This window comes from Schistocerca cancellata, chromosome 2, assembly GCF_023864275.1.
Source record: "Schistocerca cancellata isolate TAMUIC-IGC-003103 chromosome 2, iqSchCanc2.1, whole genome shotgun sequence".
NCBI classification, from domain to species: domain Eukaryota; kingdom Metazoa; phylum Arthropoda; class Insecta; order Orthoptera; family Acrididae; genus Schistocerca; species Schistocerca cancellata.
The window spans coordinates 293,326,261-293,398,349 of NC_064627.1; the positions used below are offsets into that span (position 1 = coordinate 293,326,261).

The 72,089-nt window shown below is 39.2% G+C and overlaps 2 protein-coding genes across 4 annotated transcripts; one reads left to right on the forward strand and one right to left on the reverse strand.

Moving 5' to 3' along the window:
• Positions 1 to 16,098: 16,098 nt before the first annotated feature.
• On the reverse strand, positions 16,099 to 19,767 carry LOC126153504 (THAP domain-containing protein 2-like). Its single transcript, XM_049916076.1, has 5 exons — positions 19,622 to 19,767; positions 19,148 to 19,425; positions 18,704 to 18,972; positions 17,309 to 17,728; positions 16,099 to 16,107 (listed from the first exon to the last, which is right to left on the reverse strand). Exons 1-5 carry the CDS (start codon positions 19,690 to 19,692, stop codon positions 16,099 to 16,101), a joined length of 1,047 nt encoding a protein of 348 aa, XP_049772033.1. The 5' UTR covers positions 19,693 to 19,767.
• Positions 19,768 to 29,870: 10,103 nt separating this feature from the next.
• On the forward strand, positions 29,871 to 45,701 carry LOC126161652 (probable 26S proteasome non-ATPase regulatory subunit 3). 3 transcript variants are annotated; one of them, XM_049917640.1, is made up of 2 exons: positions 29,871 to 30,041; positions 44,033 to 45,701. In XM_049917640.1, the coding sequence occupies exon 2, from the start codon at positions 44,061 to 44,063 to the stop codon at positions 45,558 to 45,560; it is 1,500 nt and encodes a 499-aa protein (XP_049773597.1). In that variant the 5' UTR covers positions 29,871 to 30,041; positions 44,033 to 44,060; the 3' UTR covers positions 45,561 to 45,701. The 3 variants fall into 3 exon arrangements, with proteins under 3 accessions (XP_049773597.1, XP_049773596.1, XP_049773598.1); XM_049917639.1 differs by having other exon boundaries at positions 29,871 to 30,037; XM_049917641.1 differs by lacking the exon at positions 29,871 to 30,041 and adding an exon at positions 42,978 to 42,996.
• The last annotated feature ends 26,388 nt before the right edge of the window (positions 45,702 to 72,089 follow it).

The following is a 72,089-nucleotide window of genomic DNA, read 5'->3' on the forward strand; positions in this document are numbered from 1 at the left end:
TACGGTCGCAGGTTCGAATCCTGCCTCGGGCAGGGATGTGTGTGATGTCCTTAGGTTAGTTAGGTTTAAGTAGTTCTAAGTTCTAGGGGACTGATGACCTCAGAAGTTAAATCCCATAGTGCTCAGAGCCACTTTGAATAACATCGGGGATAGGCTACAACCCTGTCTCACTCCCTTCCCAACCACTACTTCCCTTTCATGCCCCTCGACTCCTATAACTGCCGTTTGGTTTCTGTACAAATTGTAAATAGCCTTTTGCTCCCTGTATTTTACCCCTGCCACCTTCAGAATTTGAAAGAGAGTATTCCAGTCAACATTGTCAAAGCTTTCTCTAAGTCTACAAATGCTAGTTCCCACTTTTCTATGTAACAGTAGCCCACCAATATGGTAGTCAACCACATTATTGTACAAATCTTCATTCTCCTTCAATTTTGTGATGGGAGCATTGTCTCTGCAAAGCTTATCAACCTCACAAGAAAGTTTTTCAAGCTTAGTGAGAAACCAAAGTGCAGATTTACCCCTGACATAAGATTTTTTTCAGTTAACACTCGAATCGTGGAATGATGCAACTTGGTATGCTGCCATATATCGTACATGTTTTTCTGCGAATGCAGTGTGTGAGGCAGTAATGTCACCTTGACAGTGGTTCACAGAAGCTAGAAGGCATTCAGAGTCAACATACTCCACAAATGAGCATCGCTCCTTATGGTGAGCATTCTTAAACTTCATGAATTTGTCTTTTTCAGTAGGTATAATAAGACGTATTGAATCCTTGAAACCAGCGTCTTCTAGATGCTTTGCTAATAACTCATCTGAGGAAAAAGCATTGAGACACCTTAAGCAAATATGCTGCTTATGTGCGTGTTTGCTAGTTTGGGAGGAAATGAGTTGGGACATGTCTCTGATCCAGCAAGAATGATAATCATATTTCTTCTTATTTTCATCATCTGAGAATAGTAGCTTGTGCAACTATATCGTATGGTCACGAAAATTTTGGGAAATGGAGGTATCCGAGGATTATGTGCTTTGTTCTGCTCATCTGATTTGTGTTAATCCAGGCCATAAACACGAGTCAATATTCTAATGTTCTGCACCTCGAATTTAGGTATGTCCTGGACCTTGATGGGGAACTCGATACCATCAAAGTTATAACACTTACAAACATCAATACCTATGCCATGCCATATCGAGACATGTGCTCTGGATTCCATTTAAATTTCTTTTGCAACTCAGGACTGAACGTCCCCGCTTGCGAGCTAACATCCCAAAGACGTTTGGCTCACATGTAGTTCCTCTTTGTTGAAATTCTTGGCTCAAACTCGTCTAGGTGTTGAATCACATGTGTCGCATTACATGCCCTAAATTAGACACTTGGGATCCTTTCGTTAAATTGTCTGGCTGATGGAAAGTTTTTGAAACTGTATGAAACATACAAAGTTAATATAAAATACAATAACAGTAATAATACTATCGGGAGCTAAATTAACGTCACATCAATAATGTAGCCCATACAATTGGTATTTGGTTAGAATAATGTTTATTCAGAAAGCAAACTAATAGCAAAAGTGGTCGTATTTAGAGTTACAGCCACACTCGAGCGCATATCCATATGACACAGTTCAATCATTCACAATCTCATCGCGAAATACAAGTCCAGTACTCCACCTCGTTATCTATGCCAAAAGTTAGAGTTCACACCACGCGCACAGCTGCTCACCACACAGAGACTAAGTTCCACGATACCACACAAAGCGATATTTTCTAAGTCGTTTCACTTTGTAGCTACCTAAAGACCGACCGTCCGCTTTCACGTCTCCACTGGCACTATCCCTCTGCCCATCTCTGGCTGTGTTTCTTGGGTGCCGAACATCGGCGCTCAACTGACTAGTGCAGTTCCCTTCCCTGAAGTCGTCCATCTGATTGGCTACAGCTTATTCTACATTATTTTACATTTTAACAAGTTTAAATAATCAGAGATTGACCACTTTCACGTTCTAAATAAAGTAACAATAATATCCATTACATAACAAACATTGAATACTTCTATATAAAACCAATACAATTTTATTCTTACCTGTGAATGTCGCAGCCAGTAGCCTTGCACAAATGTGCTTCCTGGTAAATAAATAAAAAACAAAAGTAACTATTATGCACTAAACTTTACAACAAATATTCCACTACCTAATGATTCAGTAAGGTGTCATTCTGTCATCGTTCAATGTACTTTGTGTGGAGGAAATGATGTTCTGATGCTTAACTGAAAATACTGATAATTTAAATTTACTGTATCTTTTAAATAAATAAAGCTACAGAGTTGATATTTACGCCATTTGTCATTTTAATGATGCACTTTTATATGAAATGTCGATCGTTAAGATCGACCAAAGTGTTTGGATCTTACCATTCACGTCTTTGTTACAAAACTTAGTAATTTCACTTTAACAGTAAATCCTTAAATATTATAGACATGATCAATATTCAAGCTTTATTCGAATCACCATGAAAATTTAAGAAAGATGGTACATTACAATAACTGTGGCTGCATTCCATGAATTACTACAGAATTAAATAGTTTTCATAAATGTTTCCCTTTATGGCCGATCTTAGGTCCGCGATATTTAACACTGATATGCCTCCCTGAGCACAAACAGCTTCTATGGGGTTTCAGACATAGGTTATCGTCTGTCTCACTCGTGCACTATAGCGCTTAGGCCTGATAAGCCTAGCCTCATTCATCACAATAGATGCCTGTGAATTTCCCCATCTCGTGGCGAATCGGCGTTCTTTGTGGCACACGGTCCTGTATGACAGGATTCGTTTCACCATTCCTGGAAGACTGTCTCTTTTGGCCGTAATGCTCATTAACTCGCATGCTCCTGCACCTCAAGATCATCTAGAACAACAAGAATATTCCTCTGCTAAGTGGTTTATTATATATACGATGTTGATGCTGCTGCTGCATTTGCAGCCTCCTCTCAGTTTCCAGCTGATCGATCTGAAAGGGTACAGTACCGCCCGACATTGAAAATAGGTACAACATACTTCATTATTTTTGTCAGAACAAAACATTTTTTTCTAATAATAACTCAATTTCAATTAATACAGTGAAGCCAGATACCAGTGTGGGAAAGAATGACAATTTATTTATTTAATTGATCACATGTGCACTCCCACAAACTAAATCCCTACATCCAGTTTGGTGAGATCTGTGAAACGAATGAATTTATGGTCGTCCGCTAACTGCAGATAGTGAATGTGAATATATGATCATCTTTGAGACGGTACTTGGGTCACCTTTGGTGGGACCAAAGAGATGAAATTTTCCTGAGCTTTTGAGCGCCTGAAATGTGGCTGACCAATACGGTAGCAAGGTGCTCCCCCACTTCGGCAGAGGTGCGAGAGAACCTCAAGAACGGCCATGTTTCAGCACTCTGCCGCTGGATCTTGTGCTGTTAAGACCTGTCTTAGGTGTGCTCCGTAAAGACAAAAGAGTGGAGACATGGTATGCATGTGGAATATTTAAGAGTAGTTTGAAATAATAATTTCTCTATTTCAGGAATTTTTGTGGGGAGAATTAAATGTCAGGCAGGTAATATTAATGGGATCGTAGTAATCTTCGGAAGTGACCAACGGTCACAATGGAACCACGTGTAGCAGTAAGTTGAAATACTTCCGTGTGCTTATGTTAAGCTGAATTACTAGCGTGTGTACTATAAGTTGAAATATTTAAGGAATGGCGTGTGCAGGACTTGAAATTAGAGACGAGTACTTCCACGTGGTGAGTACTGTGTGAGTCTCACTCTGTGTGTGAGACAAAGGATAAAGAGAAGTACTCGTCCATGGTATCAGTTGAGGACTCGCGTGTGTGATGAATATGCTCTTAATATTACTTTGCATGTTATGTTTCCACGTGACACTTGATTCAAACTATAATACTCTGAGAGAGAAGCAAGGTGAGTCAGCCATCTATCCAGCAACGCCACTTGGCTTGCATTGCGCAGGAAGACGTGCATATGTCTCCAGAGTTCATAGTAGGAAAGAAGAATTACGAAGTGGGGCAGTGTCGTGTGAAACTGGGATAAATACTAATTGAAGTGGGAAAGCTGAAAGTGATAGAGTTGTGACTATTTATTGTGTTGTATTCCATGTTGTAGTGTGGTGTATGTCATGTAATTTGGGTATGTGTGGTTTGCATGGGAGAGTAGCTAGGTAGTTGCAGAGGTAGTGGGTTATGCGTGTTCCCTTTGTACCACTCGGTCTGGAGGAAAGTTGCGTGATGATGGTTGTGAGAGTCGAAGTGTGAGATATAGCAAAAAGATCCACCATCCTATCCAGAAAGTGCACTGTAGCGTTGAATAATTACGAGACCTAAAGATAGAGAATCACCAATGTAAAGCCATGCCCACTGGCGGAACTTCTCATGTGTCATTGTTGTAGGTTATAGAATTTGTGTGTTTAGGTTATAGAATTTATCAGAATAAATAAGATAGTGAAAAGAAAAAGATTGGTGGCTTTTTCCTTCGAATTGTATGTTGTCATGATATCCAGAGTTTATAATGTGTGCGCCTCTCATATTCAGTGCGATGGCCACGTGTTGATAAAAGCCGTTAAATAAAAAAAGAAAATGTGGTATTGCCAGTGCGTAGTGAACAGTCAGAGTTCTGTAAATTGCTGATAGTCAGATGAGCGTTTCCTTTGTGCATTATTCATACAGGAGGATAATTTGTAACTTTATTGTGAGTACTAGAGTTCATGTTACTCGACAGATAAGAATGAATCCACTCGCTTTGGCAGACCACTCATCTTGCAGGCCTGACTGCTTGATGCCACAGTATGAGCAAGGCACTTGGGTGCCTCTCATAATATCGACCCTGCCAGGATATTTTGCTGTTAGGGTTTGCTGTTAAGACTTTTTTATTTTATTTTTGTGTTGTAATATATTGTGATAGCGCTAAGAAGTAAAATTTTTTTTGTTTGCAAATTCTTTATGGATTGGTGAGGATCTTTTATTTTTTTATGTAATTAATTGCTATATCGCCCAAGGCTGGAAGATCGTTGTATAATTTTTTTTGCGTAATGTCCGTAGTAACTAGGTTGCAGTTGAAAAGTGTAGTCACCATGGAGAATATTGATTCTGGGGTGAACGTAGCAGTGCAGCAGGAAGTAGGTGTCGACCTTGGGATAATGAGCGAGAACGGCAAACACTCGGAAGAGGCTGAATTGTTCAGCGGACCGCGGCTAGGTGATCCTTTGAGCGGCGGGCTTTGTCCACAATCGGGGGCTTTTCCCGACGACGCGAGCGAGCCGGGACTAGGTCAGGTATTCAGTGAAAGTGTAACTACCCTTAGCGAAGCTACGGTTTCTCAGGCGAATGAGGTGAGCGCACCAAAAGTAGCAAATGACAATGTGCTACTGCAGTTTTTACAGAGGATGGATAGAGATAATAAGGAGAGAGATAAAGATAATAAGGAAAGATTGGAGGCAAATAAGGAAAGACTGGAAGTGATGTATAGAGATAATAAGGAGAGAGATAGGGAGAATAAGGAAAGATTGGAGGCAAATAAGGAAAGATTGGAGGCAATGGATAAGGGAAATGAAGAGGCAATGAGGAAGCTACACACAGGTGTCGATGAGCGTCTGTCCGCAGTTAATAATCGGTTAGATGAGGGGGAGAAGTATCTGGATGCGTTGAAGCAAGTATGTGATGCCGTGAAGGAAAAAGCCAATAATTTGGAGGGACGAATAAGTGCAATAGAGAGTGATATTACAGAACGTAGGGACGTGTTGCCGGATGAGCGACTCAAAGAGATAGTGGAGGACTTACTTGCAGATAAACAAGGGGCATTAGACAGCGTGGAAGCTCAAGTCACCCAGCAGGAAGTGGCGCTAAATAAACACAGGGATGAAGTTGCGGAGGCAGTGGTCAGAATGAATACGATTAGCGCAGATGTAGAAAAGATCAGTATAAGAGGCGAAACAGGCTCTGACAGTACGCAGCGACATGTTTATGCCGACCAGGAGGAGATACAATCACTATTACAGTTTAAAGAGGCACAATTAGAAACAAATAGGAAACATAGGGAAGAACTAGCACAGTTGCAATTAGTGTGCAGAAGCGAAGCTGAAACACCACTAGGTAGATTACAGAGGGAGAGTGAGATAAATTCAAAAAACGAAAATAGGAAGAAAGAGGAAGACGAACTCAGAGAGTTAGAAGAACGGTTGTGTCGGATAAAACAGGTGGCAAACCCAACTGGGTATAGTCCAAGGTCGGAAAACATAAATGCGGAAGAAGAATGTAGGAGGCACTTCGTGTCGGTACAAACGTACACTTGTTTTCCGGATTCTGATAATTACCAACATCCATGCCTGTGGCTGTCGTAATTTCAAGATTCATTACCTTCATCGTGGGGACCGCTCCTCAAAATGAAGTTTGTGTGTAACCATTTGAGGGACGAGGCTAGAGCGAAAATGCAGGAAGTTATTAAAGACCGTAGTAGCCACAAGATATTTTGTGACAAGTTTTTAAATGAATTCTGGTCGAAAAGTAAGCAGGACCAGGTTAAGCAAAGCATATTGATGATGCCAAATTGTAACGAAGGTGGTATAAGAGATCCAGTGTCGTGCTATCAGGAAATGCTGAGACGAAATAGGTATTTGGATGTGCCATACGAAACTGGGGAGCTCATTAGGATCTGTATAACGAAGTTGCCAGTGAGATTGCGCCGAGATATAGTGATAGCAGGCAGAGGCTTAGACGATTCCGCGTCATTTCAGCACTTGTTACAGGAACTGGGTAATGAGAGCAATATTGTGAACGGCGACACGACTCATAGGTCAGACAGAGTCGAGGATAGGAACGGCAGAAACTATCAGAATGACAGGAGAGCATGGAATCAGAGGAATGACGGAAATGGAAGATGGCGAGGAAATAGGGGGCAGAATTCATGGGGATATCGACCGGCAAACCGGGAAAATAGAAGATGGGACAGAGATGGAAGAAGAAGGGAAAATGAAAATGATGGGCGAAGAGAGGATAGGCAGTCATGGGTTCACGACAGGACAATCACTGTCACAATGACGGAGGGACAAGAAGGTGACTACATGATAGGCGGCTACAAACCAGGACTCTTAATGATGTAAATATTAGGTATATCGATTACGGAAAACTAAGGGAGAATCTGTTAGAGGAGGTAGGAGATTTGGGGAGTGAAGTCCACCCAAGAATTAGCGTAGAAATAAATAATATAATCGTACCTTGTGTCATCGACACAGGCAGTGTAATGAATGTTTTGAGGGAAGATGTGTTTAAGTGTTGTAGTCTTACAAAACCATGGCCAACGTTGCCATTGCAAAGGACAACAGTGATAGGGGCAGTTACAGGAAAGGGAATTGAGGTGAAGTTACAAGCGCAGGTAGACATTGTGTGCCAGGCGAAGAGGTTTAGTACAGTGTTCATGATTGTGTCATCTCTGTTGAAGGGATATTAGGCGTTAATTTTTTGAACCAATATAAAGCAGTCGTTAACATGAGAAATGGTTCGATGGAGTTGAAACGAGATTCGAAGGAAATTACATTAAGATTCGACGATTGCTTATATGCTAAAGATAACGCAAGGGAATCAGTTTATTTCATTAGTATGGAGAGGAGGATCAAGAACGTGCTTGGTAGTTGCAAATTGTGCCAGAAGGCAAAATCGTTAACTATCTCATGCAAAACACCGCTTTTTCCGATAGTGCCAGGTAGATTGAGGGAATTCGGAGCATCAGATTTGTTTGGCCCGCTACCTAAGTCAGTGCAAGGATATAGATATGTTTTAGTAGCAGTGGAATTGGTGTCAAAGTATGTGACTTTTACCGCATTGAAACGTGCGACGGGAAGGACAGTAGCAGCAGCGATCGTTAAAAACTTTTTGCGAGAAGTGGGAACTGTGGAAAAGTTCATAGCTGACAATGGACCACAATATAGATCCAGACAATGGCTAACCACACTGAAAAGAAGAAGGATAAAACCGGTGTTCATATCCCGATACCATTCTGCAAGTAACCCCAGTGAAAGAGTGGTAAAAGAACTGGGAAAGTTGTGTAAGATCTATTGTCATAGGCAACATAGAAGTTGGAGTATTTTTCTCAAAGGTTTTGAGGACATCCTCAATGAGCTACCACATGGAGCAACTGGTTTATCACCAATTACGGTACTAAAGAATGAACCACCACCAGATCGAGTCAGGGAGCTGGTAGATTTTCCGCGATCAGGAAAGGAGAGGCACACAGAAATTGTCAAGGTTGCGATAGAGCGTATTAAGAAAGCAGCTAAGGATAGGCAGGAGAAGCAGAAAGGAAAGATCTGTAAGATCGAATTGGCAGTAGGAGTCAAGGTTCTAATTAAAACTCATCGATTATCAAAGAAGCACAGATTCCTAACTAGCAAATTCTTTACGGTGTATAGTGGACCATTCAGAGTGACGCGGATTGTCCATGAAAATGCTGTACTGATTGAGATGATCAAGGGAAAACAATCTCGTGGGCTTCATCACATTTCTAACATCAAATTATGGAAAAGTTAAGGATAGATCGAAAGTAGGCAATTTATGGTAGATAGTCAGTGTATTTATTTGTGGTGTGTAACGTTGTGCAGGGTCAAATCAAACATAAGAATTTTTAGGCGGGATGTCAGGAAGTATGACGGAATAGACTGGTCGAATGAGTCATGAACAGGAGTCGACAGAGTGATGTATGTACGTATTTTTTGTCATATGAATAAGGATCAAGCAGAAACGACGTGATGATTAATGAGTGGATAAAGATGGTAGATAGAGAAGCGACGTGATAAATAATAGTGGATAAAGGTGATATTTAAGGAGAGAAGCGACGTGAAGCAGTGTGATTAATAAAGAGAGATTCGACGTGATGAAACAGTGGTAAATAAAGGTGAGTAGGACTAATAATGTGGAGATGTCTTAGAGGTATGTTACAGAGAGGCCTGTGTATGCTGCAATCGAGATTGATGTGAATGGCGAAGGAAGACCAGGAAATGATGGAGTAATCGACGGACGGAGAGCCGAAATACGAATGTAGAGATGAGGACAACTGCACAACATGAAAGGACTTAAGGGAGTATGAGATCCAGATGGTGAATGTTGTGGAATACTGACGTAAGATGTAATGTAAGTGTAAATCTAATTCTTACCATAACATTTGCTATATGAAAAAAAATAATTTTTGTTGTTGTTGTTGTTGAAGCCTGGTACCAGTATAACTAATCAAAACGATACCAAGAATGTGTACAGTTATTTTGCAGGATGAATAATCTGTGTATTTTTTGTTCTTAGATGAAATGTCGCAATTCTAAGTTGATATTTAGCAGGATGAATAATCGGTAAAATGAATGCAGAGGTAAGCCGATGGAGAGAGGTGCCAGAGTGAAAGGACGAATTCGGGGACTGGAAAGCTATCCCCGAAACAGCTTCATGTATTATGTGGTTGAGTATAAGGGAGCAAAGGTATGGTATGTTGTGTGAGTGTGGTGGTGTTAAGGTTAGCTGACTTCTAGACCTATTCTGTTAGTGTATTAATGGATTGAATGTGATATCTGGTGAGTGAGTGTCGTAGAATAGTGTGATCAATGCGCACACTCCTGTAAAGGGGATGCTACTGATCAATAACTAAAACATTATTGTGTTGTTGTTTGATTTGGATGAACCTCGATGGCAGGTCAGGATCTGACATCATGTGGATGGTACATACATGTTCTAGAAATGTTGATATATATAATAAAATAATAAAAAGGTAAAATATATAAAGAGATACTAATTTCAGTCTGTCACAAGCACAAAGGTGCATTGTATGTTGTAGATTTAGAGTCATCAGTTTCTAAAATGTTTATTGTGTTAGGATGTTAAAGTAGTTTACTATTTAATAACATGTGGTAGATAATTGAGAGCCGTGTAGATTATTTCTTATTTTTTTGTTAGAACACTTTCAAGGGGTATTAATTTCAGTCTGTCACAAGCACAAAGGTTCATTGTATATTGTAGCTTTAGAATCAACAGTTTCTAATATTTTCACTGTGATAGGATGTTAAAGTAGTCTACTATTTGATATTGTAATTATGAGCTGTATAGATTGTTTCTTATTCCTTTTTTTTACATTTTCATGTTTTGTATGAGGGACCACAGGTGCAATCAGTAGCACAAGTGTGGGCTGTATATAGAAGAGAGATAAATGTTGATGTTGTATGTGTAGAAAACTAGGGTGTGTAATTTTATGTTTTTTAGAACAAAGATTCTTTTATTACCAATGTATCTAATAGATCATACATGTAATCAATGAGTATTTAAATAATGTAAGAATATTCTTTTGTCTGTAATGTTGCGAGATGCATGGAAGGGTCTGACTGATTGGGTGTTGTAGCGCTGAGGGGCTACACAGAACATGCCCATACCATGTAAGCCAAGCTGACGTTGGCATGGGAGAGGCAACAGAGCCGGTGCGCTCCCCACTCCACTGCCGATCGAAGTACACTCCACGCGCCCTCTACAGCAGGTCAACGGCCTGGGGCGGCACGGACGTACCACTGGCTGCCATTCATAAGTTCGACTGGGGAAAGTATCCCACGGAGGCAACAGCGGGTGGTTTCTTCTGCTCAACGGCTCGCACGGCGGCGCCACGGCAGAATGAACGACGCGCGGCAGAGTCCGGCAGGCATTTTTTAACAGCAACTATTAACTAGTACTGGACTGTGGAGCTGTGAAACAAGATGACTGCTCGTATGTCTCCATAAGGTGGAAAGTGAAGGACTGGTGTTCCCATGTTGTGAGTGGTGGAAAAGATTTTGTCTTTAGCAGACAGGACGATTGTTTTGTTTTGTCTTGACCACTGAACGGTGGGATCCATAAACTTTTGGCAGTGATTCGTTAAGTGTGCTTTGTGAATTGCATGTGGGACGCTTGGTATACTTAAAGAGGACAGTTGTCGTTTGGTGACTAATTATTCTATGAACGCAAGAAACTAAAGTGGAACATTGACATTTCCATTTGTAGTAGGATACATTTCTTTAATTGGTGTGGGAATAAGTGCTGTTTGTTGGAACTTACGACTTTTAATTACACCATGAACTGAAAGGACAGAACCGTGGGTAATAGTAGTTATAGGGCCATTTCTGGACGACCAGATTCGTGTGGATGGTACTCTGAGAGTGACTATGACATTTGTGTTTAATGTGAGATACACATTAGTGTTCAGTATGTGTTCAAAATGCCGATTTGAGTGACTTAAAGACTTTCGTCCGGGTAACCATGGGAGAGCTTTGGCACCGAGACAGCGTTTCTAGGGAACCTGTCAGCAACTTTTTTGACCCCAAGAAAATCACAGAAGGAAATGATTCTGTGTGACTCGCAAGATAGGAAATAATGTATTTGTATTTGTGTAAATTTTTTTTATATGTTCATTCCTGAAGGTACAGCAAGTGTAATTGTATTTCATTAACATTTGTGTTTATAATAGTTAGTGTTTTTTTGTTTGTTCTGGGTTATCAAGTACACATAACATGTTTATTAGAATATTTGGTACAATGATGCTTTAATTATTAGTCAGTGGCATAATACTAACGTAGCGGCTCTTGTTGCATTGGTCAGTAAGGTTGTCACAGGGGACAAGAGTTTACATTGCACAACAAATATCGGAATTAACTGATGCATTTTGATGTCGTGGACAGTAATGATCTTGTTGGTGTGTTGACTGAAGCCACTTGTTTTCATTATCCCAGTGGTGATATTTCACATTAAAGTAGAACGAAGGCTAGTCGAAATGCAAGTTCTTGTCGTCTAAATGTGTAACAACAGAGAAATGAGCAGTAGAGTAAGATACGAGAGCTACTGGTGGATTCAAGCACTTATTGCTAACTATTTATTGCGTGTATTGATCAAAGTTGATGGACTTACTAGCTCAGCAGCAGGTATTTGTACTGGTGGACAAGGATAAGGTTAAACTCACAGTCGAGTAGTGGTGGCAATTGCTTAAGTGATGATAGTTAATGAGGTATGACATGATGTCTTAGATGAACTATATTACGTAACCAGTATGAAACTTGTTGTGTATATCATTGTTTTTCTTCTCAGTTTTATTTCTCTGTACGTTTGATGTATATTTTAGAATAATGGTATGGAGCCTGACATTATACATGGAACTAGTGTACACAATTTTTTCTTTTGTTGATTTGGTTTTGTATTTAGACATTGCCGTGTAAAAGATTATTACAATGCAATTTATGAATGTCGGATTATTTGTTCTGTGTTTGGACGGTGAGCTATTTAAAATTTCATGAGCACAATTAGTATTTTTTTATTTGTCATAGAATTAGTGAAGTTTGGATTACTCATAAAAATAACGAAGATCCCAGTAACTAAGCAAATTTTTATCTCAACACTATTTTTTATTTGTATGAGGTAATGTTTTATTTGTCATGTTGATAGTTGTAAATTTGTATGTGTACGTTACTCCGGATTGTGGAGAGTACAATAATGCAACAACTGTGTCAATAATTTGGTAAAGTAACAGCATTTGGCCGTCTATTTGAGGTCACCAGGGGCTAAGGTCTCCTCCTGGTTATTTTGATGACTTGCTACGTTTGTTCTAATACAGCTTTCTTAAAAAAATGTTCGGAAGTACCCTCGCATTGCAAGGATAGTACTGTGCCATTTTTTTCTGCAAGGGTAGCTGGTGGTGAAAGGGTACAGTACCACCCGACATTGAAAATAGGTACAACATACTTCATTATTTTTGTCAGAACAACACATAAATAAATAAAAAACAAAAGTAACTATTATGCACTAAACTTTACAACAAATATTCCACTATCTAATGATTCAGTAAGGTGTCATTCTGTCATCGTTCAATGTATTTTGTGTAGAGGAAATGATGTTCTGATGCTTAACTGAAAATACTGATAATTTAAATTTACTGTATCTTTTAAATAAATAAAGCTACAGAGTTGATATTTACGCCATTTGTCATTTTAATGATGCACTTTTATATGAAATGTTGATCGTTAAGATCGACCAAAGTGTTTGGATCTTACCATTCAGGTCTTTGTTACAAAACTTAGTAATTTCACTTTAACAGTAAATCCTTAAATATTATAGACATGATCAATATTCAAGCTTTATTCGGATCACCATGAAAATTTAAGAAAGATGGTACATTACAATAACTGTGGCTGCATTCCATGAATTACTACAGAATTAAATAGTTTTCATAAATGTTTCCCTTTATGGCCGATCTTAGGTCCGCGATATTTAACACTGATATGCCTCCCTGAGCACAAACAGCTCCTATGGGGTTTCAGACATAGGTTATCGTCTGTCTCACTCGTGCACTATAGCGCTTAGGCCTGATAAGCCTAGCCTCATTCAGCACAATAGATGCCTGTGAATTTCCCCATCTCGTGGCAAATCGGCGTTCTTTGTGGCACACGGTCCTGTATGACGGGATTTGTTTCACCATTCCTGGAAGACTGTCTCTTTTGGCCGTAATGCTCATTAACTCACATGCTCCTGCACCTCAAGATCATCTAGAACAACAAGAATATTCCTCTGCTAAGTGGTTTATTATATATACGATGTTGATGCTGCTGCTGCATTTGCAGCCTCCTCTCAGTTTCCAGCTGATCGATCTGAAAGGGTACAGTACCGCCCGACATTGAAAATAGGTACAACATACTTCATTATTTTTGTCAGAACAACACATTTTTTTCTAATAATAACTCAATTTCAATTAATACAGTGAAGCCGGATACCAGTGTGGGAAAGAATGACAATTTATTTATTTAATTGATCACATGTGCACTCCCACAAACTAAATCCCTACATCCAGTTTGGTGAGATCTGTGAAACGAATGAATTTATGGTCGTCTGCTAACCGCAGATAGTGAATGTGAATATATGATCATCTTTGAGACGGTACTTGGGTTACCTTTGGTGGGACCAAAAAGATGAAATTTTCCTGAGCTTTGAGCGCCTGAAATGTGGCTGACCAATACGGTAGCAAGGTGCTCCCCCACTTCGGCAGAGGTGTGAGAGAACCTTCGACCATAGATACTAATAGACTGGGCAAGCAGTGCAGCAGCTATACATCTGGCGTGGCTGCAACATAGAATCACGTGATTGTTGGCAGAACGTCGGCGGGAGTTCAAAGCAGCATTCTGATTCCTGATTTCACTCCCAGTATTTGTCAGTGGATTTCCTGCTAATTTCACCACATTAAATGTAGCTTAAGTAAACACAGCTCGAAGTGATAAATTATTGCGTAACCACTGTACAAATTTACTTTTACAGCCATTACTTCACAATGAACTTTGTGAACTGCTGAAACACTTTCGATGTTCGGCAATATATTCGCCGTGAATATTTCAGTGTTACCAATTATGAGATGCATTCTCTACTAACAATACGCGTTATGCACTGTTTAAAATGTAAATATTGCGTGTGTGTGTGTTTTAGTGCCTTGGTTGGAGAAAGTGTTATAGACTTCTTAAATCGGCATAAACAACGAAACCTGTAACGTAAACACACGTGTTCACATCGAATGTAACGAACTCAATTGTGTCGTTCACCCACAAAACGTAAAGCAGTTTCATTTGAAAGCTCTTTTTTGGTTTAAACAGTTTGTTTCGTAGATGTATCAAATAAGATAGAATTTATATCTACAAAATCAGAACCTACTTACATGAATACTTGTTCCACAGATCATGAATACGATACTTTGCAATGATGTGTCAGTTTAATGAAAGGTAGACTTATCATTACATGACAATTCTTCCAGTCACTTATTTATATCAAAAAAATCGTCTACTGAGTAGGAGCTGTCATTCATAGATTCTTTTAGTTTGATTTTAAATGCTGGTTGGCTATCTGTCAGGCTTTTAATGCTTTTTGGTAAATTACCAAAGATTTTTGTAGCAGCATATTATTTATCCCATACATTACAGCTTATTATCTGGAAACTAACATAGGCCATACAATTACCTTTTTGCAAATGGTATTCAGTATCTGTTATTGACATGTTTTGTAGCTAGGAAGTACAAAATAAAACTAAACCCTGATGAGAAAGGAAACCCCTAACTTGTTTTTGCAAATTATTCTTTATTATTTAGAATAATCGCAGCATAATTCACCTCTTTTTGTACCAGTCAGATTTAATCCAGGATAGTAAAAATCATCCTTTCTGCTTGTGTAGTAGCAATGCACATTGCCATTGCTTTTGGAATGGGAAGGGTTATTGGTAATAAACACACACACACACACACACACACACACACACACACTCACACACACACACACACACACACACACACACACACACACAAATATGAAATTCTAACTATCTGTTACTTAACTTTAAACTGGTGCAGCCCAAATAGCAAACAATTGAGTTATTCTTTCTCCAGCAAAGTATGTTAAGAGTTTTATTCTTAACTGTCTATGGCAATCTGTTACTAGACTAGGAATATCATATCTTGAATGACAAAGGTAAGAGCATAATATAATTCACATAAATTTTTCATAAAACATTTATTTTGCAGCACAATACAGTATTTACAACACTGAACAAATTTCTATTTTTTTTAAAGTAGACCAACACTACACACGAACCATTTAGTGACCCTTAAATAATATTGTTTTTGTAAGCAAGCTCCTTACACATCCTTTCTGAAAGGTTTCTGTTACAGTCTTCCCCAAATGGTGATTTCTGATCTTGAAATACTCAAATAAAATGGATTTTATAAGAGTTGTACGATGGTTTTCTGTGGGATCAATGCTCATTATATGTTCATTGATAGATGTAAATACATTGCTGTCAATTTCTGCCATAGCAGATGACAAGAGCACAAGCATTACATTTTTTTTTTTTGTCAGCATACCCTTTGCCTGCTGCAAACGATAGGCTTGTTCTGCTACTTTACAGATTTGAACAACATCCCTGGAAGGTGTTACTAAACCTCCCATATTCTTTCTCGTGAGGAGTTCATTTTCGCTTTCTAATCAGCCATATAAAGAATTCGCACATTCAGTACAATATATGGTTTTCTTCAACTTACGTACTATAAATCCTGCAATGTACACAACAACATTTGTCACATAGTTTGACAGTTGTTTAAAACATATAGAAGGGATACTGTAACAGTGATCATGAGACACTTTTTCAACATCAGGAATTTCAGCTCTGAAATTTATACATGAAACAAATGGGTTTGTTTGTACTTTACCCAGTGCTGAAGATACATTCAGAATAGAACACTCTTCAGTGTCTAAACAAGTTCCAAACTCTGAACCCCTTACTTGCTGATGTATAAGTAACCTTTTGTAAGCAGCTTTGAACTGAGTGGCTGTAGGGTTATTGTTATCACCACCATACCTCCTGATTGAACTAAAAAATGTCTCAATGTGATCTTGTAACAACTTGTGTGTCAGTAAGAATTTAAGTTGTGGATTAGGACTGCTTATCAGAGAATTGTATAACCTTTTGAGACTTTGAATTGACACAATAAAACCAAGGAAACCAGTCTTTCTGTTTGTAAACAAAACAGAGGGGCCATTTGCATCCAGTCTTAAATTCTTTATATATTCTTCAGCTTCATCCAGAAAAGACCAAATATGGCTAGCAGTCTGCAATGACAGAGGTGCTTTATAACCTTTCGCTAACAGATTTCTACTGTTGAAGCAATCAAAAACATTGTTCATAATCCTTATGAACCTAACTGTTGGATCACAGTCTTTAAAATCGTCTAGCTGCAAATCTTTGTCAAGAAATTCAAGGGCATTAGCTACACTATTACTCAATGTCTGTGCAGCAATTCTGACATCCATCTTATGGCGATACCACTCAACATGCTTCATTCTTACTTTTGTAGCAAGATGAAGTGTCTCCACACATTGCAAATCATGTAACTTGAGTACATAATCCCATTTAATAGGATTTCTATTGCCATCAAAAATTGTGCCCTTACCAGCTAAGGTATTACGTACTAACTTTAGCATGTGACATGGGTCAAGGAAAATACATATTTCATCATTACACAATGGGTGCTTAAAGAAAGATTTTATGTTAGCTAAAGAAAAAGAAGCACCTAGCTTTTCTATCATTGCAGTATTTACATGTGTTCCATCAAAAGTTACGGATCTCACCTCAACACCAGCATCAAAAGTAAACTTTAGAGCCTCAATCAATAGGTTAGATTTTTCTAGTGCAGTTAGTCCATTGACTAGAAAGTAACCAATTGGCAGTTTCCAAGAACTGTTAACAGCAGTTACCATAAAAGTTAGTGCCTCATTTGCAACAGGAAGGTTATCATCATCAAGCTCTGTCCCATAATCTACATATCCAACAAATTTATTTTGACGAAATTCAATGTGTTTTCTTATGGCAATTTCGTCAAATGACATAGCACACAGCAATTTCTTGCCCTTGTTCATAAGCTCTTCACTCTTTATTCTGAGAGCAACTGCTGCTTCTTTGCTAAAACATGGATTTCCATCAATCACACTGTACCACCTTCTCAGTGTCCGTGGATGTGGCAGAGATGTATTGAAATTTCTCCTTACGTAACTGTAAGCCTTGCTGCTGTAGAAATTAAGAGTTAAAGCAAAGGTCCGAAGAGCTGCTGGGTACTTTTCTCTTGTTTGACCTCTGCTGACATGCTTTAACAACTCTGATGTACCTGGTGGCAGCATCTGAAAGCAATATGATACTCTCAGTAAGGAACTGCAAGAGCTGGGCTACAAACTGTCATTCACTCAACATGTTCTGTATATCACATCATGCAGAAGACTCTACATTGATAAGGAAAGAGAAAACAACACATAATTAGCAGTTACAAACTAAATTTGTGCATAGAAGGAACAAAATATCATCACTGTTTCTACTATTTGTGCTCATGTATGGTAGATTTAACATAGTTAAGTTTCCAAGAGTGTCTCCACTTTAATAAAAGTTACTGCTTCCTCATTTATATTAAATTATGGTGCTTTCTCCCACTTTATTTTATCCATTGTGGTTATTGAACACCACAACTGTTTTTGTAAATTACACTGTAGGAAATAATGCAACCAGTCACAAGTTTCTTTTAGTAGTGATTTCTATTGTACCATTACTAGCTTTGAGTCTGAGCCCATTGTCAAATGGTAGCATTGATTTCTTGCAAGTTTTATGTATGTGTCCCAAAATATAACAAAGTTCTAAGAGAGGAAATGTAAAGGAGAGAATTTCATGAAGAAAGTGCAATGTGTACAGTCTGTATACAATCTAATACCTTTCAAGAAATATGTAATTTCAAAATTTTAGGACACACATAAAACTGCAAGGAATTAGTGGTATTGCATGGCAATGGGTTCCAGGTCCGAAACTAGCAATGTTACAATAACAATCACTTCTAAAAAACTTGTGGCTCGTTGCAGTTCTCTCCACAGTGTAATTTTATCCTATTATTTACATGAACATGTTGATATTTTTCAAAACAATGCCTACATTTGTGTGAATAGAGACTTTCTTACAATCAACTATGTCACTTGTCATGGAACCATAAGACAGGTACAATACTAGAATCTACACCACCTGATATTTATAATAAGAATGGCAATTTGGAATGTCTTCAATGTCATATGTCAAGAAATTATAAGTACTACTTGAAGCACATAGTTCTATCTTACCTTCAGCAAATTACCCATGGATTCACTTATAAGATTATTCTTTTGAAGGTCAATTATTAATGATTCCATATTTAAAATTTTCTTCCTCATCCTGTGGGCTGATCGCTGCAAATTACTTAATTTTCTGGCTTTCTTCTTCAGCTGCTTTTTTGCAACACTTGCCATTTTACTAGCTATGCCAGGAACAGCCAAATCATCTTCCTTAAAATCTCCTATATATCTAAAACATTTGCTTGTCCCAGCTTTTACTTCAGAAGCTTGTATAGCGGCTGCAAACAAAATACCAGTCCATTGAACGAAAATGTACATGAAAGAATTTCCCCTCAGTCTAACGCATATTACGACAATGTTACTTTAAAAAACGCTGTTACATTTTTACAGCCACTGCTTAACACTCTCCTTCTTACGTTAACATATTAACACAAAGTAAATATCTAGACTTACGAGAATTATGGGAAGTTCCTGCACATGAAATTTCGTCTAATGAATCTCTCTTAGTCGGAGGTTTACGAAGCTTGGGTCTCTTTGCTTGAAGATGCTCGGGGAAATCGAATTTTGTTGGCACGGCGTCACTGTGAAGCCAATTCCCACCAGTCTTTTCTTTGTCGAAACAATTTTCTTCAAAGTGCTTCGAACAGATGCGTGTGTGCGCAGTAGGCTTGAAATCTTTTCGTTTCACTGCCTGTATCCACATCTGCCTGCGCCCTTCATCCTTTGGAAACCTATACGAAAGAGAAAAAGCAGCTTTGTGGCTTACCATTTTAAGAAATATATACGATTGCAATGTGGGCTTGGAAACACACACAGCACTTCAAACCGCCAATTTACGTAACTGTGGCGTTCTGGGTCAGGATATGATATACACAATAGTTTATCAGTATTCGAGAAATGCCGCTAAATTAAACTAATAATACTTACACGTGAAATTTAATGTTACTTCCCTTCACAAAACGCTCGGAACAACCATAAGCACAACAGGATACCACCATTGTTTTGCCAATAGTCACGTGGTATAGCAGTAGAGATGTTGGTGCCACGAAATTTACGTCATGACCAGTCTACCAATATCTATGGTCGAAGGAGAGAACCTCAAGAACGGCCATGTTTCAGCACTCTGCCGCTGGATCTTGTGCTGTTAAGACCTGTCTTAGGTGTGCTCCGTAAAGACAAAAGAGTTGAGACATGGTATGCATGTGGAATATTTAAGAGTAGTTTGAAATAATAATTTCTCTATTTCAGGAACTTTTGTGAGGAGAATTAAATGTCAGGCAGGTAATATTAATGGGATCATAGTAATCTTCGGAAGTGACCAACGGTCACAATGAAACCACGTGTAGCAGTAAGTTGAAATACTTCCGTGTGCTTAAGTTAAGCTGAATTACTAGTGTGTGTACTACAAGTTGAAATATTTAAGGAATGGCGTGTGCAGGACTTGAAATTAGAGACGAGTACTTCCACGTGGTGAGTACTGTATGTGTCTCACTCTGTGTATGAGACAAAGGATAAAGAGAAGTACTCGTCCATGGTATCAGTTGAGGACTCGCGTGTGTGATGAATATGCTCTTAATATTACTTTCCATGTTATGTTTCCATGTGACGCTTGATTCAAACTATAATACTCTGAGAGAGAAGCAAGGTGAGTCAGCCGTCTATCCAGCAACACCACTTGGCTTGCATTGCACAGGAAGACGTGCATATGTCTCCAGAGTTCATAGTAGGAAAGAAGAATTACGAAGTGGGGCAGTGTCGTGTGAAACTGGGATAAATACTAATTGAAGTGGGAAAGCTGAAAGTGATAGAGTTGTGACTATTTATTGTGTTGTATTCCATGTTGTAGTGTGGTGTATGTCATGTAATTTGGGTATGTGTGGTTTGCATGGGAGAGTAGCTAGGTAGTTGCAGAGGTAGTGGGTTATGCGTGTTCCTTTTGTACCACTCGGTCTGGAGGAAAGTTGCGTGATGATGGTTGTGAGAGTCGAAGTGTGAGATATAGCAAAAAGATCCACCATCCTATCCAGAAAGTGCACTGTAGCGTTGAATAATTACGAGACCTAAAGATAGAGAATCACCAATGTAAAGCCATGCCCACTGGCGGAACTTCTCATGTGTCATTGTTGTAGGTTATAGAATTTGTGTGTTTAGGTTATAGAATTTATCAGAATAAATAAGATAGTGAAAAGAAAAAGATTGGTGGCTTTTTCCTTCGAATTGTATGTTGTCATGATATCCAGAATTTATAATGTGTGCACCTCTCATATTCAGTGCGATGGCCACGTGTTGATAAAAGCCGTTAAATAAAAAAAGAAAATGTGGTATTGCCAGTGCGTAGTGAACAGTCAGAGTTCTGTAAATTGCTGATAGTCAGATGAGCGTTTCCTTTGTGCATTATTCATACAGGAGGATAATTTGTACCTTTATTGTGAGTACTAGAGTTCATGTTACTCGACAGATAAGAATGAATCCACTCGCTTGGCAGACCACTCATCTTGCAGGCCTGACTGCTTGATGCCACAGTATGAGCAAGGCACGTGGGTGCCTCTCAGATCAACTGCTGGATGCATGCTGAAAAAACAAGGAAAAGATCTGAACAAATGCTATGAAAAAGCGCAAATGATATGAAGCTTTTTTAACTTCCAAATATGAACACACAGGGATTTTACACTATGAAACATTTTTACGAAAATGTACTGTTAAATCTGAAGAAACAGTTATTTGATGCTTAAATTATTTGATGAAAGTTTACTTCGAGATCTGAACACATAGTGGTTTGATATTATGAAACTTTTTTTTTTACGAAAATGCTCTTTGAAACCTGAACCCACAGTGATCTCATACACACTATGAAGTCTGATCTTATGCTGTGAAACCTAAATCTGAACAAATGCTGTGATAATGAAAACTGAACATAATATGATTTGCTACCATGAAACTGTCTTTACGAAAATATACACCACAAAATCCAATCTTATGCTACGAAATTATTATGTTGACTATGCTACAATTAAGCACCATTCTTATCCATCATCTATCAGAGATCATTGGAACAGCAAAAACTTCCTGGCAGATTAAAACTGTGTGCCCGACCGAGACTCGAACTCAGGGCCTTTGCCTTTCGCGGGCAAGTGTTCTACCATCTGAGCTACGGAAGCATGACTCACGCCTGGACCTCGCAGCTTTACTTCTGCCAGTATCTCGTCTCCTACCTTCCAAACTTTACAGAAGCTCTCCTGCGAACCTTGCAGAACTAGCACTCCTGAAAGAAAGGATACTGCGGAGACAGGGCTTAGCCACAGCCTGGGGGATGTTTCCAGAATGAGATTTTCACTCTGCAGCGGAATGTGCGCTGATATGAAACTTCCTGGCAGATTAAAACTGTGTGCCCAACTGAGACTCGAACTCGGGACCTTTGCCTTTCGCGGGCAAGTGCTCTACCATCTGAGCTACCGAAGCACGACTCACACCCGGTCCTCACAGCTTCACTTCTGCCAGTAAAGTCCTGTAGTGCTCAGAGTCATTTGATCCTGAATTCTTAATTTGGCAACCACCAGCTTATCAGAATCTGTCCATGATCCTAACAGGTCGGCACCTTCAAATTTACGAAAAAACACTTTCACCTCATTTTCTGGTTTCCTGTTAAACACTCGTACTGATGGCAATGATGGAAAATTCTTTATTGTAGTCGTACTTGTACTGCAAGAATTATCATTTGGCAAGTCTTTCGGAATGTTATGCTCGCTTCTTTCTGCTTTTAACTTCCGAATCTCTTCTAGCAGTCCATTATTAACAGTTTGCTGATCGACGACGTTACTCTGGTTTGCGGTATTTCATATAATGTAACACCAATGAGTCACACAAGTGTAAAATAAAAATCCATCACTGCCTTACGTATTCTACCCAAACTGGAGTAGACCAACCTGAATTCCAGCACTGAATGTCCCCACTTAGTCGGACTGATATTCATGTTGCTGCTGCTGCTGCTCCAAGTTCACATTGTGCTGCACCTTTTCAGGACTGTAGGTTTGCCATAATGATCTCCAGGCTGACACCACTTCGATAAGGAGTTTGTTTGTGTTGTTGCCCCAGGTTGATAATTTACACAAAATATTTGTCAGAATTCGTAAGCAGTGGGTCATTGAGGTACAGAATACATGAGCACCAAGAAGTAAGTTTAAACAGTTTATTAACAAAAGACTGATTATGAAACATGCACGCTACATGCACCCATCATCACTGTGTCAGACACCCTAACGCCTGCTAAGTAGGGTCGTATTGAAAGTCTCCAGGATGGGCTAATTAAAGAGACATATTCGCACCCGAGGCCACACTAGTTATGCCGGAGCGCTGCCCATGGTGGCCAGTCGCTTACTCTTGTGGCGCACTGCAGTCAGACGTACATCTACTGACCAAGCAAATTGTCAGCATTCCAAGATAGGTCGGCTGGCGAGCGCATGTTATGTACTCTATGGCAACATGCAAACCCGTAGACCCTTACATAATGAATCGGTTTCAGATGATAGATCTTGACGAGCTCAGTTGGTGTCTTGACATGAGAATAAAACAACACAGAAAAGAAAGGACGATTAGCACTGGTCAAGGCAAATATGCAGCAAATATACTCAAGAAATTTGTTATCGGAGGACTGCAATCCGATCACACGTCCATGCAAACATGGTTTGATGCTACAAAAATGTGAATAAAAGTTTACATATGAGGAGGAACTTGTGTTTCATCGCATTCCTTATCAGCAAGCAGTTGCGTCACTCCTATATTTTGCTCAAGCCACAAGATCTGACACTGCATATACTGGTGGGTTTGTAATTAGATTCAACTCTAATCATCGAAAAATTCTCTGGGTAGCAGACAAATAAATCATGAAATACGTCAAGGGAACAGTTATTGTAGGACTAACTTTCAGAAGCAGTGGAACTACCGAATCAGCTTCTGTGATGCTGATTATTCGTCAGATCTCAATCAAAGGCAATCAATGACTGGCTGTCTTTTAATGAAGCTGGTGCAGCAGTTTCATGGAATTCAAAATGGCAATGAACAGTTGCTCTATCAACTGCAGAAGATGTATAAATGGCCCTATCAGCAGCAGGACAAGAAGCAACATACTTTCAAGGATTGCTCGGTGAATTGTGCATTAAACACAATGAAGAGCCAATAAGCCTGATCTGTGATAATCAAGATGCTGTTGCACTGAGTTGCAATGGTGTGCATCAGACTTGAACAAAACACACTGATGTGTGGTATCTCTATATTTGTGAGCTAGTTATTCCAGGAAAGTTCAGTGTCAAGTCAGTTGGTACTGACAAGCAACTAGCTGATTGTCTGATGAAGGCACTTCCAAAGGATAATCATCAGTGCTACTGCCAAGCAGTGGGACTTCCAAAGTTCATGAATTAACATCTTGAGAACACATTTGAGTGTTGGAAACAATTATGTTTTTCCTTTGTTGAAACCTTTTGCAGTAGTGGTTTCTTGTTTTTCATCTTAATGTCTTGTGATTATCACAGAATAACTTTGATGATCTGTGTTCATGGCAATATGATGTACATTAATTTCGTTCATTACTATATCAGCTTTATAATCCCTTCAAAAATTCATTGAGTATTGTGAACCAGTTCGATAGCTTGTTGCCATTTGCCTTCTTAAGAACCAAAAAACACCGTGTTGAGAATTGAGATCCATAGAGGTATAATAAAGGGAGACAGCGCTACAGATTTAACGCCTGTATGTTGTTGGTTTGAGGTCAGTGCCTCATATTAGACGCCCCAAAACATTAGCAGACTTCTTCTTAATATCTGTCATGCGCTCGCAACAGTTGTTTTAAATAGTAACTCCTATTGTCCTTTTGTGAACAACACATAGGCATTTTCAGGCATTTTTCTGGCCTTAAACGCATTTTTGATACAGTAAAACTACACATTTTGCCTCATTACTGTAACTTCTTTTTGTTCTATGTTTCAAACAAACAAGAGGAGAAGGATGTAGTGTGAAAAGGGTGCTTTCGTAATCCAGTATTTTCATTAATATGGGCTTTTGAAACTGATATTTAGTCTGCACCCTCTTACCAAAAATGATAACATACTTTCGTATGTTTGGTCAGTTTCCAATCTTATCTTTTCACATTGTTCAGCCAAAGAGGTTTTCAAGTTGGGTCAACAAAAAATCTAAAGTCAAATGAGAGAAATAAAATCTCTACAGTAAAAGTAAACAGTGCAACCAAAAATCATTTATATAAAAGAAAATATCACCACTATGAATGAAATGTTATTGCTTTATACTTTAGACTACAATAAAAACTATTTGCATGCCTGTAAATGGCACAAGCTGGCATTTTTGATCAAAGTACTTCCACCATAAGCTAATTTTTGAGACAACTAATATGGCGGATGTTGGATTCAGGATAGTGATGTCATGCTGATTTCCCCATTATTAAGTCAGCTCTATAATCTTTTAAAGAACTGATAAGAGACAATACCCAATAGTATTGTGAACCAGTTCGATATTTCACTGTCATTTGTCTTCCTGATAATGAAGAACATCCACGCTAAAGGGCCCCACACATGAGCAACAGATTGCAGTGATTTATTGCTTGGGCATGCGATTCCTTCATAGACTGCACATGTGTGGCAAATTGCAGTGATTGGTTGCTGCTCGCATGAAAATCCTGGTAAGTCTGATGAATAACATTCGATGTGTGGCAATACAGCAGCCTCATTGCAACTCATTTTATTATTTATTAAACATGGTTGTGTTGTATTTTGTTTCACTCTGCCCAAATTGAGTAAGAACTTCACGTTTAAATTTACAATTATTCAAGGACCACAAACCACAATGAGAAGTGAAGTTGAGCCCAGAGTTTCCATTTATATTAAGAAATAACATGAAATATACTCTCTTAGTTTCCATTAATTACCGTTTTGAAGCTTATACTGTAAAAATAGAACCGATGGGAAATATTAATCAAGATAAACTACTAATATTATTTATTAAGCATTCATTTTGTCATATGTGATTACATGGAATTTGTCTTGTGTTAATAAAGAAAAGATGAATAAAAGTATATTATGTAATAGTATCAATGAATAAATGTTAAAATCCAAATATGTAAACCAAAAAATTAAAGTCGGCATGACATAAATTTTCAATGATACAGTACCATAGTTAAATAGAGTACTACATGTCTGCATGTGTGTATGTGTGTGTGTGTGTGTGCATGTGTGTGTGTGTGTGTCTTCGTGGACAGAAACTAGAAACTATTAATCATGTTATATTTTGTAATGGCAGTTTAATTAATTTGTATATGTACCACAACAACAACATGTTTATTAGTACTTTATGCCGAAAATTATATATCATTAGCAGAGCCTTACACAAAACTTGATAATAACGACGCTACTTGTGAACAGCCAACTTCTGTAGCAACTCAGAGTATCACACAGTAAGTATACCCAGTGACACATGGTGTACTGAAATTCTGAAAATTCATGTCTTCTTTAACACAGCAAAAACTTTCACTTATTAACATTTTTATGCCCATTTTTAGAACAGCACAGCTTAGGTATCCTTTTAATCCTTAAGGGAAGAGCACAAAAAAAATTTATGTTATACATTGCACTCCTGTGATACTGGGGCTTCTTATGTACAGGGTTCCATTTGATGAATTTGGGTTACTTATGAATCAGTTACACAAATTATTAAAGTTTTTACCTTCTAAACAAATGATGGATAATAATATTAAGTGAATATTTTAATTTAAATGTTCACCACAAATCTGTTATATTGCTATGTGGAAGTCCATTGTCACTCTTCCTCACCCACTCCCTCTTAGCACTACTGCTGTTGGCAACATTTCTACTCAGGTCGAAACTGTAAAACAAATTATGGAAGTACTGCATTTAACCTATATGCCTAACGAGTGAACGAGGAATTGAGAAAGAAAAACGATTTGTTTTAGCACACTGCAAAGATGTACACAACCCACTTACGGTCCCTGAAAAATGTAATATGTAAGCTACAGTACCGAAGAAAAGTGTTTCAAAAGAAGTTTAATAAATAAAACTTCCCTTTCTGTAATTTATTTTTGGCCAGTATCCTCTAGGACTCAGCGACTGCCTGCAACTGCTGCTAAGAACAGCAGTTTATTTTCCATTACGCATCTTACTGGACAGTGACGTTCGTAGACCTGGTTGTGATTGCTTGGCAAATCACTCGCATGTGACAGGAACGAAGAGGAAACGTTAGTGATAGCCCCGGATATCGCACAAGCACCGTCGCTAACGTTACGAGGGACAAGTAACTGATGCGTATCCGATTTGTGGAGTACTTGATTACCATGGAGGTACAATCCCCTCCATGTTGAGTACCAAGAACTGAGAGAGATAACATCTAAGGTTGCACTCAACCAAGGAGGTTAGAACCTCCCACAGACATGTCTGTGGAACTATTTGTACCGTATACCATAGATAATACAGACCGCGCACGCACCATTTTCCGCCGTGCCGACATTTGAAAGCAAAATCTAAGTTATGTGACTCGGAAAAGCAAGTTAAACTCGTTGTAGCAAGCCGAATCTCTATCATTGCGAGGTGGGGCTGACAGAATATGTAATAGTAGGAATAAATTTCAGGATTCAGGTGTATATAAGATCAAATGTAATGACTGCTGTAAACAATATATAGGACAGACTGGTAGGAACTTCGAAACCAGATTCAGGGAGCACACCTACTCTCAAAACAAAACAGCTTTTGGGGCGCATATGGCTGCGACAAAGCACTCAGTCACGAATATTGAAAACAATTTAGAAATCCTGCATAGAGCTCATAAGGGGCGTTTTCTTAACATTTTGGAAGAGATCGAAATATACACCCACAAAAATAAAGATCCGGATTTAATCCTCAACGAACAAAACGAATTCAATCATAACGCCTATTTTAGCATTTATGACGACCTACTAAGATGACAACTGTTGCGTGTGGAGATCCAGCCCGAGAGATGAGAGATGGTGCGCGGTGGAGAAGCCGGAAGACGCGTGCAGCGCCTGGCGTCGTTGACGGGGCCCTCCTGTGCGGCCCTCTTGCCCGCGGCGATGGACATCAGACGACTGAGCGCACCGCGGCACAACACCAAAATGGCGGGAACCACGGAAGCAGACCGTAGAGGAAAACAAGTTCACAGCAGCACCATAGATATATAAATCGCCCTATGCTTTTAGATCGTATAAAAATGATAATTTTACTGCCTTTTAATCCTGACAAGTACAGATTTTAACTTTGACATCTACATATTTTAACCAAATATTTTTAATATAAAAAGATCTACTGAATACAGTATGTACAAATGGAATGTAACAAATGTACCAGACGCCACCTGTCGGTTATAGTGTTACAATTAATATAAATGACGTGCACTCTGCCAACCAATTTTATGTGACGTAGCATGTGAAAGGTGCTGAATTTGGACGGGTTACTCCTGTAACTGAAATATCAGGTACGTTCTGGTACATTTGATGTTCATTAGATAAGATGAAAAACATTTGTTTCCGAGAAATAGTAAATTAGTATAATTATTTTTACAGATCTGAAGATGGTTCTGAATGAACCGAAACCGGTCATATGAATAATAAAAATTTTTGCAATCAAGACGGATTTTAAGTAACATTATAAAATCACTGATTGCTGTTGTCCCATAAGACATTATGTCTGTTTTTTCAACAGTAACTCGTCCAGACATCACTTTTGCAGTCAATAAAGCTGCTCGAGCTATGGAGAAACCAACCACTGAAGACTGGAATAGAGTAAAGCGCATTTTCCGGTATTTGAAAGGGACCTTAAATTTTGGAACTGTATATAATAAAAAAGAAGAGTTAAAGATTTACACTGATGCAGATTTCGCAGGTGATAACCGGACAAGGCGCTCAACAACTGGAATTCTTGCAAAGTACTCAGGTGGTGCAGTGTCATGGACAAGTCAGTTGCAGAAAGTAGTGGCCACATCCACAACCGAGGCGGAAATAATTGCAGCTAGTGAAGGAGCAAAAGAGTTAGTTTGGTTACGTCGTCTGCTATCAGAATTAGTGGAAATGTCGGGGCAGCCTCCAGTTCTTTACATTGACAATGCTAGTGCATTGAAGTTGGCAAAAAATCCAGAATATCATCGACGTTCTAATCATATAGAGGTCCGACATTTCTATGTTCGTGAAAGCTATCTGAACGGTGAGATTTTCTTGGAACACATTGATGGACACAACCAGTTGGCAGATATTTTGACGAAACCTCTTGAACGAGTTCGATTTAGTTTTCTATGTTCAGAAATTGGCATGCAAGAGACAAAGCAATAATTTCATGATTTTTTTCTTTTGGAGGAAGTGTTAAAAGAAAAGAAAAAATTCCTTGACGTCTATATTTATGTGTTGCTCCATGACTCTGCTGTCAATATCTTTATTCTTGGCTTGTGTGTAACTTCTGTGTTTTTTTTTTCTTACAGTACATGTGTTGTTTTTTCCGTATCCAGGGTGTAATTACAAAGCTAATAAAATGTTTTCTTGCCTTTAAATAATATTTTTCATCAATATGTATGAAATGTTTCATTACGGTTTTATAAGAAATGAAAATCTTTTATATCCATAATGACCGTCTTTCCACATAACAAGCGTTTCTACGTTATGGCTCCCGCTTAACCAAGTGCAGATACCAAAACAATGGACATAATATATTAGTAAAAATTGTAGAGAATCTCCTGTAGTGAGTTAGATATTAACGTTCTACCATTTTAAAACGTTACTCTTTCGTCGTGTTTTATAGCCAACGATCAACATACATTCTAAGTTTCAGCTCATGGAAATATCTCTGCAAGTGTTGTAGTTCACTTTCACAACTGACTGAGATTTCCATCAGATTACGAAATCAAAAGGATACAAAACAAGACTTATCCGAGCATATGTGGAGGTCATTATTTCTGCTTCTAGTAAACAGCGCAACATATGACCTGTAACAAAAATGTCATATATTTTGCGCTATAAATGCGTAATGACATACTCGGCTTCGTGCCTGGAGTCACGTGATTTAGATTTTGGTTTCAGTCGGCCACGGTTGCAGTACAGTGACATCATGCGCAGTCTATTTTATCTGTGGTCTGTGCTTTGATCTTAAATTTGTTTCCAAGATATTCTTGATCAAGCAGTAACATCTCTGACGAAGCTTACGAAGCAAGTTGTGATTGTTTGCATGGAAGTGTAAAATTTGTGTCTCGTACGACAGTTTTGTCAGGGATATCCCGCAGGTTCCCTGCCTCGCGGGAGAATAGGTTTTGCGCTTCAAACTACATCGTGTGAGTGAGTGCTATTTCCAATACATGTGAAATGTATGAAATGCAACCGAGAGCAGCCTGTGAAGTTTCTAAATCATTTAATTTTAGGAATGTCTTGTGTACATTGCAACAGTAATTTAATGAAATAGAAGATGTAAATAATGCTCTGCTTATATTTGTTTGTGTGTCTAAAGCTCTTGCAAGGAATGTTTACCTTTCAAAGCGCCTGATGATGTTTGAGTTTAGACTGCGTTACAGTTGATGTGTTGGTAAGAAATATTTTGAATCGCCGAGGTATCGTGTACTAACAAAACGTTTTTAAAGTTTTAATCGAGTTCGAGAAGGGAACGTTAGTTAAATAATTTTTGAAAACATATACCCGCTACCCAAAAATAATTATATTCTTCATTACAGTGTTCTGCATTGAAGATAGGCGGTGAATCATTTTATACGCCATCCTAGCACAACAAACCCTACATAAAATGTCACGTTCCGGACATATATTTAATGCGGCGTATCACGAAAACTATTTTTTTTAATTTCACAATGCGTCATTATAACTATTAATACGAAAAACCAGTAAAAAATACCGTAGTGTATAGATTTGTTGTGATACGAAGTTGAGTGGTTAGTTGTAGGTAAAGGAGGAGGGAGCCTTCAGTTCACTGGCAGCATACGTGAAAATTGTCGGTGTACAAAACATTACGCGGAAAATAGACCGTACTTTCGCAACTCATTCTAGAATATCCCAAGTGTTGAGAACCATACAAAACAGGACTAATTGCAGAGTGCTGAACGTACACAAATACGGGCAACGCAAGTAGTGAGTTATTTGTCTGACTCACAGGCTAGCACCAGTGAACTGTCGAGAAACTCGAACCTGCAGGCGCTTGAAGACCTACACACATATTTTCCAGAACCAGTAATGAGTGAGGAATCTAGGAAAATATCACAGTTCGTACATTTCATTCACGTAGGGGACTTGAAGACAATATTAGACTTAATAGTAGCATAGTCACACTGAGGCAGTCGTTATTCCCGCACTTAATACTTAAGTGTTATGGAAAGAAACCCTAATAACCAGAACAATGATAACGCCCTGCGCCACAAAGTTCACAGTGGTTTGCACAGTATAGTAGGAGATGTAGAAATGATGGCCAACTCTAAAAATGCCACAGACTTTTTTTTTGGCAGAATTAATCAAAGTATGTGTTTGTAATAATATTACGAAATGTAGAATTAGCCTATGTAATTTAGGTTTATAGGTTGACTAGGCCTATTATTATCAGTATTATTAAATAGTGTAGACACTTTTTGTTTTGATGAAGCGACCTGCAGTAGAATAGTAACTATTGTAAATAAGTAAAAATCTTGTGCAAAATACATGAGTATTCCCTGATTTGCTTTTCTGACATGTTTCTTGTAGTTGGCATTGATTTGAGCAGCAAACAAAGATTGTGGTGTAGCAACTAAATGACAACATTATTTCAGCAAAGCAAACCATAATCAGCCAACAACAAATGTGACAGCTCGAAGTTACACAGTGAACAAAAATTAGAATAATACATTTTAGTGTAACAGAACTGGGAATCATAGACAAACAGATTTTGCAGCTTTAAATCAATGAATGAACTACCTGGGAATAACTAATGATACAGTTTGAGAGATTCAACCGGGCATACACTCTTCTCCTTTACTTTTGAACCGAGGTTGTGCTTAAATGCATCAAACAGTAGCTGTTACACTTTTGCAAACTACAAGTGAGGTTCAAGCCTGACATACATGCAGTTTGTGACACACCAAATTAAAGACCTCCCCCAAATGCATTATTTTTAGTGCACTTTGTTGTGCTAAAAAGCATTGGGAAATGGTACATCTGTGTGAAAAACCTTTACTTAATGTTGTTCCATTTATATTATAGTCATAAGACACTATTTTTGAGTTTTATGAAGTGTGCAGTTTTAGATTTATGAACATTTAAACATGTTATCTGTATTTGTGAGCATTTGGCCACTGACAGCATTTACATGTCACCCATTTTTCCATGTTTTGTGAGAGAGCTTTTGATAAATTCTGCGTTAGTAGTCATTGAGGACTTCACTATGTTCTTCTCACTCTTCTCATTCAACATCTCTCTAATGATAGTAGTATACTTTTACATTTATTGTGCAATAGCTATTGTTCAGAAGCTTATTTAGAGAGACTGTAAACGTGGAGGGACCCCCAATTATGCACTGTTCTGCTAGGTATATATCTATCAACTAGAGCCAGATTTCCACTAAAAGTTCCTGCGCTTAAATAAAAGTTCTGTTTCCTCCTTTTCACTCTGTATTAATGTCAACAGAGGTCAGGTCAGTTAAAATGCACTTAGAATAAACAGACTCTTGCGCTGCATATTGCTGTTGGCAGTTTGTTTCCTTTGGTCATAGTCAATCAGATGACAGAATTTGGTACCCAAGGAGAATCGCTAAATCTGATCACCATTGAAACAGCTGTGGTACATTGTAAGTGCACTTCACTGCAATTCATGGAAAACATTTAGTATTATTTTGCATGCACTTAAAATCACGAGTGATTGCTGGATGATTCAAATCTCCTCCTGTGATGATAATGTGATTGGGGAGCATATGTATTAGCATAATCCGTATCACTTCTGGCAGTGCAGCTACCTTCATAGTCTTGGATGTTATTGAATTTAACATATGTTAAAATTCAGGAGTAAGTAAGAAAACATACACCCCCCCCCCCCCCCCTCCAAAAAATTCTTTCCCTAGGATAAAGGCCTCCAAAGGTGACACTGTGAACACCATTTTGAAGATGTGAATTCTGGAAAATAAATTTTAAATCCTGTATCTCTGTAACAGTTCTAGATATTTGTGTTTTTATTATTATTATTTGAATCATAATTGCTTTATGATTGCAATAATATCCTCCATATGGACATATTGTCAAAGTTCTTTTACTGTCACCTTTTGAATTTTTTTATAATTTACAGAGAATTATTTTTCAAAAGTGACAATCCAGAGAAGTTACATTTTTTTTCTGTTGATTAGTACCATGTAGTACTATATTCTCTGTAAGGGAGAGCTTCTACTTTTAAGTTAGACAGGTTTTATTTTAAGAAATCTTTTTTTTTTTAACTTTCAGTGGTAACATATGTAGAACTGAAGTTTTTTTTTGTTTTTACTAATTCCTTTGTTACAATGTTTTATTTCCATTGTCAATGTTGCAGTTGTTTCTTATCACTTTCTTTGTTGCAGTTATTTCTTTTCACTTTCTTTGTTGCAGTTATTTCTTAAACTTCATTGTAGTTTCTTGTCAGTTTCTTTGTCGTGGTGGTTAATTGCAGGTTTCTGTCTTGTAGTTGTTCAGCGTTAATGTGTTTGCTTGAAGAGGCTTCTAAGAAATCTGAGACCACCCAGTGAGTTCTGTGTTTTCGCGAGGTGACACAATTGCAGTGTGTTTTCTGAAAAGGACTGTTTGAAATGTTTTCTGACTGGGGTCACAGGAGAGTGAAGTGTGCTGACTTTTTGCATATCCATAAGAGTTTTATATTTAAAAAAAAAAACACTTCGTTCAGGTTGGGAATAAGTGTTCTCATTCAAAGACCCTGTTTCAAAGCGAAGGTGTTCCCAGTGACGACTTCTTGTGTTCTAAATGTTTTGTCAGAATAACTACAGTGATAGTATATCTGAAGAAGGTGAAGCCTCGCATGGTGCAGACGATGCAGATTTTGCATCAATAGAGGAAGAATTAAATACCCTGAATCAGTCAACTACAGAGGTATGTGTTAGTCCTGTTAAGAAACCGTGGTCAATGAAGTCGAGTCATAAGCTCTATGCATCAAGAAAGCGCAGAAATATTACTAAAGCTATGGATAAATACACTACAGCAAAACTAACCACCGTCTTCAAAGTAGAAATTCCATCTTCAGAAGAAAATGAACCAAAGCAATCCTGCACCTCTTGCCAGGAATTTTTCACAAATATAAATTCAGCTGTTGAATATTGTGCACCCTACAGTGAAAAGGTGCAAGTTTTTAACTATTATTCCAGAGGCATTTTCAAAGAAAACAATTTTGGACCACATTCCATCAGTATCAAAGTTCATGGTAGACAAATCAAGAAATCTGAAGTCTGTAAAAGGAGTCTTTGGAAGAAGGACAGATCCCTACTATGGTCATCCTTTAGAAGTAGCTCAAGTTCAAATAGTGGTGTCATTTTATCCGGAAGATAAGTGGGACTGTTCTCGCCATAGTGCCAACAAAAGACACTAACAGTTGAAGGTCAAAATACTGTCTAAGTGAAGGGGTACATGACTCGCAGTATTAAAGAAACCTTTGCCATTTATATATTGGAAGATCAAAATTTTATGCACTATGACTTAAGTGGGTAGCTCCACACCCACCTAGCGATGTCTGTTTATGCGAGTACTGCGCGAATTTTGAACTTTGTGTGGTAACTTTGAAGAACTTACTGGAGCACGTGACATATGACACCTTGGTTGGGTGTGTGAAGTCATTAGGAGTCTGTGATGTAAAGTGAGAGACTTGTTTGTTTCAAGAATGTGGTGACTGCCCGGGAAAGGGAGGACTGTCTTTACAGACACTTGGCCTGGAAGATGTAGAACTCTGCAGAAATTACACCTGCAACATGGAAGGAAAATAAACTAATTAAGAAAACTGTTGCCTTTGACAGTTTCATTGGAGAACTTGGTAAATAGTCAGTAAAAGCAGTAACACACCAACATCTGAAGGAATTGCAGCAACAACGCAATGCAGAAGTGAAAGAATGTGTACAGGCTGAAGAACTGTGTTTAGTGCTTCACGTGATTTTACTGAGAACTGGTCTGTAATTCTCCCACAAGAAGTAAAAGGGTATCATTGGAGTAATGACCAGGTTTCAATTTTTACAGGAGTGACATGTTTCCAAAATAATATCACAAGTATTGCAGTTATAAGTGATGGCACAGGACATGACTAGTCACATGCTTTGCTAGCAATACACAAAATTCTTCAACTGAAAACAGGGACAGAGAAGATCATCTTTATTTCTGATGGTGCTCCTAGTGATTTTAAAAATCATTACTGGCTGTTTGAATTAAGTAAGTCACTTGTGCCAACTGATTGGGTATATAGAGCTACTGGTCATGGGAAGGGGTCTTGTGATGGCGTAGGAAGCCTGCTGAAGCACCGTGCTGCAAAACATAATCTTTCCAGACCAAATATAGCTGCAATTTAGAATGCTGACGATTTTACGAGAGTCATGAAATCTTACACATCAAAAGCCCTCATTCTTTTTTTAAAAGAGGAAATCAAGGATTCCATGAGCAGAAAAAAGAAGAATGGTCCAAACAAACTACTCCTGTGAAAGGAATTCAGAAACCACCAAAATATGGGCGAACTCATATTACACTTACTTTAAAGAGCAAGAAAGAAGAAATTTCGTTGGTTTGACCGACACCTCAGAAACAGCAGGATAATATTCAGATTCACAACATGAGAAGGGGGATGTTTGTGGCATGTGTGTATGACTGCAACTGGTGGATTGCAGAGATTATAGACACCAGTTATGAGTTAAACAAAATTGTAGTGAACTTTATGCTACCACATGGACCAGCTGCTGGATATAGGTTTCCAGCTGAAGGACTGGAACAATGCCACCAGTGCTCACTTCCTGTTCACAATGTTTTGAAGATTATAAATGATCCAGTTCCTATTGGTTCAACAGGAAGGCATCTCTCTATATCAAAGGAAGATACTGAACCAGTGGAATTTAGCATTTGAGAAATCTTTCACGCAGGAGGATCGTACAAACATACCGCCGTTTGAGTCTCGTACAGATTCCCATATGGAGGACATAATGATAGACATCCCTGGTGTTGTGAAGCAGCTGAATGGGTTGGAAATAAATAAATCGCAGGTCCTGATGGGATTCCGGTTTTACAGAGAGTACTCTACTGCATTGGCTCCTTACTTAGCTTGCATTTATCGAGAATCTCTTGCCCAACATAAAGCCCCGAGCGACTGGAAAAAAGTGCAGGTGACGCCTGTATCTAAGAAGGGTAGAAGGATGGATCCTCAAAATTACAGACCAATATCCTTAACACAGGTTTCTTGTAGGATTCTCGAACATATTCTCAGTTCGAATATAATTAATTTCCTTGAGACAGAGAAGTTGCTGTCCATGCATCAGCATGGCTTTAGTAAGCATCGCTCCTGCGAAACGCAACTCGCCCTTTTTTCACAGGATATCTTGCAAACCATGGATGGGAGGGTATCAGACGGATGCCATATTCCTTGATTTCCGGAATGCGTTTCACTCGTTGCCCCACTGCCAACTCCTAACTAAGGTATGAGCATATGGGATTGGTTCCCAAATATGTGACTGGCTCGAAGACTTCTTAAGTAATAGAACCCAGTATGTTGTCCTTGATAGTGAGTGTTCATCGGAGGTGAGGGTATCACCTGGAATGCCTCAGGGAAGTTTGGTAGGTCCGCTGTTGTTTTCTATCTCCATAAATGATCTTTTGGATAGGTTGGATAGCAATGTGCAGCTGTTTGCTGATGATGCTGTGGTGTACGGGAAGGTGTCGTCGTTGAGTGAGTGTAGGAGGATGCAAGATGACTTGGACAGGGTTTGTGATTGGTGTAAAGAATGGCAGCTAACTCTAAATATAGATAAATGTAAATTAATGCAGATGAATAGGAAAAAAAATTCTGTAATGTTTGAATACTCCATTAGTAGTGTAGCGCTTGACACAGTCGCGTCAGTTAAATATTTGGGCGTAACATTGCAGAGCGATATGAAGTGGGACAAGCATGTAATGGCAGTTGTGGGGAAGGCGGATAGTCGTCTTCGGTTCATTGGTAGAATTTTGGGAAGATATGGTTCACCTGTAAAGGAGACAGCTTATAAAACACTAATACTGCCTATTCTTGAGTACTGCTCGAGCATTTGGGATCCCTATCAGGTCGGATTGAGGGAGGACATAGAAGCATTTCAGAGGTGGGCTGCTAGATTTGTTACTGGTACATTTGATAATCACGCGAGTGTTACGGAAATGCTTCAGGAACTCGGGTGGGAGTCTCTGGAGGAAAGGAGGAGTTCCTTTCGTGAATCACTACTGAGGAAATTTAGAGAACCAGCATTTGAGGCTGACTGCAGTACAATTTTACTGCCGCCAACTTATATTTCGCGGAAAGACCACAAAGATAAGATAAGAGAGATTAGGGCTCGTACAGAGGCATATAGGCAGTCATTTTTCCCTTGTTCTGTTTGGGATTGGAACAGGAAGAGAAGATGCTAGTTGTGGTACGAGGTACCCTCCGCCATGCACCGAATGGTGGATTGCGGAGTATGTATGTAGATGTAGAACACATTTTTAGTTCATTGTCTGGCTAATTTCAGTACAAAACAGAGGGCACAGAAGTTGTATAAATTGAAACCTTTAAGTCTTTGGGCCTTTCACATACATTTTCGAATCATTTAAAATGCTTGAAAAATGAGTCTCTTACTCATTTTTCAAAAATAAAATTATGTTAAAAAAGGCTAGGTTTTGATTTTTATGAGCCTGTTATGTGATAATGTGGTAATAAAACAGGTTTGGTGGGGGATGTATGGCAAAAATTTCAGTTGTTTATAAAACCTGTTCAACCTACAAGTGGAAGCTCTCCTTTTCAGGGAATGTTGAACTATATGGTACTAATCAACAGAAAAAAATAAAAAATTTATGGATTGGCATTTTTGAAAAAAATCTGTAAATTATAAAAAATCAGAACACTATAGTAAAAGAACTTTGACAGACAAGTCCAAATGGAGGATTTCTTTGAAATCATAAAGCAGTTATCTTTCACATGAACTGTTCCATAGATACAGCATTTTAAATTTTTTTCCAAAATTTGCATCTTCAAAGTAGTATGCACATTGTCATCTTTGGAAGGCTGTATCTTGGTCCAGAATTTTTTAAATAGAAAACAAGAAAATGTGTGTTTCTTACTTAGTCCTTCATTTTAACGTATGCCACATTCAATGACATCCAAGACTATGAAAGTAAGATTTTTTCCTAGCCTGCCTGAATTGATATGGACTATGCAATTAGTGAAGTAAGGTTGTTTCAAAAGCTTTTGGTTGTATCTTGGTGTGAAACTGGTGGTCAATAGGACAACTCCAGTCATAGATGTATCCTCACCCCTGATACAGAGCGTAGTCCTAAGGATGTAGTGTGGAACTTCAATTTCTACTAAGACTATTACACGTGCTCTGTTGTTCAGTAGCTTTTCCTTTCAATATGGACTCATATTTAATCCCAAAAACTGTACTGCTACCAATTTCAGTTAATAACCAGCTTCTAAACCTCATATTATACAAATTTCAATGCCTTTTAGAAGAACTGCAGACTCTGATACTTTGTTATGGGCATTTCTGTGGTTGATGCTGGAATTTTGTTTCCACTGGGGCCTGGGAGCAATTATTTGTGTCTTGCACTAATGTATAGTTTCCTGCAACTGTCTTTATGTCAACTAGATTGAGAGTCCTCTCATGTTAACAGGCTTTGTTTACACTACACACCAGCCAATTGTGTGTAGGGCACCCCTGCTTCATTTGTGGGGTCCCTATAGTTCTCAACCTTGGGGTGTATGTCTACAAAGTTTTGATATAGCCTGTTACAGAAGCTTCAAAGTATCTGTTACAAAGTGTTACGCTGGTAGAACCATGGCCCCCACAATCGTTTCTGGAGACACGGCTGCAGATAATGAGCTTTGTTAAAATTCTGAGAGCATATTTGGTCTTCAAAGTGTTTCCTGTCTGTCACTGGACTGAGCCGTCCAAAGGGCCTCTGCTTGGACACTTTCCCATTAATTCCAATTGTCTCTTGCGAAATGCAAGTTGTGCAATTCTCATAGTACCTCAGTTCACCTTGACATAGGACTCTTCTTGGGTAGCCAGCTCTCGGACATTGTTGCACATCCCAATTTTTAGAACTCCTCCCTGATAAATAGATGACATAGCTGCCACTGAACACCAGCTGCATGGGACAGCACAATGCTCTCTGCTTCCACACCAACCCCCCTTGCCACGTGTATCGCACTACTCTCCTCTACATTTACCGGACCCTGGTCATGTTTCATCTAGTCTGTGGTGAAGCGGCACCCATGGCTTTGAAATCATTGTATCCAGTGCATCATTGTGGAATATGACTGGCCAGTGCCATCCAGACTTGTCCTGTAGAGGGTCTCCATATCGAAGCAGGGATCTTACCTCTTCAGTTCTGATGATATCAACTCTTGCTGACTTAAGCAATCATTGTACAATTTACTAATGATCCAACTTAGTGAATTATTTTTTCATACAGGAATTGTCTGCCCTCTGACACTTTCTGTTGGGTGGGTATCCCAGTTGGAATTTCCCTTAAAGACCCTATGCTGGTGCCTCTGCCTATCTTCCCTCCTCCCCCCTTTCCATAGATTGTGTTCCCCAAGTAGTCTTGTTGTGCATGCCTCCTTGATCTACGAGGTGCATTCAAGTTCTAAGGCCTCCGATTTTTTTTCTAATTAACTACTCACCCGAAATCGATGAAACTGGCATTACTTCTCGACGTAATCGCCCTGCAGACGTACACATTTTTCACAACGCTGACGCCATGATTCCATGGCAGCGACGAAGGCTTCTTTAGGAGTCTGTTTTGACCACTGGAAAATCGCTGAGGCAATAGCAGCACAGCTGGTGAATGTGCGGCCACGGAGAGTGTCTTTTATTGTTGGAAAAAGCCAAAAGTCACTAGGAGCCAGGTCAGGTGAGTAGGGAGCATGAGGAACCACTTCAAAGTTGTTATCACGAAGAAACTGTTGCGTAACATTAGCTCGAAGTGCGTGTGCGTTGTCTTGGTAAAACAGTACACGCACAGACCTTCCCGGACGTTTTTGTTGCAGTGCAGGAAGGAATTCGTTCTTCAAAACATTTTAGTAGGATGCACCTGTTACCGTAGTGCCCTTTGGAACGCAATGGGTAAGGATTACGCCATCGCTGTCCCAGAACATGGACACCATCATTTTTTCAGCACTGGCGGTTACCCGAAATTTTTTTGGTGGCGGTGAATCTGTGTGCTTCCATTGAGATGACTGGCGCTTTGTTTCTGCATTGAAAAATGGCATCCACATCTCATCCATTGTCACAACCGACAAAAAAGAAAGTCCCATTCATGCTGTCGTTGCGCGTCAACATTGCTTGGCAACATGCCACGCGGGCAGCCATGTGGTCATCCGTCAGCATTCGTGGCACCCACCTGGATGACACTTTTCGCATTTTCAGGTCGTCATGCAGGTTTGTGTGCACAGAACCCACAGAAATGCCAACTCTGGAGGCGATCTGTTCAACAGTCATTCGGCGATCCCCCAAAACAATTCTCTCCACTTTCTCGATCATGTCATCAGACCGGCTTGTGCTAGTCCGAGGTTGTTTCGGTTTGTTGTCACACGATGTTCTGCCTTCATTAAACTGTCGCACCCACGAACGCACTTTTGACACATCCATAACTCCATCACCACATGTCTCTTTCAACTGTCGATGAATTTCAATAGGTTTCACAACACGCAAATTCCAAAAACGAATGATTGCACGCTGTTCAAGTAAGGAAAATGTCGCCATTTGAAGTATTTAAAACAGTTGTCATTCTCACTGCTGGCGGTAAAATTCAATCTGCCGTACGGTGCTGCCATCTCTGGGACTTATTGACAATGAACGCGGCCTCATTTTAAAACAATGCGCATGTTTCTATCTCTTTTCCAGTCCAGAGAAAAAAATCGGAGGCCTTAGAACTTGAATGCACCTCGTATATGCAGACCATGTATTAGAATCTGTCTATTTCCGTGACATGAAGTTTGTCAACCACGTGACCAACCTTTCAGCATCTGCCCTCTTGGTTCTTGAGGGGTATCAAGATGCTACTGAACATTTCCAGTCTCGCCATGGATAGGATGGGGTATGCTTTTACAGCTCCCACCAGTTGGAACAACCATCATTGCCAGGAATAGGTACTGTTTTATTATGGCAAAACCAGTAGTCATTAAGAGCTCCAAGTTTTATTAGAGAGACATCCCTCAGCTGTGTTTTATTTTGTAGTGGCCAAGTGAGCAGCCTCCAGTCTATTGATTGATGGTAATCTTGTCAGTCTGTAATATTCTTTAATAATGTTGTTCTCTCTACCCTGTGTCAGAGTACCTGCTGGATTGTCTTTCTCTGGGTCCCAAGTCGTATGGGTATGACAGAAAATGAACTGACAGACTGTTTGGCTGGATGAGTGATTATTCACCCAGCATTTGCTTTGATGATCCCAGATGTAGATTTTTATTTATAAATAAGACGTCTACTAACTCAGAATGGAACATCTGGTGGACTGCTGCCGACTCCTGGCGAACTAAGCACGGTCAAGACCGCTGTATTGCACTACTACTTCCATTTCTCTACCGAGTGAGGTAGCACAGTGGTTAGCACGCTGGTCTCACATTAAGGATGACGACGGTTCAATCCCATGTCCGGCCATCCTGATTTAATTTTTCCGCGATTTCCCTAAATTGCTTCAGGCAAATGCTGGGATGGCTCCTTTGAAAGGGCACGAGCGAATTCCTTCCCTAATCTGATGATACCAACGACTTCACTGTTTAGTATATTCCCCCACACACCCTAACCCAACCCTTCCATTTCCCTCAGAAAGAACTCACCATCCTATGTCACCTCGATGTTGGCCATAATAGGTTAACCTGTAGTTTTGGATCTTACTGAACAACCCCCATGTTATGGTTGTGGAGTCTTAGAGACAGTAGGTCCTAGCCTGGTGGAATACCCCCTCCATCTGGCTCTTCATGCCAAGGACGGCTTTAAGGATTCTGTGTCTCTGATGTTGGCAGATGACTTACAGACAGGTGAACTAGTTATTCATTTCCTCAGATGAAGTTTGTTTTTCGTCACAGATCTAATATTTTTAACTGCTTTTGGGGTTGAATAGTTTGTGGTTCAACTGTCTCCTGATGCATTCTGGGCCCAGAGATCCTGTGCCATATCTCCTCTGCTAGTCTGCCTGGTCATGGCCCATGTAATTTATCTTTAGTTACTCTTGGATGTGGTTGTCCTTTTTTTTCTGCGCTGTGTCCTGTTTTACTGTTTTAGGAGTGTCCTTCATATAGCACTCCAGTGGGAACAAAGCCGTAAGCACTTCTTAATCTTGGTGAGAGCGGATGATGAAAAATCAGTTTCTCAGGGTTTAATGCTTCCTCAAAGAGAGTAGATTCTATTCCCATTTTGACTATAAAAGATAATTTTTAAGTGATGCCTGACATATGTACTCCATAAACCTGTAACACTAAAGGTCACACAAATCAGATTAATCTTAGTTTAAGATGACCGTATAGTACAATGACACTAGCTTAAACTGTTTGTTCACTCCAAGCAGACTTACGGTGAAGTGATACATGTTGCAAACTGAATCAATAGAAGTCAGCATATGTTGACTGGTAGCTACCAACTTTATTTAGCAGACAGCATTGCTTAATTCGTCTAAAATGGCAATAAATATGAGGATTTCAAACTCATACACAAAATTTAATTTCACAATTGTTAATTCTGCATACCACTTCAGGTTTCCAATTACTCACTGTAAACACATTGTTGCCTACTTTCATATTGGTAACAGTCAGAAACCTATCAATACTGGATCTTTCAGGTTTTCTCGTCATGATTGACTAATAGTGAACTTGTGGTTTTTCTGGCAAATTGTTGTTGTTTCAATTTTCTTCACAATATTTTGATGACCAACCCACCCATCTGTTTCAGGTGCTGCGAGTTTTGCTGTTATGTGTACTCACTGTCTGGACTCAAATCAGACTCTGAACTGTTGTTGGTCTCATGTTCCTCTCAACATCTTTGTTAGATGGGTCATTGTACAGAGAAGTACATCCTGAGAGATCACGTCATTTCATTCTTGAGGTGAGATGATGTTCCGTAACATACATAAGTTGGATAAGCGTCACCAAAAGAAAGGTAGACCTCTCAGTACGTTGAACTTCCAACAAGGTGTCGATAGTGATATGAGACGAACAATAGTTCAGTCTGGTTGGAGTCCAGGCAGCGAGTACACATAACAGCAAAACTCTTTAGCACCTGAAGAAGATGGCTGGGCCAGTTGTCAAAATATTGTGCAGAAAATGGAAACATAAACTTGGCAGAACACCCAGAAATTCACTATTATCAGTAGCTGTGAAGACATTTGATTTCTATAGATTGAGCAACTCCAGTCAGTCACTGTCCCGAAGGTCTTATTGGAGGACCCAAGTAGTAGTATAGCATATCTGCTTTATCCTTTTCCTAAGATGGTTTATGTTCCAATACCATCTGAAAATTTTGTGTAGAATATTGTCAAGTCACATGTTTCGGCAAAGGTTATTCACACACACAAGAAAAAAAATTTACTTCATTCATCAAACACAAATGAAAAACAATGGTAATTTATCATAACAGAATTTTGAGCTATTTCCGTGCTTGCAGAAATAATGTCTCAAAGAGGATTTGCCTCCTTGCAAGAAAACATTAAACAAAATGGAAATTGTGTCTTGCAGGAAGGTGAACCCTTTTAACTCATTATTAACACATAATTTCTGTGAATGTCCAAGATGAGAAAATTCATAATTTCAATAATGAAGATTTTCATTCCATTATTTCGGAGTACTCTGATCATTGAGAATCAATTGTGTGCAAGTAAATGTTTTGCATTCAGCAATGTTTGTGTAAAACTTAATTTCTGTGTTGATAATTTGCTCAAAGGGCAGTTAGGCCATATTATTAAATCTTGATTTGTGCTATTTGAAATTTTTTTGCTATTTTAAATAGCAAACCTATTTTTGTGCTATTTGACATTTTTAGTCAAGTAGGCCCTATCTTATTATGACCTATCACTTTACAATTAGGATGAACATACTAAGACAGTAGAGATATTGATTTTGAGCAATTCCAACCTTTGTTACAGATTTTCGAACATACTATAAAAGAAAAACATGGTGGCTCTGGCAGAACAGTCAGCTGATGTTGAAATGAAGAATGCAGACAGCCCTACTGGTGAGGGAGATGCTGGAGATGCGAAGAAGGATGGTGATGTTGTGAGCATTCAGGATATCAGAGAACATGCCAGGCAAATTGAAAAGGCGGTTCAAAATAAGGAACCTCGATTTATATTGAGAGTACTGCGATCTCTCCCAAATACACGAAGAAAACTGAATTCTGTTGTCCTTAGAGGAATTATTACTGGTTTCTACACACACTCTGCAACTGAGAAAGATGCATTGTTAAACTTTGTGGAGGAGCCAATGGAAACAGAAGGGTCGACATCCCAGCGAATGCGTAGTGGAAAAAGTTCAACTGCTCCTTTACTGCCTGAGGTTGATGCATACATACATCTACTGGTCCTTCTGAAGTTGATTGATGGACGTAAGTATGAAGATGCAGTTACATGTTCTGACCTCCTTATGCAAAAAGTGACAGCACAGAATAGAAGAACTCTTGATCTTGTAACTGCCAAGTGCTATTTTTATCATTCACGAAGCTATGAACTTACAAATCAGTTAGAAAAAATTAGAGGATTTCTTCATTCTAGACTACGCACTGCAACTTTGCGGAATGACTATGAAGGCCAAGGTGTCCTTATAAACTGTCTGCTTAGAAACTATTTACATTATAACTTATATGACCAAGCTGACAAACTGGTTTCAAAATCAGTTTTCCCAGAGTCTGCTAGCAACAATGAATGGGCTCGTTTCTTTTATTATCTTGGCAGGATTAAAGCAGCCCGTTTAGAATACTCAGCAGCACACAAAAATCTTGTTCAGGCATTAAGGAAGGCTCCACAGAATGCAGCAGTTGGGTTCCGGCAGACTGTCCAAAAGTTAGCTGTCACAGTTGAATTACTTTTGGGAGATATACCAGAACGACAGATCTTCAGACATGCTGCATTAAGGAGGTCATTAGCACCTTATTTCCAGCTTACTCAGGCAGTTCGCATGGGAAATCTTCAACGTTTTGGAGAAGTACTTGAAAACTTTGGTCCACAATTTAGAGCAGATCATACATTTACACTAATTTTGCGTTTGAGGCACAATGTTATCAAGACAGCAATCAGGTCTGTGGGCTTGTCGTACTCACGAATTGCTCCAGCGGACATAGCAAAGAAGTTGGGGCTTGATTCACCAGAGGATGCGGAGTTCATTGTCGCAAAGGCTATTAGAGATGGAGTTATTGAGGCCACTTTAGATCGTGAAAGAGGTTATATGCGTAGTAAAGAAACTACTGATATTTATTGTACAAGAGAACCTCAATTAGCTTTCCATCAGCGTATATCATTTTGTCTGGAACTTCATAATCAAAGTGTAAAAGCCATGCGTTATCCTCCAAAATCATATGGCAAAGACCTGGAGTCTGCAGAAGAACGGAGGGAACGAGAACAACAAGATATGGAGCTGGCGAAGGAAATGGCTGAAGAAGATGATGATGGTTTCCCATAATTTATGTAATTATCTTTTTTTAATGAACAGATGTTTGTTTTGTTTCATTTAACAAAATTTTCTGCTCTGTTTAATCTGCAGAGTTGCATTATATAGTTATTTTACATTGATTAAAATAAACTTTTCCTTACAAACAATGAATATATTTGAGAAATTATTTTTGTACTTCATTTTTAGTCACTTCACATCATTTACAATCTTCTAATGCTGCTTTTTGCGGTAGGTATTGTTTAGTTTGGAAAATATTGGTTGACGAGTTAATTTGTTTCACAGTTTTCCATGCTAAATTTTCAGTACACACAAATGAGGCAATTAGAACACGAAATAACATGCTTGCTGTAAAAATATAATAAATGAAGAATCGTTGGTTACTTTTGGACAAAACACCCATTTATGTTACCTGGTTAGAAATTTTTATCCCTTCAACATTGACTGAAATTGAGCTGCACTCTAAATAGTTACACAACTTAAGGGATGAAACACTTATAGCAACAATTGTTTCTTCCTTTTCTCTACAGTAAAATGAGCAACAGCTTTAAGACAATGAATACGCAACAGCTTTAAGATGATGAATATGTTAATATTTTTATTTGTACAAATTTTTTGCTATTAGCAGATAGAACAAATGAACAGCCTTAAAAGCATGCATGGCTATGGGGAAGAGAAGCAGCTATATAATTGTAAGATCAAAGTACTAAGCCAGTACCAGCCAACAAGGGGAAAGCAGAAACAAATATATAGAGGGTCTATACAGGGGAAGCAGATCTGAAGACAATATTATAAAACAAGAAGAGGAAGTAAATGAAGATAAACTGGAGGATATCATAGTCTAAACAAGGCCACTGGAGTAGATATGACACCCTCAGAATTACCAAAATATTGGAAGAGCCACTCGTGACAAAGTTATTCCACCTGATGTACATGATAGACACACTGGTGAAAAGCCCTCAGACTTTAGAAAAATGATAATAGCCGAAGTAGAGACGATATAGAATTCAGACTGGCTAAAGCAGGAGGAATTTGTTAACTGATCAGCAGTAGTCCTGGCAGACTGCTTCATTTGTTGAGTTTTTGTTTTCTCCTTTCGTTAATTGAATACAATATTCAGTATATTATCTACAGGTTTCTACCAGGTCTTATCCTTTTGCCTAGTATCCTTTACTATCTCAATTTCATCTCACAAAACTATGCATTTGTCTTCTGTTGTATTTCATTCCCATTTCAGTCCAGCATTGCTTAATGCCCACTCTGAAACCCTCAACAATCTGTTTCTTTTGCTTTATCCAGGCCCAGCACCTTAATTTCCTACATGTTTGCAATTTATTTTTAAGCTGCATTTAATATTCAATAAATTATGATCAACATTCACATTTGACCTGGGAAAAGTGTGGCAGTTGAATGTAAATTTAATTTCTTGGTAGTTATGTGTGAAGGAGGAGGAAAACATATGCATGTGTAATTACATCTGGAAAACCACAGACACTGACCTAAGAACACACATGTGATATCATATTAAGAAGGCATGAGAAAAACATTTGCAAACTACCAACTAATCGACAAACTGCAAGCAATTGAAGAGACTACTAAGGAGTGGTGAACTGCTCCCCGAGCCTCTAAAAAAGAAACAATTACCTTATATTGCTTACACATTTGGCACCCTAGACTCACCTATGAATTCATATTGGAACAAGTAGTCTCTCCAGGAAGAGATTGAAATCTTTCATTGCAACGAACAACATGTTTTTCTGGTCCTGGGATACCACAGGTTGGAAAACAGTTTCACGGCAACAAGGTACAGTTTTCAAACATGATTAGATGTTAAAAAAAAAAAAAAAAAAAAAATGCAGATGGGAAAGCTATTTGTAAGCTCTTCACCAAATTCGAACAAGACAGGCAGCATTGTTGATCTAGCAGGGAATAGTGCCTCCAGGCAAGCTGTTGTTATTCCTGAAAGTGTTGCCATGGTTTCTGGAAAGCCTAATGAACTACAGTGGTGATTGATAGGAAGCATTCCAGCTTGTAGAAAATACTGAGACATAGCCCAATGTTTCCACTCAAAATCCAAAGCCACTAGGCACATATTTGTGCAAACTGTGCAACAGAGGGCTGACTTTTGTGAACAAGATTCTCACAATGATTGATAACAAGGTATTTGATGTTGGCTGCATCTGTTTCACAGATGAAACACACTTCCTTTTGAATTGAGCCCTGAATAAATAAAATGGGCAATTTTGTGGTTCTGAAAATTCCCATTTGTGTGGAACGAAACTGTTGTGTTCTCTTTAAAGTTACTGTTTGGACTGTGATATGAGCAGAGGCATTATGGGCCCGTTTTTAAGCGAGAAGTGATCACTAGTGAATGTTATTACATTGCAATTGTGGAACAATTTGTCGCCACGCATCTAGTGTTGGAGGAATGACCAGGTGACAAGTGATGCATGCAAGATAGAACATCACTGTAGCAGTACCTTGTGCCAGCCTGTCACTACAGTTGGGTGACCTTATGCCTATCTTCTGTGACCACAAATATTCCTCGTGAATCGCTCAATCTATTAGTGAAAACCACATTAAAATCCCTACAGTAGTTCCTGAGATTAGCCCGAACATACAGACAGAAACCATGGTGGGGGCCTTAATGTATGTATAGATTTGAATGTCTCTCCTGTAACCTAATCAAATGATTCGTAAGTGAATATTAGAGGAAGAATAAATCCTTATTCACATACAAAGATGGAACTTTGTGAACTGCCTGGATAAGAATACAGTGTGGAATTGTGACTGTGCAACTTTCTTACAGTGAAAAAAAAAATATGCAGTAGATCAGATTATGAGATGAATGCATTACTGCAAGCTGTGGTGCATGCAGTGTGGTGTAGTAGTTAGCATCACTGGATGATGTGCTGTGGAGTGCCAGCTTGAACTCGACCATCAGCAGTTATTTGTTTTTGAGAATTTATCATTTCTGGAAAGTTCTTGAAATACCTTGTTTGTATAAATAGCTGCACTTTCCATCCAGGAGGTCAGTTTAGTTCTGGCTTTAAGTTGGTGTCTGTAATAAACTTGGTTTCAGTATTAAGTGTTGAACTTCAGTGATGCTGCTGCCTTTGGATTTGGACTTGATTGTGGCATAGACGTGACAGTATTTTGAAGCGAGTAAGTTATATATGGCTCATAAATTATCCATATTCATCTTATTTACATAATTAGCCACTCTTTGAGTCAGAAAAATGATATCTCTATAGGGACATTAGAAGGTAAACACCGCATGAACATTTTTAGAGATTGTGCGAAGTATTCGTCCCATCTCCAGAAACACAATCATCCTAAGTGCTGGGAGATACTGTCACTTCGTTCTGAAGAAGTGTGTGCCTCATTTGGCTGTTGACTTGCACACTTCTATTATTCTTGTTCCTCTCACTTCACGACATACTATTGCATGGCAGTCTTCACACACTGTATGCGTAGGGAAAGTGATTAACAACAAGCATTTGTGGTTACATGGAGTGACATTAAATTTATGTTGGAGGTGGCTAATGATGAAGCAAAATTCTCATTAAAAAGCATATTTCACTGGATTGTTAAGTATCACAACTAGGGGATAAAGGGAGAAAAAGAAAACACAGTTACAAACACGTCCCAAGGGTTTACTACTTCAGGAAAGATATGGTGAAGAAGGGAAAAAAATTAATCCTAAGGTAATATTGACAACGGACACAATTTCCTTGGACACATGTTCTTAATTTTACATTGTCAGTATCACAGTAAGCAATGTTCGCTGTGCTACATTTTTTACTCCTTTTTTGTTTTATGAGATTTCCTTCTGGCAGAGTAGCGTCAAACTGGTTTTGCTTCAATTGATCTTTGTTTATGCAACTGTTTCTTTTGTGGTACTGTCATGAGAAACGATTGATTTTTGAATGTCTATATTTGTAGAATCATCGACCATACTGAAATAACCTCTTAATATGTCATACGGAAAGCAAAAGGAGCCCCCTTGTTGAAAATGTTGGAGTTTGAGTTATTGTAATTTTTATATTCATCATTAAATCCTGAACAAATTGTGTAAAATAAATAGATAAAAAAAATTGTATCTCTATACTTGAGTGGGTTATGAAAGGTTGAATATTTGTGATGAAAAAGAGAGATTTTGAAACAATGTATCACCATTATTTAACTGGACATATTTAATGAACAAATTCTGTATGCATAGTACCCGTAAAAAGTCCTTGTTAAATGGTACAGAGTATAAATTAGCATTACGTATTATGTGGTTAATACCTTCAGACTTATGACATTGTAGTCTACATAAATCTAAAACCAAATGAATTGGCTCCAAATTGGGTGAAATTAGTGAACACTGTGCTGGTGTCTTTTGGCAAAGTATTGGTATTTTTGTCCAATTTTATAGCTGACTGCAGATTCGAAAAATCTGTTGGCATTTATAACTCTAATATAAAAAGTGCCCACTTCTCTCATTATCGTAATCACAAAATGTTCTTTTATACAAAACTACTACAAGCTCCTTCGATGCCTCTAAAAATTAGGATATGCTATTTTGTGAAGCTTTCCATACGCAGCTGCAAGATTTTGAAAAGGAGTCTCTTGTCAGGCCAATGTTGTTTCGCCATAACAACAAGAGGTTCATTGCTGAAGACAGACATAATTGTTTTTAATGGTTTAATTGCCTCCTACAGGATTAAAACAACTTTCAAATCAGTACAACCATGTACAGAAGAAAGTGAATTGTTACAGTATACAAAAAATAAATAATTAGATAAACTGGACGTTGTAGTCACTGTCGAACAATTTTGCTTGTGCTGAAAATTTTAGTTTCCCCTTTCATTTTGTCTTACATATAATCACATGCAGACTCACTAGCTGTAGCTTACATGTTATGCAGTGTTATCCCTTCCAGTACTATGACATCTGTGCAGGTATAGGCCAAGTTATTTTGTGTGCACTCCACCTGCAAGAGCACATGCAATGGTGGGAGATGTATCAATATTTTCCTTTATTGCTCCAAAAGTTGCACGCAATTGCAATGTTAAAAAGCAAAATTGCTTGAGCGAAGAGTTCATGAACTGCACTTTAGAGATCCTTAGTTGTGAATCAGACAATGATCCAAGCGCAGATATCAAATTCTGCATGAAGGGATCACTAAGCCACTCCACCTCTTCATCTATTACAGTATTCTAGTCTCAATGCAAATGTAAGGGTGGAAAAAAAAAGGCTAAGTAGTAAGATGGCCTCCATATGAAGTCCAGTGACCATTTCAAGGTTTTGATAAGCATGGGCAGAGCAATGCCTGAAAGAAAGTCAGGTAGATTGGGGCACAGAAAGTCAAACTGTACACTGCACAGCCGATTTTCTTTATTTGTACATGGGAAACGGCAACCACAATTGGATGGATCTCATGACGTACAATCCATCACACTAATTAATGCACCCACCACAAATTCATAAAATAAGAAGGGGACTTATGAATGCAATAAATTTTGTGAGCACAGATCTGCAGAGGTTTTAAGGAAAGCCCATCTTCTGAGAACTAAACAATGTCTTGGGTAATGGGGGCTTATCATATTATTATTAAAAATAATAAAAACAGATTGTGGTGGCAGCTCTTTAACCCAGAGGGAGGCTATCATTAGCATTTCGGGGAATGACAAAAAGTACACACAAAATCTGTGGTGAGGAATGGGATCCTCAAGATCAGCAAAAAATACATTTTTTAAGTGACTTCATCTTGCTTTCCACTGTTAGAATTTTATTTTACAGTTACAATTTCGGCATTACCGTATTTACTTGAATCTAAGCTGCACTTTTTTTCCGATTTTTGAAATCCAAAAAACCGCCTGCGGCTTAGAATCGAGTGCAACATAAGAGGAAGTTCTGAAAAATGTTGGTACGTGCCGCCACAAGTAACTTCTGCCGTCGAATATATGTAGCACTACACAGGCATGCTTTGCAGTCACAAAGATAAATACTGGCGCCAAAACCTCTACACCAGTAAATAAATTTTTTTTAAAAAAAGGTGGAAAACGAGCTTTTTTCTCCGCCCTGAGTTTCGACCACTGCATTTTCATACATTATCCAACGAAGTAAATACAAATTCCGTATTGTTCATCTTCGAATGTAGCAGTCTTTTAATGTACTACGAAAATTCGACTGGCAAGACTGTTCGGGATGTTTGTCAATATGGCCAACTCTACGTTCTGAATTTTTTCCTACCCGTGAGAAGATATGGTTGCTAATAGTAACTTTTATGAATTGTGAATCACATGCAGTATTCTCTTCATCATAAGAATAATACGAATATAAACATTTTGCCATGTATTGTTTCGTGTTTGCAGCTGTCTCATTTAAATCCTGTCTGCCTAATAAACTACGAAACTAGATGAGACAACAGCAAACGCGGAAGAATGTACATATCATGTCATGTTCATATTCGTATTATTCTTATGCCTAATAGTGATACAGTCAGAAATAAAGCACGACATTTTTCTAGATTTTTAAATCTAAGATGACTCTAATTTCTGTGCAGAATGTTATGTACTAAAGAGGCGTGTGCAAAGATTTTCAAACGGAGAAAAATTTTCGCTAAACTCTCGTTCAGAACATCATCTACCATATGCAGTCTATTATCTGGTTCTTGTTGATCCTCTTTTAAAAAAAGCGGCTGTAGCACGCACAAATGTAAGCCATGCCGCGAGCGGCGACAGGCCGTAAACACTCATTATCAGAATGCGGCAAACAATGCATGACACAGTACAATAATGCGTTTTCAGCTTAGAGTGACGTAAACACCTATAACAAAGAGAACGGCAGTTATCAGATCAAAGAAAAATAAGCAATCAGTTCAATCCAGATGAAGCACGTGAAAAAGGAAGGGTACCGATACCCGTATAAATATGGATGGAGCGCCTGACGCGTAGCAATGGCTACCTGGTAAAGCGTAACTGCTAAACTTACTACTCGAACCACACTACTGTAGCTGTATCGTCATTAATTCGACCTAAATTGTGTCTCATATTACAATGGACCAACTTTGTTTCTCCCCTTGAATTTCGAGTCTCAAATTTCAGGTGCGGCTTAGATTCGGGAATTTTTTTTTTTTTCCTTGATTTCGAGTCTCATTTTTCAGGTGCGGCTTAGATTCGAGGGTGGTTTAGATTCGAGTAAATACGGTAAGCCATTTTCAAGCATAAGATTGTCAAGCAGTCTCCAGCATTTTGAAAATGCCACTTTAATTATGGCCACCCGTACATCAGTGACCTGCCGGATAGGGTGAGCAGCAATCTGTGACTGTGCTTATGATTTTGTAATATATAGGAAAGTGTTGTCATTGACTGAATGTAGGAGGATACAGTGCTACTCGGACAGAATACTACGTGGTATGATGAATCACAGCTTGCAATGAATGTAGAAAAATGGAAATTTACGAGGTGCATTCAAGTTCTAAGGCCTCCGATTTTTTTTCTCCGGACTGGAAAGAGATAGAAACATGCGCATTGTTTTAAAATGAGGCCGCGTTCATTGTCAATACGTCCCAGAGATGGCAGCACCGTACGGCAGATTGAATTTTACCGCCAGCAGCGAGAATGAGAACTGTTTTAAATACTTAAAATGGCGACGGTTTCCTTACTTGAACAGCGTGAAATCATTCGTTTTCTGAATTTGCGTGGTGTGAAACCAATTGAAATTCATTGACAGTTGAAGGAGACATGTAGTGATGGAGTTATGGATGTGTCAAAAGTGCGTTTGTGGGTGCGACAGTTTAATGAAGGCAGAACATCGTGTGACAACAAACCAAAACAACCCCGGGCTCGCACAAGCCGGTCTGACAACATGATCGAGAAAGTGGAGAGAATTGTTTTGGGGGATCGCCGAATGATTGTTGAACAGATCACCTCCAGAGTTGGCATTTCTGTGGGTTCTGTGCTCACAATCCTGAAAATGCGAAAAGTGTCATCCAGGTGGGTGCCACGAATGCTGACGGACGACCACATGGCTGCCCGTGTGGCATGTTGCCAAGCAATGTTGACGCACGACGACAGCATGAATGGGACTTTCTTTTCGTCGGTTGTGACAATGGATGAGACGTGGATGCCATTTTTCAATCCAGAAACAAAGCGCCAGTCAGCTCAATGGAAGCACACAGATTCACCGCCACCAAAAAAATTTCGGGTAACCGCCAGTGCTGAAAAAATGTTGGTGTCCATGTTCTGGGACACCGAGGGTGTAATCCTTTCCCATTGCGTTCCAAAGGGCACTACGGTAACAGGTGCATCCTACTAAAATGTTTTGAAGAACGAATTCCTTCCTGCACTGCAACAAAAACGTCCGGGAAGGGCTGCGCGTGTGCTGTTTCACCAAGACAACGCACCCGCACATCGAGCTAACGTTACGCAACAGTTTCTTCATGATAACAACTTTGAAGTGATTCCTCGTGCTCCCTACTCACCTGACCTGGCTCCTAGTGACCTTTGGCTTTTTCCAACTATGAAAGACGCACTCCGGGGCTGCACATTCACCAGCCGTGCTGCTATTGCCTCAGCAATTTTCCAGTGGTCAAAATAGACTTGTTTGAACCATCTCACACCTGGAAAGTACAATAAATATGCAATTTTTGCTAGAACACAACATTTTATTTATCATCATTCCAAAAAATAATGACATTTGCATAGTGGACCACATTGTGAGGTTTTGTTGTGTAATTTTTTTTAGTACTTACGCAAGTGTTCCTACAGAACAACAATCTTGCTAAACCGTTACACACAAAACTGTTTTGCAATGCTAATGTCACTATTAAGGTACGTCAGAGCAAAATACAATTTTTATGCACTTTTATCATAGTGAGTGTATCTGAAAGCAAGGTAGAGACATTTCTACAAAATCTATACAGAACCACTGGGCGTTATATAGGTCAGTACTCCCCACATACAAGGTAGAATATACTGTTGCCATTTAAAAATAGGATCCTATCAGCAGCAAGATGTTCGTGTATTCAAGTGCTAAACACCACTTCATTCTAACATCACACAGGTCCTTTGCCAGCTACTAATTTACTCTGCTAAATATTAAACAAGCAGCACTAGTTTAACAACAGCTTCATAATACACAAGAATAGCAGCAGCTTTTCTTATTAACTATTGAATTTATTTGTATTCTTTAATGCTTTATAGTATGATGTATCTGTTGTCTGCACTCCATTTCAGTGTTGCATCTATCACTTCATACCTAGCCTGTTCAGTGTTGTATGTTTCACTAGGGCCACTCTCAGAACTGTGTCGTCATGGTCATACCAACTGCTGCAAGCTCTGCATTCCAACTGAACTTCATCTTAAAACCTTGTCCTTCTAATCTTATATCCCTGCTCACCAATTCTAAAACATTTATAGTAAAAAGGAAAATTTTATTTGCATATCACTCCTCTACATGTGCATTGAAATCTCCCAAGTATGTGATAAGCCTGATTATACAGTCTGAAATAAGGCCCTTTCATCAGAAAATGTTGGGATGGACAAGAAAGGCAGTTAACCTCTAGGAAAGGATCAAGCCTCTTGTGTACACTGTTCATGTAAATGTGAAATCATTGTTGTGGCATAGACATCTGACTGATAATCTTGGAGGGTAACTAGATTAAACTATCAAGGAACTCGATCTAGAGGAAAGGAATATCACTTTTAATCCATCAACTTTCGAAGGGAGTGTTCGAGAAACTTCAAACACACTGGTAAATATGACAGCAGCTGGCTGTGTGAAAGGTTGGAAGTGGAATGACTGAGTAAACATAATATTATACACTACATATAGTCCCCCATTCGGATCTCCGGGCGGGGACTACTCAAGAGGACGTCGTTATCAGGAGAAAGAAAACTGGCGTTCTACGGATTGGAGCGTTGAATGTCAGATCCCTTAGTCGAGCAGGTAGGTTAGAAAATTTAAAAAGGGAAATGGACAGGTTAAAGTTAGATATAGTGGGAATTAGTGAAGTTCGGTGGCAGGAGGAACAAGACTTTTGGTCAGGTGATTACAGGGTTATGAATACAAAATCAAATAGAGGTAATGCAGGAGTAGGTTTAATAATGAATAAAAAAATAGGAGTGCGGGTTAGCTACTACAAACAGCATAGTGAACGCATTATTGTGGCCAAGATAGACACAAAGCCCATGCCTACTACAGTAGTACAAGTTTATATGCCAACTAGCTCTGCAGATGATGAAGAAATTGATGAAATGTATGACGAGATAAAAGAAATTATTCAGATAGTGAAGGGAGACGAAAATTTAATAGTCATGGGTGACTGGAATTCGTCAGTAGGAAAAGGGAGAGAAGGAAACATAGTAGGTGAATATGGATTGGGGGGAAGAAATGAAAGAGGAAGCCGCCTTGTAGAATTTTGCACAGAGCATAACTTAATCATAGCTAACACTTGGTTCAAGAATCATAAAAGAAGGTTGTATACATGGAAGAATCCTGGAGATACTAAAAGGTATCAGATAGATTATATAATGGTAAGACAGAGATTTAGGAACCAGGTTTTAAATTGTAAGACATTTCCAGGGGCAGATGTGGACTCTGACCACAATCTCTTGGTTATGAACTGCAGATTGAAACTGAAGAAACTGCAAAAAGGTGGGAATTTAAGGAGATGGGACCTGGATAAACTGAAAGAACGAGAGGTTGTACAGAGTTTCAGGGAGAGCATAAGGGAACAATTGACAGGAATGGGGAAAAGAAATACAGTAGAAGAAGAATGGGTAGCTCTGAGGGATGAAGTAGTGAAAGCAGCAGACGATCAAGTAGGTAAAAAGACGAGGGCTAATAGAAATCCTTGGGTAACAGAAGAAATATTGAATTTAATTGATGAAAGGAGAAAATATAAAAATGCAGTAAATGAAGCAGGCAAAAAGGAATACAAACGTCTCAAAAATGAGATCGACAGGAAGTGCAAAATGGCTAAGCAGGGATGGCTAGAGGACAAATGTAAGGATGTAGAGGCTTGTCTCACTGGGGGTAAGATAGATACTGCCTACAGGAAAATTAAAGAGACCTTTGGAGAGAAGAGAACCACTTGTATGAATATCAAGAGCTCAAATGGCAACCCAGTTCTAAGCAAAGAAGGGAAGGCAGAAAGGTGGAAGGAGTATATAGAGGGTTTATACAAGGGCGATGTACTTGAGGACAATATTATGGAAATGGAAGAGGATGTAAATGAAGATGAAATGGGAGATACGATACTGCATGAAGAGTTTGACAGAGCACTGAAAGACCTGAGTCGAAACAAGGCCCCGGGAGTAGACAACATTCCATTAGAACTACTGACGGCCTTGGCAGAGCCAGTCCTGACAAAACTCTACCATCTGGTGAGCAAGATGTATGAGACAGGTGAAATACCCTCAGACTTCAAGAAGAATATAATAATTCCAATCCCAAAGAAAGCAGGTGTTGACAGATGTGAAAATTACCGAACTATCAGTTTAATAAGTCACAGCTGCAAAATACTAACGCGAATTCTTTACAGACGAATGGAAAAACTGGTAGAAGCGGACCTCGGGGAAGATCAGTTTGGATTCCGTAGAAATGTTGGAACACGTGAGGCAATACTAACCTTACGACTTATCTTAGAAGAAAGATTAAGAAAAGGCAAACCTACGTTTCTAGCATTTGTAGACTTAGAGAAAGCTTTTGACAATGTTGACTGGAATACTCTCTTCCACATTCTAAAGGTGGCAAGGGTAAAATACAGGGAGCGAAAGGCTATTTACAATTTGTACAGAAACCAGATGGCAGTTATAAGAGTCGAGGGGCATGAAAGGGAAGCAGTGGTTGGGAAAGGAGTGAGACTGGGTTGTAGCCTATCCCCGATGTTATTCAATCTGTATATTGAGCAAGCAGTAAAGGAAACAAAAGAAAAATTCGGAGCAGGTATTAAAATTCATGGAGAAGAAGTAAAAACTTTGAGGTTCGCCGATGACATTGTAATTCTGTCAGAGACAGCAAAGGACTTGGAAGAACAGTTGAATGGAATGGACAGTGTCTTGAAAGGAGGATATAAGCTGAACATCGACAAAAGTAAAACAAGGATAATGGAATGTAGTCGAATTAAGTCGGGTGATGCTGAGGGAATTAGATTAGGAAATGACACACTTAAAGTAGTAAAGGAGTTTTGCTATTTAGGGAGTAAAATAACTGATGATGGTCGAAGTAGAGAGGATATAAAATGTAGACTGGCAATGGCAAGGAAATCGTTTCTGAAGAAGAGAAATTTGTTAACATCGAGTATAGATTTAAGTGTCAGGAAGTCGTTTCTGAAAGTATTTGTATGGAGTGTAGCCAGGTATGGAAGTGAAACATGGACGATAACTAGTATGGACAAGAAGAGAATAGAAGCTTTTGAAATGTGGTGCTACAGAAGAATGCTGAAGATAAGGTTGGTAGATCATGTAACTAATGAGGAGGTATTGAATAGAATTGGGGAGAAGAGAAGTTTGTGGCACAACTTGACTAAAAGAAGGGATCAGTTGGCAGGACATGTTTTGAGGCATCAAGACATCACAAATTTAGCATTGGGGGCAGCGTGGAGGGTAAAAATCGTAGAGGGAGACCAAGAGATGAATACACTAAGCAGATTCAGAAGGATGTAGGTTGCAGTAGGTACTGGGAGATGAAGAAGCTTGCACAGGATAGAGTAGCATGAAGAGCTGCATCAAACCAGTCTCAGGACTGAAGACCACAACAACAACAACATCTTCATTTGAAGGGAGACGTGAAACATCATAGAAAACGTGCTAAGGGCAAAATAGTCTCATAAGGAAGGCAAAATGAGATGAGTTTTACTGTCTGGAAGCACATCACTGGGTGGCAAAGTAGACATGAAAGTGCAGGAACTGACAGAGACCATAAACAGATACGTCATGAGGTGCCCTTGTAGAGGAGTATCTCGTGTGGATCGAGACACTGCTAGCCAGTGTCTCCTAGCATAGCAGCATGACCCATGAAGAAGGAAACCAAATGCTTCATAGATAAAGACACATTAAATATTGTTTTAAAGAATAGTTATAGACAACAGAAATGGAAATTAGCTTAGAAATGGATCCCATGGGAGGACCTTATAAAATAATCAGTGATGAGATATTATCATTAGCAGTCCTGTCTATATTCAAATGAAATGATAAAGACAGTAACAGAAAGCTCTTGGAAGAGTCAGCTGTCTTGCTAATGGAAATATTACTTCGTGATGATGTAGAAGAAAGTTAGACAGAAGATCAATGGACACTGTGAACAATGTTGCATTGATTGTAGGAAGACATAGAAATAATCAATACCTTTAGGAGACAACATGTGTATTACTATCAACAGACACATTTAAAAGTAGGTGACACACTATCAAGCTTCCAGAAATAATAGTTCCTTGCTTGAGAAGGAGAGACAGATTTATTGGGATAGTTTAGAAAGGAAAGATAGGTCACTCAGATCCCACGATGAGAGGTACCCACATATATAGTTATAGGGTGTGTATGGCAGTCTGATACATTACTTCACTGATCATGGGCCATATTCTACACTTCAGTGCCAGTGACAGTGTGGGGCTATACAGTGTACAAAGATACAGTGGGTGGGTAGGCGCTAAAGATGCTGAGGTCCAAAGTAGCTAAGTGCCCAAGCACATGTTGGAAGATACTACAGCCATAATATCCTGGAAGGCCATGAACAAGTTCATGAGACATTCAATCACACAAGAAAATGCTGCCATCCCTGTTGGTCGATATCCTTTACAGATGAAGAGAAGTCTGTTGGACTTCGAAACTGCCAATCATGGTAGTAGTAGCAGCAATTACAGTAGCATGGGTTCTTTGGTGGCACAGTGGAAACACTACTGATGAGCCAACCTGATTTCAGGGAATCCAGCAGGCTATGCCCTATAACCAGCATAGTTTCATCTTCTTACATCCATAGTTGAAATGGGGGACAGTGGGACGTCAGCTGGTATAAGTTTATATTAAAAATCTAGAAATTCCTCCAGCTGTATTTAAGATGTCGATTTTATTTTGACAACTAGTTTCAACGTTGTAACAATGTCATCTTCAGGCCCATACACTTGTTGATGTCAACTGCGTGCAGCTGATACTAGAAGTCTTGGACTTCTAGTATCAGCCATACGCTGTTGACGTCAACAAGTGTATGGGCCTGAAGATGACATTGTTACAATGTTGAAACTACACTACTGACCATTAAAATTGCTACACCAAGAAGAAATGCAGATGATAAATGGGTATTCATTGGACAAATATATTATACTAGAACTGACGTGATTATATTTTCATGCAATTTGGGTGCATAGATCCTGAGAACTCGGTACCCTGAGCAACCACCTCTGGCCGTAATAACAGCCTTGATATGCCTGGGCATTAAGTCACACAGAGCTTGGATGTCATGTACAGGTACAGCTGCCCATGCAGCTTCAACACGATACCACAGTTCATCAAGAGTAGTGACTGGCGTATTGTGACGAGCCAGTTGCTCGGCCACCATTAACCAGACGTTTTCAATTGGTGAGATATCTGGAGAATTGCTGGCCAGGGCAGCAGTTGAACATTTTCTGTAACCAGAAAGGCCCGTACAGGACCTGCAACATGCGGTCGTGCATTATCCTGCTAAAATGTAGGGTTTTGCAGGGACCGAATGAAGGATAGAACCATGGGTTGTAACACATCTGAAATGTAACGTCCACTGTTCAAAGTGCCATCAATGCGAACAAGAGGTGACCGAGATGTGTAACCAATGGTACCTCATACCATCACGTCGGGTGATACCCTAGTATGGCGATGACGAATACATGCTTCCAATGAGCATTCACCGCGATGTCGCCAAACATGGATGTCACCATCATGATTCTGTAAACAGAACCTGGATTCATCCAAAAAAATGACGTTTTGACATTTGCGCACCCAGGTACGTCGTTGAGTACACCATTGCAGGCGCTTCTGTCTGTGATGCAGCATCAAGGGTAACTGCAGCCACGGTCTCCGAGCTGATAATTCATGCTGCTGCAAACATCATCGAACTGTTCATGCAGATGGATGTTGTCTTGCAAACGTCCCCATCTGTTGACTCAGGGATCAAGACGTGGCTGCACAATCTGTTAGTCATGCAGATAAGATGCCTGTCATTTCGACTGCTAGTGACACGAGGCCATTGGGATCCAGCACAGCATTCCGTATTACCCTCCTGAAACCACCGATTCCGCATTGTGCTAAAAGTCATCGGATCTCGACCAACGCAAGCAGCAATGTCGCGATACGATAAACCGCAATCATGATAGGCTACAATCTGACCTTTATCAAAGTCACAAATGTGATGGTACGCATTTCTCCTACTTACATGAGGCATCACGACAACGTTTCACCAGGCAACGCCGGTCAACTGCTGTTTGTGTATGAGAAATCGGTTGGAAACTTTCTTCATGTCAGCACGTTGTAGGTGTCGCCACCGGCACCAACCTTAGCTCTGAAAAGCTAATCATTCGCATATCACAGCATCTTCTTCCTGTCAGTTAAATTTCGCGTCTGTAGCACATCATCTTCATGGTGCAGCAATTTTAATGGCCAGTAGTGTAGTTGTCAAAATAAAATCGACACCTTAAATACGGCTGGAGGAATTTCTTTCTTTTTAATAGAAGGATAGTTTCAGGAAGGATCCAGTGACAGAGACAGGCTTCCAATTGTTTGGCAATAAAATTTTCACCATGGTGAACAAATAATAAGAAAAGTATTGTGACATTCGTCATGAAAACAGTGGTGCAAACAGTAATACGCTTCGGTAGTTGCACAGTTTGTTAAGGGGACATTTGCTCGCTTTAATTATGAAGAGCAGAACCAGATTCAGAAAACTTTTTGCCATACTTTAAATCTGAGTTACAGACAGACAATATGAAATATTTCTGTGTGTTAATTTTGTGGAAATTCAAGCTGTATGCTACTGTAGTAAAAATATATTACTTGGAGCATTTTACAAAAATATGATGTAATTTCAGACTAGTTGCAACATTCCCTCCCAGCTGTCCCCTCCAAAAAATCTACATATTTCAGGAGTCAGCTCAAAATAATTTTTTATGGATGTTTTCAAGTTAACAACACACTGTTTGGCAAAATAAGTTAACTGAAGATAAAATAGGTTAACAAAAGGTAAAGGCAAAGATTTTTCCCATGACAAAAAATTATGACCCTTGTTTCCTGTGTTGGTGAAACAGAAAATGAAAGCAAATTGCACAATGTTCATATGGAATTGTCATTATTACTATTATTAAAACCACTCAGATTAGTTTGGTCCCTTTCCCCCCTTTTAAACCAACCAACTACTCAGATTGTGTTTTAGGAAGACATGGTTTGAAAGATATTAAAGTACTGAGTGACCCAATCTGATATAATAATGAGTAAAGATTTATGTGCAGCCGAACAACTTCTGATTTTACATGCCACAGAGTGGTTTAATATATGAAGGTGATGCAACAATGCTAGTAAGTTGTCAGTGTTTAGACACTGTCAGCACCTACTCAGAAGTTTATCTGTAAGAGCTGATAGAAGTCAGCTGACTGTTTCAAAATAAATGCATTGTAAGAGCTGATAGAAGTCAGCTGACTGTTTCAAAATAAATGCATTGTCAAACATGTAAAATTACAAGGGGGGAGAACAGCTGGTCAGTACTCACTTTCAGGAGTTGAAATTCTAAGCACAGCCAACACAGACACATTTAAAGGTAAAAGAAGGGAAAAAAGTAGCTTTTTGGAACTGATACCTCATTCTTCATGGAGAAAAAAGGGATAGGTTGGAAGAGAAGCAGGTGACTCAGGCTGGTACTGGTTGTCCCCAAAGCAGACAATTCTTCCCTGTCCAATCACTGAGTTTTTTATTTATTATTTATTTACAATATGCTCCATTACAGTATCTGCAATACTACATGTATGTATTTTATTGTGTGTGTGTGTGGGGGGGGGGGGGGGGGGGGAGGGGGGGGGGAGGGCAGATCCCCTTCAGAGGATAGGTGACATTGGCACAAAGTCTGGTGATCAATAACTTTACAGCACCACCTCTTCTCTCCTTGCTGGCCAAACACTGGCAATGAAAATTTTTTCCACACCAGGATTAAAAAATCACTTACTGAGTGCCCTTGCCGAACGTGTTCTGCAGCATGACTCAATAGACGTGGATGACTGCTACACCAAATGGAGCATTTGGACCGATCCACCAAGAGTATTTGTTTCCCGAAACTCTGGAGATGGGAACGTGGTCTCCAACATATCCTCATTTTCTGCCACACTCCTAGGTCTAATCTCCATTAACCACTATCACCTTTTTTTTTTCTTTTTTTTGATAACATTTCATTATTTACTCTATTACTGTTTTACTTTTTATAATCATGTTTTCTTCTGCCCCACCCCTCCCTCTTTTCATTCCACTTCTCATTTGTATTGCTCTAATCCATCTTTACTTCTCATTTTGTCCTCCTTTCATCACTGAACTTAAGCTGGCATAAAGGCTACCAATGTAACATCTTCGGCCTCCTCCTATGTCCAATAGCTCCCACTTCATCTTTCTCTCCCCCATAATTACTACAGATGGGTTACTCCCAACTTCATCTTTCTCTCCCCCATAGTCATTGCAGATGGCTTACTCCCAAACTACAATCTCCAATTTTCAGCCTCCCCACACTATCTGTCTTTTGCCTCTGTGGAAGAAACAGTTCCAATAGTCAGGTTTTGTTTCCCTACCTTTGAATGTGTGTATTGGAAAGACATGGAAGTTCGCTTCCTGAAGGAAAGAACTATTCAGATATTTTGCCTCCTCGAAATTTTACTGTTTTCTCAAATAAATTTTCATTTGTGTGCATGTAAACACATTATTCACTGTCCATAAATTTTAATCAAATAGCTGTTTCATTTGGCATCCCAGATATTTTTTCCCATGCGCAGCCACTGTTCACATGGCAATCGGAGAGCTGCACTTCAGATTTGGTGCCAACAACAACACTTGGAACTTCAGAAACCAATGGGCCAGGTGAGACTCCTGATTTGAGCTACATGCTGACCGATAAATGACTCCTCAGTGACTAATGTGTTCATTTCAACTGAACTGACCAGTAAAAATATTACGTAAAGTAGATAACTACACATCTTGCAGAAGCCTTTTAAAATATGTTAGAATATTTACACTCAATTCCCAGGTGATTTACTCCTTAGCAGTCATGATGACACTAAATAATCTGTTTTAGCTGCAATATGATGCACACAATCACAATAAAAGATTTTTTTTAAATAAATACCAGTGTAATCAAGTGTGTGTGTGTGTGTGTGTGTGTGTGTGTGACAAATATTTGGTATTTATCATTTCTAGAAGGTTCTCAAAACATCTTATGTTTGTAATGTTAGCACTCCCTGTCTGTCTCTACATTGATATTTGTACTGAAGGTCCTAAGTGCTGTACTTTATAGACAATCCTGCATTTGGATTTGGACATGATTTTACGTAAGACATGACCGTTTTTAGTGGAGACACCAAGTACTCCAAAATATTAACATCACCAATCAGGCAATGCAAAAATTGTTGCTCACATAGACAGGAACTGGAATACAAGCAGTGCATTGCTCCCATGGTCTGTATATTCAGAAGACCAATGGATTCCAAAACAGCAAGTTAGCTGCACGTCAGGAGTCAGTCAGTGTTTTCTGGAGATGCCGGTCCTGACAAAATTTCTTAAAGGATTTGACTGAGTTGGAAAATCAAATACGAAGGATGACTTGAAGTGTTTAGCAAACTGCAGTTTTACTTTGCTACCATAGCCCAGCAGTGGTTCTAGAACAATGATGAGAAGCTTGCTAGATGCAACGAATTCCAGTCCGAACTGGAGAAAACATTTGATGACAATCGGCGGCAAGTCTAAACATTAGAACAGTTGAAGAATAGGACACAACATCATGAAGAAGTAACAAAGTCTTACATAAAGGTTGCTTTGGCACTATGGTCACATAGTAAATTTAAATGACAGAAACAAACTCTCACATTTGATTAATGTAGTCATAGTTGAGATGTTAAAAGGATCTCACAACAACAGAAGAATTCATCAAATGGGCCAACACATTGAGGAAATGCAACAGAAAAGAGTTGGAAAAAAGTGGTATGACCAGTTCCTGAATGTGGTCCCAGTGGCAGTTGCGGAAGATTGCCAAGAGCTCACCTCTCTTGTAAGTCAGGTAGTAAGGGAAGACAGACAGCAGTTTATGACAGCCAGAAATGTTGGACCCAGAACCTAAGAGAGACCAGCCATGAAAGTCAGCCCCATACATCAGGAGGTAATTGAGAATGTTGAAAAAGAAGTAGTGTATCAATCTTTAGCACCAATCTCTGCCACCAGTCGAATGTGCCAGGGAAAATGGACTCAGCCAAATTGAACTTACACTGCTGAACAACAACCCAGCACCCAACCAATCCAGATACAACCAACTCCTCCACCAAATATAATGACTGCAGAAGAACAGAATTTGGATGAAAGAGGAGACCTGACCAATATATTTCCACTGTGACCTCTGTGGACACATGTTATGGTACTGCAGAGAAAGAAGACAAGTTTTCAGTGATTACTGTGCTGCCAGATATCAACCACACCACAGTTCTAATCATGCCACTCAACGCAAAACTAGTACAGACGACCTGAGGGATGAAGCCTTTGGTGTACCCTGGATGAAGTCGCACCCCAGTATGCCACAGACATTCCCCATCGTCACGTAGAAGTACTAGCTGTTCCCCTAGCCAACAAATTCAGGAAAACTAAATGAGGTAACCATCTTTGGAGGTGTGGCCATGACAGATGAAAATTCTCCATTGATGACAGTCACCAAGATGCCAAGAAATCTCAGGGCCATCATTGATGGCCAATCTGTTTGATCACTAGTCAACTCGTGGGCTTCCTTTTCTGTAATGCTCAATGCTTATTGTTGCTAACTAAAGAAGACTATGTTTCATGGTATTAAGGTAATTGTGCTGAAACTCACAAATATGAAATACATCCAACAGACAGAAACATGTATTGCAAGAATAACTACTAATAACAGAATACAATCCTTTGAATTTGTCATTTTAACAGAATACAGTTGTAATGTTATTCTGTGATGTGCCTTCTTGCAGGCACCACAAGCAGTCAGACTGTGGAAGATCAAAGGTCCAGATTGATGAAGCTATTAAAAAAGCACACATAACAAAAATTGCTCAGTGATTATTTGCTGTTGAAGACGCCCATTTGGACTATATAACACACTGCCTGTTCTTGAGCCTATGGTGGACAACCTGGTTTGTCACCTTAAATGGACAATGTGTCTTTGCTATCTGGAAGACACTGTCGTTTTTTGAAGGATATTTTTAACCACCTAACAACCATGTTGAAGTATGTTCAGATTGCAGACCTCCACCTGAATCCAAAAGAGCGCCTCTTTGTCATCCAAGAGATAAAAATTTGGGGAGCATCTAGCCAATGGCAATGGTGTCCATCCCAGTCCAGTGAAAGTAAAAGCAGAGTTTCCCACTCCTTAGTACATCCACAATGTGAGAAGTTTCCTAGGAATATCTTTTTGAGGCACATCCCTTGCAGGAAGTACTACACACTAAATTGTCCTGAAATGAGTTCGAAGAAAGATCTTTCCTTATCCTCAAGGAGATGTTAACATCTCCAGCCCTAGCCCTGCATGACAAGAATATTGGGACAGAACTTCACACTGATGCTAGCAGTTATGACATGGGTGCTGTTCTAGTGCGAATCCAGAAAAGTACGAGTACTGTAAAGGTGACAGCTTATGCTTCCACAGTACTCTCCAAGTCAGAGATGAACTACTCTGCAACTGAAAAAGAGTGGCTAGCAGTTGTTTGGGGCATCAACTACTTTTTGCAAAATCATTCTCCACAGTGATGGATCACCATTCTTTATGGTGGCTGTCTAGCCTGAAGGATCTCTCAGGTCAACTGGAGAGACTGAGGCTTCAGGAGTACAATGTCACAGTGGTATACAAAACGACACTGACTGCCGTTCAAGAAATCCTTTCTTGGAATACAGCATCAGGAGTGAAAACTCAGTAACTGTTGCTGAACTTAGGGAAGATACAGGAGTGCTAAAATTGTACACGCCTGGAAGGATGAGGAACTGATCAAAGTAGAATTCCAGTTAATAAACGGAACATTCTATATGAAGAACTATGTTCTGATGGGGGCCAAATGAACCAAATGAATGCCCATCATCCCAGCTCATCTACGGCCAGCTATCCTGAAGTATTTTTGTGACACTCCAGCATCTGTTCACCAATTATTCATAAATACCAAGAACAGAATCAGATGCAGGTATCACCGGCCAGGCCTCTACTGATCCAGTAGAACACTGTGTGAACCACTGTAAGGAATGTCAGTGATGGAAGCACAACATACAGGGCATCTGAGACCAATTCCACCCACAGCAACACCATCTCGCTGGACTGGAATTGATCTCATGGGGAAGTTCCCAAAGTCAGCAAATGGAAATTCATGGATAATAGTCTGTGCTGACTACATCAAATGCTACACTGTCACCAAATCTGTCCTGACGGCTGAAGCACTGGAAATTCCAAGGTTCCTTGTAGAATACATCATTTTGAAGTGCGGAGCACTCCATTTGATGATCTATGATCATGGAAATTTTTTTCAGTTGACACCAGTATCAGAGGTAATTTTACATTGCACTGCCACCTATGGCATAACTGCCTACCACTCACAGACAAATGGCCTCACAGAAGGCTTTAATAAGACATTAGCAGATATGCTTTTGATGTATGTTGATATCAAAAAGAGAGACTGCAATACAATGATACTCATCATGATACTTGCATATAACACAGTGAAGCAAGACTCTACAAACTTCATACTGTTCTTTCCCACAGTACTGAGGCCAAAATGGTAATGGATACACTGTTACTATTTCAACTAGATAATTCTCAGGATGACTGTGAAACACCTCATTACAAAGACCTGGTTCGCATACCGTATCTGGACACTCAGGAGGAGGATCAAGAGCACTAAAATGCCAAGCTTCAGTGAGTGAGATGCTTCCCAGATGACTTCATATGGATTTTTACAGATGTTTAGATAGTGAGAATATTTGAAAAATTATGAAAAGTTACTTTGTGCTCTAATGGGCTGTATCATATCCTTCCTCGCTTGTCGGATGTTGCACATGAAGTTGACACAAGGAGATACAAGTGCAGAAATACTGACAATGTCCTTCATATGAGGCCCTAACAGTCCTGATCTGCAGATCGACGATTGGGGCTTCTTGCTCGATGACCGCAAAGCTTTGATGGAAGGGGCTACCTTCAAGGCTCATCATAGTGAAGTGGACTGAATGCGAGTGTCCTCCAGCACTGCCACACGGAGGACAACTGAAAGTTCTAGACCCAGGCTGTTGTAGTCGGCTCCATTGAGAACTCTTAAAAGAGTGGGTTGCTGTTTGTCACAGAGAGGGAGTAACACTCCAAGCTGTGCGGGAGACAGGGTGGAGTAGCGGTTAGCATTGCTGGCTGGCATGCTGCAAGTCACCAGTTCAAATTCTATCACTAGCAAATATTTGTTATTTAGTTTTTATTATTTTTAGAAGGTTCTCAAAATTTCTTATGTTTGTAGTTCTGAAATATTCATTGTTTTTATAAATAATAGTATCCTTTGTCCAGGAGGCAGTGCTGTTCTGCATGTACATTGGTGTCAAAAATAAATGTGCTTTCAGTGCTAAATGTTGTGCTTCACTGACTATCCTGCTTTCTAATTTCAACTTGATTGTGGTTACGATATGACAATGTTAAACTACCTGTAGGGGATTTATTTCTTTTAACATGAAGAATAAATCATTTGACACAATTTCATTACACTGAATGAAATAGACAATGTCCGCTGCTGCTGCTATATGACATTTTGTCTTAGGGTGTTGCCACTGTCCTACTTCAATAAGTTTATTAACTTTGTGATTGGTGTGTGTAAGTCAGTAAATTGTATGTCTAAATCAGTGAATTTTATATTAAAATCTTTTTTTTTAATATAGTTTCTTTTCATTTAAGGACAATGCCAGAGATATAGGTACAAAAACAAATTGTTGCAGTGCTTGATTGGTTAACACAAGGTAGATCCCAGACTGCTCCCGTATCAGGACTGTTATTGCTGGAAAACCCTGATGCGCTTGCAATACAAATGAGTACCGAATCTTCTGCAAATCCAGGCTTTTTAGAATGTATAAAGACAAGGAATGGCATTGTGTTAAAAAATACTTATGGTGAAACTAACAAAGATTTACAGACTTTGACTACAGACTGGTAGCAGTTTATGTTACCTTTAGTACTTTAACAATATGTTGAAAAAGATGTCTTCAACTCCAACAAAGTGGTTTATTTTACCACTGCTTGCCCAATTAAAGTTTATTGTTTAAGGGTCAACAGTTATCAGATGGGAAAAATCTCGTAAGTATAGAATTACAGTACTGGTAGGATGTACTTCACATGGACTGGTAAACTACTGTTACTGTTACGTGTTTAAAATGACAGCGTTTCAAAAATGTAAGAACATTACTAGTCAAAAAGAAGACACACAGGAAGGAGTGGATGATAGCTGCTATGTTCACCAACTGCCTCCTCAGTTTGGAAAACAATAACAGATTTTTTTCTTTTCACAAAAAACTACTGAAAAAGTTTAAAGACCCAGAAGTTAGAAAAGACAGTAGGAACAAGCTGCTGTCACTAACACCCTTCATGCATTAAAACCCATAAGACAAGATAAGAGAAATCAAGACTCATATTGAAGCATATAGATAGTCATTTTTCCCTTCCTCGGAAACGAGGAGTAGTAGCAGTGGTACAGGGTACCTACTATCATATACTGTTTGTTGGCGTACAAAGTATGTATGTAACAATGAAAATAATCAATTTTTTATGATGTAATGTAATCGAACAGGTAAAAAACCTACTCACTAAGTAGTGGTTGGAGGACACACACATAAAAAAATGTTTTACATATGCAAGCTTTCGGAGCCAGTGGCCCCTTCATCTGGCAGAAGATTTGAAGGGGAAGGAGGAAGGGTGAAGGAAATGGACTGGAGAGGTTTAGGAAAAAGGAGCAGCGTTTGGAAACGTCACCCAGATCCCCAGGCCAAGGGAGACTTACCACACGGGATGAGAAGGAAAGACCAATTGTTGGGGACTGCACCGGACAAGATTTGAAAACCTGAGAGTTTAAAAACGGAAGACATGGTAATAAGCTAGACAGAGATTACTGCTGAAACATTGTGCATGAGTTAATAAGAGTGAAAAGCTATGTACATTCTATATAACAAACGTGGGAGGGGGAAGGCGAAAAATAGACAGGTCAGAAAATAAAAGATGTAGAAAACTAAAACAGGGTGAATAAAGGAGTAGTTACTGTGAAGAAATGCTGAGACAGAGGAAATTAACATAAATTAAGGCCAGGTGGGTGGTGAGAATCAAAGGCATGTAGTGCTAATTCCCACCAGTGGAGTTCTGAGAAACTGGTGTCTGGTTGAAGAGTACAGATGGTGTGTGTAGTGAAACAGGCACTGAGGTCATGACCATCGTGTCGTAAAGTGTGCTGTGCAACAGGATATTGTGTGTTGATGGTACATATCATCTGCCTATGCCCTTTCATCCTAACTGGTAACTTGGTGGTAGTAATGCCAACATACAAGGCTGAACAGTGTTTACGTAACAGCTGGCATATGATGTGTCGTTTCACAGGTGGCTCTCCTTTTGATAGTATATGTTTTGCCAATTATAGAGCTGGTATAGGTGGTGGTAGGTGGGTGCATAAGGCAAGTCTTGTAGCAGGGCAGTCACAGGGGTAGGAGCCATAGGGTAGGGAGATGGGCGCAGGAGCATAGGGTCTCATAAGGATATTCCAGAGATTGGGAGGGTGACGAAAAATCTCAAAGAGAATGGATCTCATTTCAGGGAATGATTTTAGGAAGTCATGGTCTTGTTGAAGTAGCTGATCAATATATTCAAGATATAATACAGATATCTAATACTGAGTGACAAGTGTTGCATTTCGAAGTTGTTTTTTGGAGGGATCAACAGTACCAGGATTGGATGGGATGGTCCAGGAAATCTGCTTTTGAGCTACACTGGTGGGGAAATTATCTCCAGTGAAGGCTGAGGTGAGAATGGTTGTGTATTGCTGTAAAGAGTCTACATCCGAACAAATATGTTTGCCTCAAATGGCAAGGCTGTATGGGAGGGAACATGTGACATGGAAATAGTGGCAACAGTCAAAATGTGAGTACTGTTGTTTGTTAGTAGGTTTAATGTGGACAGAAGTGCATAGCTGCCCTTCGGTGAGGATGAGATCAACATCCAGGGAAGTGGCATGGGTTTTGGAATTGGACCATGTGAAATTTAATTGGGAGAAGGTATTTAAGATTCCAGGAACTTAAACGGGTCAGCCTGACCATGAGTCAATATGGCAAAGATGTCATCAATGTATCTAAAACAAACCAGGGGCTGGAGCTGTATAGATCCCTGGAAAACCCCCTCCAAGTGACCCATGAAAATATTGGTGCAGGAAGAAGCCATCCTGATTTCCATAGCTGTACTCCTTATCTATTTGTACAATGGTTGGAACTTTAATAGTGGCAACTATTTATTTTAAGTTCACACAAAATAGTTAAGTGTTTCAAAGTTTTACTGACCTTCAAAGTAGTCACCAGCATTGTGTATAACCCGTTGCCAGTGATGTGAAAGTCGTAGGATACTCTTAGCAGTGCCAGTGCCAGTTGTGTTGACAGTTTGAGCGGCGCGGTCTGTTGCCCAACAAATATATAGCAGTTCTGAAGTGAATGCCATGAAGTATTTCCTTCAGTTTAGTAATCAAGTTGAACTCATGAGGGCTTAAGTCAGGGGAGTGCAGTAGGTGGTATAGCACTTAGCAGCCCCATCAGTCAAACAAATCAGCAATAGGTTGCTTTGTATGTGCTTGAGCATTGTTCTTCAAAATGATGGTCAGGTCCTGCAGAAAGTGTCATCACGTCTGTCTCTAAGCTGGTCATAGGTTGTGTTCCAAAAATGAACAGCATAGAGACAGAAGTGATGACACTTTCTGCAGGACCTAACCATCATTTTGCAGGACAATGCTCAAGCATGTACTGTGCAAGCTGTTACTGATTTGTTTGACTGAGGGGTCTGCTAAGTGCTGTACCACATACTGAACTCCCCTGACTTAAGCCCTTACGAGTTCAACTCGATTTCTAAACTGAAGGAAACACTTCAAGGCGTTTGCTTCAGAACTGCTACAAATTCGTCGGGCCATAGACAATGCCGCTTGAAATGTCAACACAACTGGCGCTGCTAAGAGTATCCTACGACTTCTACATCGCTGGCAACAGGTTATACACAATGCTGGTGACTACTTTGAAGGTCAGTAAAACTTTGAAACACGTATCTATTTTGTACGAGCTGTAAATAAATAGT

What these genes read in the sequence shown, in the direction of transcription:
- LOC126153504 (XM_049916076.1), bottom strand. Translation starts at nt 19,692, where the DNA reads ATGGTGGTATCCTGTTGTGCTTATGGTTGTTCCGAGCGTTTTGTGAAG. An exon ending in AGGAACTTCCCATAATTCTC is followed by an intron (nt 18,973 to 19,147) that starts GTAAGTCTAGAT and finishes TTTTGTTTGCAG; the next exon opens with CCGCTATACAAGCTTCTGAA. An exon ending in CCATGGGTAATTTGCTGAAG is followed by an intron (nt 17,729 to 18,703) that starts GTAAGATAGAAC and finishes TATTGCTTTCAG; the next exon opens with ATGCTGCCACCAGGTACATC.
- LOC126161652 (XM_049917640.1), top strand. Translation starts at nt 44,061, where the DNA reads ATGGTGGCTCTGGCAGAACAGTCAGCTGATGTTGAAATGAAGAATGCA.